The following is a 72,089-nucleotide window of genomic DNA, read 5'->3' on the forward strand; positions in this document are numbered from 1 at the left end:
CAAAGAAGGATGGTTTTCTAAGTACCAGTAAGTTCATGCCTGCTGTTAAACACACCTCTTCACACTGTATACACCCAGAACTGAAATTTTCACCTTCTTTTGCCAAAATCCTTGCACCTAAAAATCTCCCACAGATCCAGGCTGGTGCAGTGGCATCAAAGGAGGAGAACTGCCAAGTGGAATTGCGTTATTTTGAAAGAGTGTGGTTACTAGTCCTGGAGAAATAGTAGTTTTTATCACTATTGGGGCATTCTCAAAATATGGACAAAATTGGGAAGCATCGGTTTTATGTTGTGCGAGAGGATCTGAAAAGGCAATGTTTCCTTCTGCAGGAAATTTTCAGAAGCAAACAGAAATATCCTAGTTCTGCTTCAACTGATACCTTTCCAGAATACTTTAACTACTCTGAGAAAAGAGAGCATGTTCAAAGTGAATGCTTTTGAAAATCTCATACAAGTTTTTTCTTTAATAAGATGTAATTTCTCCATTACTGGAGAAGAAGAAAACAAAATAGGAGATAGTAAAACAACAGAAGTGTTGATTCTTCTTGAAACATACATGTTTTCAAGCCTGAACCAGGAAAAACATGCACTACTATCTACAGTATAATATCAAATGTTATTTTTTATCAAAAACCCATTCACATTAAAAAAATAAAAAAAGCTTATTAGGCTTCTTAGCTGATTTTACAAAGAGATCTTAAATGTTTAGTGAAGGTTATACCTCTAATATGTGGTGATTTGTTCTGTATAACTGCAGATGCTTCACTGAAAACAATACAAATCCCGTGAGTGTGTTTTTTTTTTCAATTTCATTTGTGAAATGCATGATTTTCATCACGATATCTTCTGCAAAAGCTGGAATAAGAAAATTGTCTCTTGGGCTTACTTTTTGTTTTGAGCTATGGAAATATGTTCTCAATAAAACCCACTAACTAAAACAAAACAAAATAAACAAAAAAAAAGAATCAAACTATTGTGCAAGTATGTTTAAACAGGTCCATTCTGAGCAAACACGGGCTTGTTTTAAACTGAACTGAGCTTGGCTGGGAGCTGCAAATGCTATTTGTTGGATGTTTTGCATAATGTGGATATAAAATCAGATGAAACACAGAAGTGGCAATTAAGCCTGAGATTCTTCTCATTTTAATTTATACGCTTGTGGTCTGCAGACTGTCATTGGCATCCATGGCCATAGTCATCAGGACCATAACAGCTTGTTAGGGCTTTCAATTAATATTAGACTGTACAAGGAGTAGTCAGTGAGCATCCTACCAGTTGTCAGTGGTTTGTGGTGCCAAAAGTCTGAGAACTGCTGTTTTAAACCCACATCTTTTGGCTGTTTAGCCATACTGGAGTCAACACATCTTTGTGATGCCGACAGCTAAGCACAGCTTTGGCATCCAGGCTGGGAGGAAAGTAGTGTTGCTAAGTCTGGCTTATGTTGCTAAGTCTGGATTATGAAGACGTGCAGATGGTGAAGACAAATACAATTTGTGACAGTACAGTTTAGAGAAGAGAAGAAAGTTGAGTATGGGAAGTGTTCTGTTTTTGCTCCTTCATTCAAATCATTAGCCTCAGTCGCAGGCCAGAAACTTTCCACTTGCAATTTTACAAATCTGTACTGCAAGATTCACAGTTAAAAATAATAGAAGCATCAGATTTTTTAGGGGCAGTGCACATGGTCTACTCAGAGTTGTAGAGCAAAGAAGGAGCAAAGAAGAGCCATGGGACTTAGACACAGCCTTTTCCAGAGATAGCTGGTGCAGATAAAATTAAGCATTTCAGTCAGTAGCTATGGACCTAACCCAAAGACTGTTAGTGGGATGGCTTACTGCACAATTCCGTCGAAAGGAAAAATTGTATGGGATTATACGCACAAGGCAAAGTATTAGTTTCATTGCTACCAAAGACTTTCTAGTTAAATACAGGAATAAACTACAGTTTCTCAGATATTGGAGATCCTGAAGATCAAGGTAAGAAAACAACTATTTTCTTTGCTATTGTTGATCTTACCTCTGGGCAAGACAAGTAAAGAGATGGTCTGTGATGTTAGAACTGAACTGCTCATTTTGTTCTCTGTATGTTCAATTTTGTTAGGTTTGAATCAGGGTTTCTGAGTAGGAGACCTCTTAGGAAAAAAAATAAACAGCAAGACAGTGAAAGGAAGGAAAAACTTTCCTTCCCCCCCCCCCCCCGTTTTTTTTTTTCCTCTCTCTTTCTGTGAGGAGGAAACAGCAACAAGGTGAATTTAAAAAGGGGGTGGGGGTGGGGAAGGATGGGACAGAGCTTAGGGCTCATAAAAACAAATCCTCTGCCAGAACTGTGCTTTAGAGGTCCTGGACAATCTTTTTTTTTTTTTTTTTTTTTTTCCCCCCAATATAATTACATGACTTTTTAATTTCCAGTTAACTCAGAGTGGGAATGTCTCACTGGAGTCAATTCAGATGAACTGTCACAGAACATTCTTTATCATTCCTATGAAAAATACCTCTCCATTTCTGTCATATGCTGTTTGAATTGGCAGCCAGCTATACCCACATAAACCAATCCACAGGGGTATTCTAACATGTGCATGACACTTTTCATAGTGCATGAGATAAAATCCCTAGTGCTAAAGACTTTGCCAGAAATAGGATGATAAAAGACATCTGGTTTTGTGTTACTTCACTGAGTGCACTTACCAAAGCTTAAAATATCCTTTATTTGATGGAGGTTTATTGAAGCAGAAACAATGAGATATTTTGCATTTTAGTGGGAGATACGTGTAAACTAATACATGTGTTGATGTGCACAGGTGATGGGAGGGTGTAAGGAAGATGGATGCAGATGATGTCCAGTAACAGGATAAGAGGGAATGGACACACCAAAATACAGAAAATCCCAGTTAAACATAAGAAACACTGACCAACCAGTCAGACATCAGACCAGGCTTCCCAGAGAGATGGTGGCATCTCTGTGGAGATATTCAAACACTGACTGGACACAGCCCTGAGCAGTCTGCTTCACCTTAACCTCTGCCCCACATGACCCTCAGAGGTTCCTTCCAGTTTCATCCATGCATTGGTTCTCTGAAATATGCAGGATTACATTTTAAGAAACGGGACGTTCTGCATGTCTCCATAAAAATAACAGAAATTGTGCTGTTGTCAAATGGATTTTAAATCTGATTCTGTGGTCCTGGATGCAAAGTCAACATCTCTAAAGCTGGGTTTCTTTTCTTTGATTTCTTTTCTTTTTAAAAAATAAAGTAAAATAAAGTAAAATAAAGTAAAATAAAATAAAGTAAAATAAAATAAAATAAAATAAAATAAAATAAAATAAAATAAAATAAAATAAAATAAAATAAAATAAAGTAAAGTAAAGTAAAATAAAATAAAATAAATTACTTGCCTGTAGAATTCAGGTTATTCCAGATACTTTCAATGCCAGAATAATGAACTGCCCAGCCAGATATTTTGTGTGCTTTCCTTCTCCTTTCTGAAAATGTCAAAATTTAACCGTGCAGGTACAATAATCATATCTGTGGAATGTATTACAATTATTATTTCAGTAATATACCGTTGAAGAGAAGTATTCTTCTGTGGTCTTCCCCTCTTCTTTGTCTAACTCTTTCTAAAGGAGGCTAATAATACAAATACCACAAGAATACACATAACATTTATTAAGTTAGAATAAAAATGAAATATCAGTACACCACTGTTGTTTGTTTGCTTGCTTTTGGATGGTATTTCATTTCATGCATTAGCAATAAATATCAGTTTTATGGAATTTCATCTGTTTAGAACTAGTGAAATTTTACCAAAAGTGAAGGAATCACAGCAATCAGCATGAGGTTAGTTCTGAGTGCATAAAAATGTGATTCTGTTACTGCATTTCCCCAAACTTCGGCAGAAGTTCTGCTTCTTTTTTTCCCCCTTCTTATCTCTACCAAGTTTTATGATGTTCTAGAGGTACAGATCCAAAGGTACTGGCAGAAAACCCAGGTTTGAACTGTTTGAAACCTGTGAATAAACATATGAAATGATGGATTTTTATCTCAGCTGAACCTACACTCATTTTTGTGGTTAAGGCAACAGCTATCTACTATAAGGAAGTGTTTTGTCATGCAGTGAAGCTTGTTTCACAAACAGTGAAATAATTTCAACATATATAGGTATCTACCAGATTTCACGTGCTAAGAAAGTCATTCTGATTCAGAGCAATAGATTTTCTTTGCAAGATACCTTGATGCCAGATTTCTCAAGTGCTGAGACACAAGCTGACCTCGTGCTTTCAGGCCACCAGCACTCACAAGCTCTTTCACATAAAGTCAGGCTTTCCATGGAGCACAATAACCTGCCAGTTTACAAATGTTTCTGGATAAACTGACCCGCTCAAAGACATACAGCTGCAAAGGCAGGCAAGGATCTCTGAATCGCCCAGCCCACCTCTGCTTGGCATTGGTGGCCATCAGTGGGAGCAATCTTTTATTAACAGATCATTATTCCATTGTTCAAAATAAAAATTAGCTTTTTTATGTCTGCTGGAAATTAAGCCATATTCTATGTTTCTAATATTATTTCCTATAGAGTACAGCATAAGAACAGTGTTAAGAAATCTTTCTTTGCTAGAAAGTTCAAGTCAGCTTTATTGATGAGTGTAAAACAGAAATCATTACAATTTTGGCTGGAGATAAAGATTTTTTAGACAGTAATATTCTGAAATATATAAATCTAGCCTGATTTATTGCTGGATAGTGGTTCACATTTTCTTCACTTTAGAATTTCCATAAAAAACAATGGGGCTAAAGTTTTGATACAGAACCAGGAATATGCAACTCTTAGGCTGTAATACTGAACATAATAGGAATTCAGTGCTTTCAGGCCAGTCACCTAGTAACTTTGTGCAAATTTCCAAGAAATGTGCAGTGCAGGAAGCCCAGGGTTCTGGTCCTTACGAAAGGGAGAGTTAGCTGATGGTCAGCTTCTACCAGCTTTGTGAGGAGCAGAACTTGCTCAAAACTGAAGATTTAGGAATGACTGCTGCTCACTTTTCAGTCTCCTGCTTAGCAATGGGTTTAGAGACATGAGACATTCAGATGCATTGTTAGTGTTATTTGTTCTGCCCTATGTTATGACATACATCACTGTACTGAGGCTAATTATTATTATTCCTTATTTTTGTGAAATTTGGTACCCTTAAGTAACCGATATTATGTTCATCAACCTGTTTCCCATGACTGCAATATCTGTGCCTTCTACCTCACTCACAAACCCCAACTGAATAGTTCATATTGCTTTTGTGTTTTCAGCCTCTTTCTCTGGTTGGGATCCCTTGCGTCCTACAATTGCACAAGAGAAGGACTTAATAAGGGCCACAAAGTTGTATTTTAGCATGTAGCCTTTCTTAAACCAAAAGATAGTATATAAAAGAATATATTTTATCTCTCTCTCTCTTTTTTTTTTTTTCTTTTTTTAAAGAGGGGTGGGAGGCAAGAAGAGGAATTAATTTAATTTAAGCAGATGCAATGTGGATTCCCTGAGCATGTAAAAAACCTGAAATGACAGTCAGAGAGGAGAATGGATTAATTTCAGTTTCTTCTGACAAGATTTGTATCATAATTAAATTTGGGATTTCAGTGTAAGCATTTGCATCTCAGTCCTGTAACAACCAGCTTATGTGCACTTGGCAGAAATGCATGCCCAAGTTCCCTGACAGAGAGAACCTTTAGAGCCTTGCTGGAACCCAAGCCCACAGTCCCATCCTGCTTCTCTCTACCCTGTTTATATTCTGCCTCCTCTTCTCCACACCCCAAACACACACAATTTTCTACACTCCAGCTGTGAATCACATACAAGTTCTGTTTTCCAAGTAGGTTTTGATATACGTTGCATAAGTGTGATTGACAAAGTAATAGGCATGGTAATTGAATTATGAGATGGATGGTAGATGACAGCCTGAGATTACCAAATCTAGTGACATCACCTGTCTGGATTAGGTGGGGCCTTAGACTTCATTTCTTGCTATTAGGAAATATTGTGATTATCTGATTTGTGACAGCAGGTAAATAACTGTAGTGCGAAGATTAATAACTAACAGGACTCGAAGAGAAATCCTGCTAAAACAGTCTCCTGAGATATGGTTTCATTTTAGTTTACAGATTGAACACTGTTTGTTTAAAAATATTTTTTTTCCTTTTTTTTTTCCATCCCCTTTCTCCTTTTAGAAACAACATCAAAATCATAACCCCAGACAAGGAAATTTTATTTCCTTTTTTTGTTTGTTTTTTGGTGGGGTGAGGTGTCATTTTTTCAGGAGCTTCTTGGCCAAAATGAAGTGTTTGTTCAATAAATAACAACGAATTCTGTCCTTGTTCCTGTTGTCATACCCGACTGGCCTCGGTATTTCCCTCATGCCTGCCACTCCCTGGCAGGGCTGGGCTCCCCAGCTGTGCTCCCCTCTCCCAGCTGTGTTTTAGACCCAGCACTGACTGGCACCTTTCTGCCCCTGCCAGCAGATTGCAGCACGGAAGTGCTGGTCCCAGCCCACAGCACAGCACTGTGGGGAGGTGGAAGTAGGAGGAGGCTGGGGACAGCTCTTGGGAGGCATTGCAGCCGCGTTCCAGATGAACATAGTTGTGCGCTGGCCAGAACGGTCATGCTCTGGGCTGCTTCGCTGTGAGTCGGAGAGTTTCTAGGTGAAGAACCATTGGCTCAGATCCAGCCCTGCAGTTACGTTTGGGCTCAGCATTATACAGAACAGTGTGTCTGTAAACTCAAGGGCTTGAATTTAATTAAGTGCAAAACTGTTTGTGTTTTGGGAGGATTTAGATTGTTGCGATGGGGAAAGTTAATCGTAGATAGCAGAAGCCTTAGAAACTTCCAGATCCACCCATCTGATAACGAATCACAGACATTATGAATTTGCAATGTCATTACAGCAATAAGAAAAGACATTGTTCAGATTGTGGTCACTTGATAAATCATGCCAAAGCTCTCAATAATGCTAAGTTCTGTCCGGATATTATCATTATGGTAAACAGAACAAAACTGGACAGCTAGAACGCCTCATTCCTTTCCTATGTCACAGTCACTTCATCCTTGCCAGTGAATGTGTTTTCTTTTTTCATAATCTTATATTGCTTAGCCTCAAATTGGAAATCTCTTCTCCACTTATTTCAGCACATAGAATTTATATCATCAGATATCTACATGAGCTGGCCAAGTTTGATGCATTTCAGGTATTGCAAAGCCTAATGGGCCCTTGGGGAGAGAGACTAGCTTGCCAGGTGGCATAGAGAATGAGAAAAAAAGACAGAGCGGGAGAAAAGCTCCTAAAAGGAAGGGAGCAGCTTTTGCAAGCTTATTAAAGCAGTCTTTGTCACTAAGCTTATCTCTGCACTTCCTGGCTCTGGCCAGGTTAGGAAATGAAAAGTAGAAAGGCAAAACACTTCCTCCTGACTTTGTTTCCCGTGATTTGGGATCAAAGCAATGCTCAGAACAAGGGTATCTCCTGGTTGAGGAAAACTCCTGGTCTACACAGCTCAAAGGACAGAACCTGTGTCTACTTCCAAGCTGAAAGCCCACACAGTTTACTATATGTTTTGAGATCTCCTTTATCTCCAGAGTGAGCTGAGATTTTCGTGACTGAGGCAGCACTTGATGGTGATGAAATTAAAAAAGGCTTAAGGCACTTACACATTTTTCATTGAAGTCCCCAGTTTGGTTAGCTGTCACACACAGTCTTGTTCTATCCTCTTTTTCCTGCTGTTAGAGCAAATGAATGGATATTCTTCACAACCTTAAAAAAATGTTTCTCATCTGTTAGTACCTTTTAAAACATTTTCTTAACTCTGCAAAGGGAAGGAAAATGGATAATCATCCAGTACACTGAGGAAACAGCCATTTGAACCATGCCCACATGCTCAGTTATATGTCATGAGTGACAAATACTAAGTTAGGTATGAGATCCAAAATCTGGGCGTAGGTTGAAAGTATTTGTCCAAACGCTAAAGTGAATCTGTGGTAGTAGTACAGATGAGATGCTGCTTTCTTGACAGGGATTTAACAGAGACTATAGGGGAAAAAAAGGGGGGGAGAGGGGGTGTGCTTTTTGTTAATGGGTTTCAATTAAATGTTTTTACTGCCTGAATGTAACCATCTATAATATAACTTAGTTATGTTGTTGTGACAGGTTTAGTAACTACTGGAACAGAAGATAAAGTTTCAGAAGACTCTCAGTCTATTCAAGGGACTAGTACTCAATTAGTTAAATTGCACAACCACAAAAACTAGATTCAGTCTGAAAAATGAGATATCCATAGAGCTTATAAACAGATACAATCATCTTCTTTCTTGATTGCTAGATAGAAGAAAATATATTTCTCTGAGTATTTTTCACTGCAAAAATCAGCAAAGCACAGAGAACAGTTAGATTAACTGAAATTAGTTTATCTGTGAGCTCAAAGTTGTGTTTTGAACAAAGGTTGAACTTTATTATTTGTTTGTAAGGAATAATCCTACCTAATTTAATTCCAAGGTTCTTTGTGGTATAAAGTCTATTAAGCCTCACACTTGCTGTTATGTGAGCAAAATTTAACACACTTGGAGAAAAAGATTTGAAAAGTTTTGCCAGAATAGAGAAAGAAGGATATATTTATAAAATATGTGTATGAAACATATACTTACATGCGTATATAAATATAGTAAACTTCACACACTGGATTTGGTCCACCATATTATATTCTCCTTTATATTGTACTCATTTGCATTTAAGTCATAGGTTCTTCACTGAGTAGGCCAGAACATAATCCTGTACACTAAAAGGAAAAATGAAGCTACTACTGTTTCTAACACTGAACTGGGGATGTGGTTTTGCTGTATGCATAAAGGTAAAAAAAAAAAAACAAAAAAAAAAACGTTTTCATTATTCATTAGCTGTGTGATCAAATGAGCTTTCATCACTCTTAGTCTATGTTAGGTCATAGACAGATTCCTTAGGGATGATGCCAAAGGGGGAGATTCCCAACATTACTTAGTGTCTCCCTTTTCAAGGCTGAGGTTTTTTGCTTGCACCTGAGGCCTCCCTAAGCCAAAGAAATTAAAATATTCCCAACAGGACTGTGGTGCAGCAGATCTGTTGATGCCCATCTCAGACAGACTCCTGTTGCTATTCAGAATTTCAGATGCTCAAGGCTTGCAAAGCACCACAAGCGGAAGTGAGCAGCAGCAGAATTTGACCTTGTCCTTTGTCTTTGTAAAATCCCAGAGGACATCATAGTTTTCTCAAACCTGTCATCTATTTACGAATTGTTTGTTATAAAGACTCCAAAACCACTTCCAATACTTTTCTTCCTTACAGCAGGATTATTTTACAACATAAAATGCAAGTTTTTCCCCTCCATTGTGATCAACCAGTCATGGCTGGTGGCATTGCCTCTGTCTATAAGATATAAACCAAATCTTAACGGTAAGATTTTCTGTGTCCAGCAATTTGTACAGGTATCCATGAAACCACAATATGGAGAAAATCAAGACTTTTTTTTTTTTTTTTTCCCAGTGTAATTTTCACACAGTCAAAACACACTCAATGTGTTTTGTATTTCCATGTCAGCAATATTTTAGCAAGTAAAGTTAGCAGTTAGCAGAGGTCTTTGCAAAGTGACAATTTCTATTCCAGTTAAGATCTGCTGTTTTGAGAAAAAGTAGTAGGATAACGAACATACTCAAAAATTTGTTTTCTGGAGTTTTAATTTAGGAAGATCCTAGTTTAATATATATACATATATACATGTAACTGAATGTTGACAATAATAGTCCTTTTAGAAATGTAATCACAAAATATTGAAGTACAATCCAGATATGAAATACTTTTTCTAAGACTGAGAATTAAATATTTCTAGAAGCCAATACTATCCATGAAAAAGAAATTAGCTGAGGTGAAAAACAGTATGTCAACAGGATCTTTTTCTAGTATTATCAGCTTCACTCAGGCTTAGGTGTGACCTTACAAAAACTTCCATACATGTTTACAACTGTAAAGTTTATCTGCATGAGTATAAATGGAGAGTCAACATCCAAGGCATATGAGCAACGCAAAACTGAACTTCTTGGGAATTAAAAAAAATAAAAGATAAAAAATAAAACTTGAAAAACTAAATATATTGATCAGGGAAATTAAAAGAAGTTTTGGTAATTTCTCTTAATTTTATGTATTTTCATTGCTGAAAATAAAACGATTGGCATAGAGGAGTGAATCATTGTATCTTGACAGTCATATTTTAGCAGTCAGAGTTACTCTTGCCTTCTGTTTCAAAGTCTTTCAGAAATTCAAGTTGAGAAACTAAGGTTCCTGAAAAACAAAAAGCTTATGTTGAGTTCACACAGGTAAGTTACTCTGTGCTTTAATCACATCATCAGGACCCAGAATTGAATCTGAAGTATCATGATCACAGAAGGATCCTATTTTTCTTTTCCTTTGAACAGAGCTGATCCTCCCTCAGAACAAGCTGTGAAGGGGGAGCAGGTCTGCAGCTCATTACACTGTTGGTGCACATTGTCCCAGCCCAGTCCCACACCACGGCATGGCAGAATGGCTAGGGAAGGGACCAGCAAGGTCTGCAAAAGGCACGGGACACTTCTAATCAGGCAGTTACATCCATTTCACAGCCATTGAGTCATGAAGATAGGAGGACTTCCCTGAAAAGCCTGCCACTGCCAGCACAGCTGTAATGTGAACCAGTCCCGACTGATACAATCAAAGTAAATTGAAAGAAAAATGAACCTGACAACTCAAGCATATGCCTGGCTACCCCAGCGATGCAACATCTAGTCAGAGCTGATTAATATTACACTAGATGGCTTTTTTTTTATTTTATTTTTTTAACATCTGGATGAAAATTGAACAACCCCTTTAAACCTTCAGACTGAAAAAACAGTGGCCTTTTCAAGCAAATTGTTACCACACTACTTTCTCCTCTTTTGAAATCCCATATGCACAGATAAGCTAAGAATAAAACAACCACATCTGACTAAGAGTCCAACATACATATTATTACCACTGTGATCGTCTCATTTCCCCTGGACTAGCATTAGGCCAGGAGCCAGACACTTTGAAAACTCTGTTTTAGTTAAAGGCTGAACCTGGTTGGAGAAAAAACAAACCCCGAAACACTGCCTGTCTGAATAGTAAATATGGGGGTATATATCAGTTTTTACTCCATACAGTCTTGCGCACTGTTAATGTCTAGATTTTGCTGCGGTTTGAGGTCTGGAATAAAATCAAGTCCCCAAACTATTGCTTACAGAACATAAAGGGATTGATAGCATTTTCTTTTCCGAAGAATAAGTGAGGTCAATAAAGAACAAGCAGGAAGGGAACAAACTGACTTGCCCAGAGGACCTGCTGACAACGTCAGAAGAGCAAACCATGTAGCACGTGTCCTGGAACAGAGGGCAGGTCCCTAAGCAGGATGGCAGAAACCTTCTGGATAGCAGACTAAAAGCTGTTTAATTTCTGTGACTTTCTCATTCATATAGGCAAGAAGGAATTCAGAAAGGCCAAGTGCGAATGTTTGCCTGGAGGATTTTTTTTTTTTTTGTAGTTCCTTTAGCTTTGGAGAGGGCACAGACCAAGCAGCTTAGGAAGACTGGGGTTAAGGAGTCCAAGTGAAGGGATGGTAAAGCACTTAGATGGGAAGCTTCAAATACAGAAGGACTCTCAACTTCAGGGGGAATGAATCTCTCAGGATCTCCAGTAATTATTCCTCTCCAGTGCAAACATACCTGCAGAAGTAGCAAGGATGAATGCTAAATATACGAGGAGGAGATAGAAAATTGCAGTACCAAACAGAGATGTTCCAAGAAATTAAGCAAATGTATTTATTTCATCTGAAAGGAACTGCATATCTCTACATCTCACTGCTTCACTGTGAATTTCTTTTCCACTTATTTTCAGTGTTAAATCGATAAAGATACCAAGGCCCAGACAGAATCACAAAATCACTGAATTGCTGAGATTGGAAAGGATGTCTGGAGGTTATCTGGTCCAATGTCCCTGCTCAAGCACAGCCACCTAGAACCATGTGTCCAGGACCATGCCTAGATGGCTTTTGAAGACATCCAAGGAGGGAGATTCCAACACCTCTCTGGGCCACCTGTGCCAGTGCTCAGCCACCTGCACAGTAAAGAAGTGCTTCATGATGTTCAGACCTTCAATTATTCCTTAACACAGGACCACACACAAACATAGGCCCTCGTTAGCTGGTGGGCTACTTTATCTTCTTAAAACAGTTCTGCCTTGTTTTGTGGTAGGTGTCAAGTAACCTCTATCATAATGTCTGAGAGTCCTCAAGAGGTTACCACTTGTGAAATACTACCTAAAGCTAGGATTTATCAAGTAGAAAGGTTCTTGTCACATAAGGATTCTTTCACAGGCTGAAGACCCAGAGACTTCTGTAGTGTGAAGTCTCAAGAAGTAGGGAAGTAGGGGCATTTTTTATCAAATTGTCATCCTTATAAATACATCAGTTTTGTAGAAAGAGGGAGCAGTCTCTCTCTCTCCTTCTCTCTCTCTCTCTCCCCCCAACCTATAGAATATAGTTTAATTAAAATATAATAATAATAAAGGGAAGCAAATAAAGAAAATTAAAAAGAAGTAAAGGAGGAACCACGTTAAGTTCAATTGCTCCAAGAAAAGTTAGTTGCTTGCTGTAGCTGATTATAGCAGCCTACGAATATACTATCTGATGGTTTTGGCAAACAGAGAGGCTACAAAGTGCAACTATTCTCTCATCTGTGGAGAAACTGCAGCAGGATATGTTTCTGATGTCAGATACAAGGCTGCAAAGTGGTGGAGAAGGGAAAAGATCTAAAGAAAGAAGGTGGTGGTTTCTTTCCTGCCCCTGGTGAGTACTTTTTCAGAGAGTGATGGTTGGAGGAACCCTGTTCTTTCATTCACTTTAAAATGGTCATGTATTTCATCCAAACAACTCTTTTCTATTTGGGTTTGTAATTTATTTGTATACGTGTCCCGATACTTAATATCTAGCAAGTACCATATGAGCTGCTGTGAGGGGAATATGATTATGTTATTATTCACATGATATATTTCTATTTCAAAATGAGCTGAAACAGGTTCTCAGAACTCACCTTCTCAGGAGAGTATTCCTGGATGTGGGCTGGAACCTGGTGTTTTGCTGAAACTCCACCTAACTGGCTTTGAATTTGCCATTGGGTCAATGCTCTTGTCAGCAATGTTGCTCAGTGAGACTCACAGAAAGACAAAACAAAAAGGGTGTGAACATACAGAAAAGACAATATTTTGAAAGTGTAAATGAGTATTAGCAAACCTGAGACAGCATTTACAGAGATCTCTGAACCTGTAGGCCAGGAGGGAATTCTACTATCTCATTGCTGTTACCATAACAGCATGTTGCATGTCCTTTGCAAACACACAAACCCAGCAAAATACATGCTACTTCCTCTGTCATTAAAATCTCAGTGGTCAGCATTCAGGAAATTTTTCTCATCTGGCCTAGACTAATTCCAGATTGCTATTCATTAAACATCTATTGCAGCAGACAAGCCTGAAACAGTTACCTAATGCAATATTATTTCAATATTTTTTTTTATAACAAATTAAAGGACATTAATCTTCACTCATAAAATAAATATTTCTGAAGGCTCTTGTTGAGAAACATTCCTTTTCCTGAACAGCCCCATCTGTTGTTCATTTCTGCTGTCCTGCCTGGTAGGGATCTCCCTTGACTCATGTTAGCACAGCAGATGATCACCAGAGCTGGTGAAATCGGTTGCTGCAAGTTGAAACACCACCACCCTGCAGAGCCTGGCCTTGGCAGGCAGGGTCTGTGAGCACACCCCAGAGCGTCCGCGTTTCAGAGACCAGCACCTGCAGGGCCTGCACTGAGACCATGCAAAAATAGCATCAGCAGTGATGGCAGGGGTTGCCCTTTTTGGAGGAGGGTGGTGGGAAGTGTGAGCACGTGCTGCTCAGCCTTGGAATGATTGGCCACAGCTAGCATCGCTCTGGTTGCCTCCACTAATGGGTCTATTTGCTTAAAAAGGTTTTGGAGGCTGCCTGTTCCTGAAGGCTATCGACACTGGAGAATGGACTTTGGCAATGCTAATTAACACTTACTAAAGTGATACCTTCTGGCTTGTGCTGATACCCCAGCTAGCTCTGCAAGCGTGTATGGTAATTCATGAGCTCTGTGTCTTTCTGAACACCACACACAAACTCTATGCAAATCTTCCTGCCAGCTTCTGCACAGTTGTGATTGTTGCTGTACAGGTATTTGCTGTGTAGATTACATCAGTCAAAATGCTCCATCTATATCTAATTATTCTTCTTCCTTATCACCAATCAGGAATGCCAATTAGTATAAGGAGTAGAAAATGAACGGATAAGATCTCTGAGTGAGCAGTTTCCCAGCAATTAATAGCAGGCAAATTGCCATCTGTCAAGTACCTGTTGGTTTCCTGGTAATAAACTAGGCAATATCTGAGATACATGGCAAAGGAACAGAGAGAGAAAGAGGTAAAACGGAGGGAATATGCATGTGGATCATGTCCTAACATGGAATAGAGGTTTAAGAGGCAAAAGGAAATTAACTTTTCAGGGCTGGAACCTGGGAAGTTCCAGAAAGCTCTGTGTAGGTCGGTCCGACTCGTAGGTTATCTTGTTTTTGCACATTGCATGAATTTGAAATGGTTGAGTCAGTGTTAAAGGTCTGGATTACTTGGATTAGGCTCATACTTACCCATGTACAGGCAAGGTTTGTATCACAGATGGGACCTGTCATGTCGCTGCGTCATGGTGTCCAACAAAAATATTTACGAAGCAAAGAGTCATTTATGGGTGTCTTTGGGCATCTCATCAGGGCTTGTTGCTGTCAAACCAAAATGTTTGCCAATGAGCAACAGTAGGACTAAAGGGATTCAGCCTGACTGCTACATACCTGCCCTGCAAAAAGCTCACACCTCAGTGGTCAATTCACAGAAAATGTGTTGCCTTTGAGCCAAAACCTCATCAAAACAAGTACAGAATGGAGTAGCAGAGTTTACCTTTTTTGTCTTGTCTTACCTTATCCTTTAGGGAGCACCTGACCCATGATGGCTTTGGCATAAGACTACCTTATATTTGCCAGCTGTGAACTGAGAGATCATCCCTCAGTGCAAGACAGGTGGGTGAAGGATATGTAGGGTTACATTAACCACCTTTAATATTTTTATTTTATTTTATTTATTTTAAATTTGAATACCTTATCCACCAGTCACTGGAAAAAAAAAAAAAAGAAAAAAAAAAAGTTTGTTCCGTCAGTCATCCACCTAAACCACTGGTTGTGTGTATGAGACTTCTTGACACTGATTATGAGGTGCTTCCTCATTAGGAACTTGTCCAATGCATCTCTAATCCAACTATTGCTCTCTGTTAAGCAAGTATAAATCATCTTCTGACTAGAAGAGTTGGTGCCTGACTTTGGCTGCACTCAGAATTGATCAGGGATCTTGTGTGGGGCATGAAGCAAGAACATTTCACATTCATATACTCAGAGACAGATAGTAAAATGCTTTTGGCTAAAGTCTGATGAGCACTCCGAGCCAAGGTCTCTAGCTACAGAGACTCTTTAATATAACAGTGACTCAACTATTAAGTCTCTAAAAGAATCAAGTGTGAAGTGCTTGTAAAGGAAGGGCAGGGTTCCGTGTCCTTTGACGACTCATCAATCAACTTTAGCAACAGGTAGGCTTAACCAGAACATGTCAAGCAGGTATTGTTTTACACCCCAAGCCTCTTGAAGAAATATTTACTGCAAAAGGTGATTCACTGCATTCTGCTCTAGAAATTGCTGAATAATCATCACAAATAGTTCTAAGTGCACTGCCAGAAATCAGGCAAAAGAACTTGAAAGATGGGCATTATCCAAAACAGGGAGATGGAACTACAGAGCCCTTGCAAACAACAGGCTAACAGCAGCAACAAGGCCCAACCAAATGAGGAAAGTCAATTTGACTGTCTTCAGTCCAGCACTTTTGGAGGCAGCAGGATCCAGACCTGTCTTTATTTGCTGAGGTTCCACAGGTAACAATAGCTGTAGCTTCTGGTTCTGTGGTAGGCCACAGATGAAAAAGAGGGGATGCCTCCATCTATGCCTTACATCTTAATTCTTTGGCACACTTGGACCACGAAACAGCATCAACATTTCACAAGGAACAGCTCATTTCTTTCATTCATTTTCCCTCTACCTTGGGAATCTACTTTACAGCCCTTCCCCTCTGCCACATCTGCTTGCCTACCAGTATGTATTGTCCTGGAGCCAAATCAGAAGGTAAGCAATGAAAAGTTCCCCAAATGGCTCACTCAAAGGCATAGAGGGATGGTTGCTTGGAGGCAGTTTTTATACTTCATTCAGATTTAAGCTAGTGGATAAAACATGTTTAGTCTTCTGCTTTTCCTAGTAACACATCTTTTCAAAGGTAGCAAAAGCTATCCATTGTTGTTTGTTATTTTTCTTATTTTCCCAGAAAAACAAAACAAAACAAAAAACCTTCTGAGAAAATATACCCTTCACAAAATTATTTCCCAATTGTAAGATACACTGACACTGTATCAAGTTGGAAGTATAGTTTTGTATTTCAGCCAAATTTTGTAATCAGTTGTTACTTTCCCTCATACTAATTATGCTATACCTATATGCTTGTTTTCTTTATGATACAGAGCTGTAGTAGTAAGCTACGATGCAATTTATTAAGCCTATGTAGCTGTTGAGAACTACGTGAAACGGTGAAAATTAAATGCATACAATATAAAAATGAGCTAAATGGTGAATGACAATTCACATGAAGATAGAGATAAGCCAAGGAGATGAGAAGGAAATTCATCTCCCCACCTTATGCAAATATACAAGATTTTGAAATATTTATTTCTCACTGTTCCAAACACTAAAATCAAAATCTCAAAAATGTTAGCAAGTTGCAAATCAGAGGAAGTTATTACCTAGACCAAATCAGTTTTCTTTATATGACACACAATTTACTAAAATAACAATCTAAATCAACATATATTTTTATACAAAGATTTTTGCATATCTGTAACAAATTCCCCCCAAGTATCCAAGCACATTTCTCAGCATGCATTTTCATCTAAGAGATAAGGATATGTTATTGTCTTCATTTTAGAGAAAACAAAACTTGTTATGGGAAACTTTTTCAGCCTGTGTAGCTGAAATTAGATATTTTTCATCATATATGACCTTATAAAAGTGAGAAGTCTCTAGATGTTCCCAGTACTTTAGAATCTCTGAAAATTTGATGTTAGGGGCCCATTAGGATCAGCTAGACCCTAAGGTAGTCTCCTTGAAGGAGGTGACAACACAGTTAATAAAACAAATTAATCACCTGGGCTCTAAAGGTTGATGTCAGCTAGCAACCATTCTGCTCTTATAGGCAACAAGAACTTTGGCTGAGAACTCAGAAGTAAATACCTCTTTCCTTGCTATTAATCATCTCAGCCTGGTAGTTTTCCAAGCACTTCATCTAATACTTGGACACATTTGTTCATCACATGAGATGGTTGGGCAGGTTTCTGTCTACCCTAATTTTTAAAAAGCAATGTCTAGATTTTAGCAAAGTGCAATGTACTAACATGTGAGTTTCTGAGTTCAGAGTGCTGTTAGATTTTTGGCTATATAAAACTGTTTTTTTGAGAAAACAGCTTTTTAGTTACAAATATAAATTTTGATGGATTTACAATCAGTTACTTTTTCAGATGGTGAAACACAGGAGATAAGTGACAAAAGTAAAACAGGAGATATGAATGATGGAAATGATACAACAAAAGGATTTTTTAAGGCAGAGAAATTTACTTTGAGTGACAGGGTAGCAAAAATTCAAAATGAACATTGTTCACTCAAGTGAGTGGATTTAGTCATATGTTGCTATAGAGGTTGTCTTTCCTCATCTTTGTTTGTGAAATACCTCAAATATAAAACCAGTGACATTCTAACATTGAAAAATAAATGACTAGCTTCTTAAGCCTTTTATAAAACTAAACTGCAGAGACCTGGTGACATCAAGGGACAGTGAAACAGGCAAAACTGCTAAGTTCGGGATTTTTGCTGCAGGAAATATGGCCAGGGAAACAAAGGGGCATGGCAAAGCTCCATTGGATTTGGGAAACGGACGTTATGTTTGCTTTGAAGTCCTGGGAGATAGGGGGGTGGAAGATCAAGCACTAAAAACTTCCGACACTCAGTTTCACCTGAGACTTGGAATCATCAGCGATAATTTAATCAGAGAGGAATGTTAATTAAGGCTTCAAGCCCTACATATAGACAGTAATTAATTGCATGTGTTGATTAGCATTTTGCTGTATTGAACGTGTAACAGCTTGGGTAAATCCTACCTGGAAATGCCACGTGTAAGATAATTCAGGGCTGTTGTACTCAGGGCTGTGGACAGGCATTATGATGCCTCTGATTTAAATAAGCTGGCTCTACTCCCTCGGAACTGGACCTGGATGAGCGTACTTTTTCCTGGCACATATGCTGCATGCTAAGAAGCAGGGATGCCATACAGAAAGACAAATAGTCCGCCTCAGGTGGAGGGAAAGAAAGGGGTGTTTTCTAACTGTCCGTTAACAAACAATGCAATTTGGCTTGCACATTTTAGCAGGCTGAGTTAAAAGTACACCTGTGGATATTTGTGTGGTTTATCGATGGAGAAAAAGGCACCTGAAGGTTTGATAGTGTTCTAAGGAGTGCTTTTGTGCCCTGCCTGCCCCCACCTGCACTTTTCTCCCTGTCTTGTGGGCAACTGCTGTCAGGACAGTGAACAGCTTCAGGAGGGCCACTGGCAGCAAACAATCTTGTTGTTTCTGTAGGGTGCATAGTCTGCCAGCCTGGTGCTTCAAGACACTTTGCAGCTGGCTCAGACAACCTGGCCATATCAGCCTAATGTGCCAAGTAGGCATAGGCAGCAGGTCTGGCCATTCTGGAGGCAGCCAGATGCTACATTGGCTTAGTTGTGTTGTCCAGTTGCACCCTTAGGTTTATCCTGACTCTTTATTGTGTGCACATATCCCCATGTAACTAACTATTCAGGTGTTGGGTGCAGGGCACTGAGAAGAGAGCTGAAGTCCTGGGTCCCGGCTCTGGCTGTAGCAGCTGCCATGTTGCAGTCACTTTGCATTTAGGAACACTTTTTTAGTAGGGGGTAAAAGGCTTTAGGGACAATGTCTCTGTTTTTAATGATGTCTTGCAGAAGCATATTGTAACCACCAATTGCTTGACAGCTTAGAAAATCATTTGGCTTGTTAAGGTGTCTCAGGAATGAAACTTGCCAAGATTTAGACACATGGGTATTGCTGTTGACTTCCAGGTAATTACTGAGGTGTAGGAATTTGAGCGTGCTCTCAGGAGTTGGCAGCATTTACGACTGAACTAAAGACATCAAAGTTAAATTCTTTAAAAACTTCTACCAAAGCTGTAAAGGAACAAAACAAGAACTTGGCTAAAGCAAGCTAAAGTTGGATCATTAATTTCAGAATAAATAAAAATCACCCAAAGCTCCTTACTTCCAGTTTCAAGCAAAGTATAATCCTCTGACATTAGAGATATCAGGTTATTCTTGTGAGTAATTATGTCAATCCCATGGGTCACTATATAATTTCAGTTTGGGAAATAATTAGAATACCATCAGTATGTCTGTTGAGGGAACATAACATTGGTAAAAACCTCTAGCACTCCCTTTATATATTACAACAATTAATTAAAATATACTACAACCCAATGGTAGTATTTATTCTGCTTGAACAAACAAGTACTATTGATGCCACAAACACGTATGATCTCATGACCTTCCAGATCAGATGTCAAAATCAGGCGAGTTCAGCATTAGAGAAGCAGAGGAACTTTTAGACAGTCAGTGCAAGCCAGTTTGTAAGATCTTGGGATTTCTTTGGTGTTGATTAAAGACACTAGTAGATTCTTTATCCACAAATGGATTATGTGCCTCCGATTCTTGTTTAGTCAATCACAACAATACAGAAATGACAAAAAAAAAAAAAGTGTGGGTAACTAATTCTTAACTCCAGGTTTAAATTTCTCAAGTTTCCCTCTAGCAAGGGTTGGTTTTTTACCACCCACACATTGCTTTGCTTATGTGAAACAAAAATCTGACAAGCTTTCAAAAGCTCCACCTCTGATTCTCTTGCTGTTAATCTTGTCATTGTTAACACAAAATGGCTGCTTGCCGAAGCCAACAACTGTCTTTCACTTTATTCTGAGCCACACCTGTTTAACCACTAGTAAAACAACTAGTTAAATAATAATAATAATAATAATAATAATAATAATAATAATAATAAACTTAAGTGCACATTTCATATGAATTGTTAGATATGGAAGTAGAGGTTCCGTCTTTTTCCCCATTCCTTTTTTTGAAAGGGGAAACTTTCAGTATTTTTTATTTATAGAAGTTGTCGTGTATAAAGTTTCACATCTTTATTTTTTCTCCAGTTCAATTCTGATGTTTTTGCTTGATTTTTTTTTTTTAATTTTGTTTTCCATTGGAATGCTGGGTTGAGATTTTTGGGGAGAAATTAACCAGAAATAAGAAATTAAAGAGAATGGAATTATGTGATGGAGAGCTTTCAGAAAATGTTTACATGCAAATATGAATCAGGATTTTCTGCACATCTGTGGGCCAGCATGCTCAGTACTCAACATCCATTCATATATATTTTCACAATTTCCCCACTATTAAAACTGTTATTCCAGAATCTTGTATCATAACTTTTTTTTTTTTTTTTTAATATATATAAACAAAAAAAGCTACATTGCTTATTAACTTGCAGGTGTATTTCAGTCCTGATGTGAAGCACATATTTCTATTCCCCTGACTCAAAATAAAAGTTTTTTTTTTGTGGATAAAGCAGTATGCTATGAGTAAGATTAAAAAAAAAAAAAAATCCTTGTAAAAAACAAGGCTATAGAGAGTAAATATCATTTCCAGTGAAGTTCAGCCATGTTCTAAGTGAAATATAATGAAGCTTTGAGAAAATGTTCTATATTCATTCTTCCTTCAAGAAAAGCCAGTGTGTGGTGTCTGATGATGATAAATTTAGAGTTCGTGACCTATAAGGAACTTCCATAGGGTAAGAAAATGTCTTCACTCTTTTTACCTGCCAGGCATCAAGATCACCAATACATGTCTGTACGTCCTGGCAATGTCACTCAGTTACTTAAATGAGTGAAAGCCTTTTTTAAAAGGGCTATGTCTCTCTTTTTCTTTACTAGTTTTCTTCCATCTTTCCTTCAACTGCAAAATGTAATTGTTAAATTCTACCTTTGTTTCTCTTGGTGCAATTGGCAAATAAGAGCACTGAAGTGATTTCAAGAACTGCTGAGGAAATAAGTTGTTCACTATGCAGAACATATAGGAGCAGGTAGAGCAAGTGACAGCTTCCAAGTCAGGCTCATATCTCTGTGGGAACTCAGCTGGCAAATTTTCTGTGCTTATTCCTAGGAATGTTATCCAGAGACATGCTATAATCCTGCCAATAGAAAATGAATGATGATGTGGAGATCTAGCATATACTCAGCAAAACTGGTGGAAGTTGGGTAACTCTTTGATATGCTATGGAATTAAATCACAAGCTGGAAATCAGCAACCATGTTAACCATTGTCTCACGGTCATGTTGCTGAACTATACAGGGAGTACACTGGTCCCTGGCCAGTGGTTTTTCCTTCCCTCTCCCTCTGCTGTCCTATAGATACAGCATGGAGTACGGAGGCTCTGCGGTGCCTCAGCCAGACTGGGAGGACTGGAGTGAGAAATGCAGCTGCCAGTTAGACTCCTGGGTCTAAAAGATCTCTGGAGGCCTCCCATAAATTCAGCACCCAATTTGTACACTTCCATGAAAGTTACAAAATAATTTTCTCCTATGGATTTTGTAATGCTCTTAGCACATATATATTGCAAGCTGGAGGTCTGAATGTCTTTCCCACACTCAAAGCAAGTACCAAGAACAGTTTTCATGCCTACAGCAGTACATGCACCTTTGGAAAGGTGGTATGTGATGCTGCAATACATTCAGGACTTCCCTGCACTTGAAGAGAACAGGGAGGGCCTAGATCAGGTGTCTCTCCCACCTTGCTGAAGTTTGGAGGAAAAGCAATCAGATCTGGTCCTCAGATATCTTCCTGTGGTCTTAGTGCAGGCAGCTGGATAGTTGCCCTTTCAGCCAGCAGGCTGAACCAGATAGAAGATTGTATTGGATGGTGGAGGAGTTTCTGGCCCCTGTGAAATAATTACACGGACTGTATCACTAGATGTTGTCATTGCAAGGCTGTCCATAACCTGGAAGGTAAAAATATGAGGGTAAAAATAGAAAAGGTGTGGGTTTAAGGTGCATCTTTAGCGTATAGCCAAGATTCAGTTTTCTGGTAAAGTAACAGACAGACCTGTGGAAAGTGAGGACATCAGTGCTTGCTTGTAACCATTTTTATTATATGACTGTGTATAGGAGGCCTGAATGGCATGAAGTCCTAAATGGTCTTTAACAGTTCACAGTCCATCATCAGGACAGATGAAACAGAGAGGCAAGGAGTGAGGAAGGAAGGGAGAGAACAGTGTGTAGGTATCAAATGTGATGTAAATTATGGAGAGCAGTTTAGAAAGAAAGGAGAATTTGTTGGGAGGAGGGGACTATCAATAAATATTTTTATAAAGTGTAAGTGAGGAGAAACACAGCAGATAAAAGGCAGGATGAGATATGGAACAATGCTGTGAAGTGAATACAGGCCTGGGAATGGAAGTACCAGCTGGAGAAGAAGGAAGGGGAAAAAAGGACACATATGGGCAAAGGACAGAGAAAGCCTTGGTACAGGTTGTTTACCTGAAAGGGCTGGATGGAGAAGCCAGTGACCTGAAAACTTTTATTTTCCTCCACTTGACAAGTCTGTAACACTGCAATTACATTCTCTGTACCTATTTTATTGTCTTCACCAGGTCTTATGAGCCCTGATTACTGGGCAGACCTTTCCCACCACCCTACACCAGAAAAGCTTTCTTCCTGGCCTGTTTCAAGGCAACACTTCTGTGTGCTTTAAAGCTGCATATGTAGCTCTGGGCTCTTGACCTGAAAAGTTAATGACCTGTGGCCATTGTAGAACGCCATTACCAAAATCTGAAAGTGCCTTTGCTTCTTTTATCACTCAGGAGTATTTGGGGATCATAAATGTATAGTGCTTAGCATTTGGTGTTCTTTAAGCAAAAGCTTTGTTTAGTGTATCATTTTGGTAGGTTCAGGAGCTAAAATTAGAAACTTTTGAACTGTTTCAGTTTCATATCAATTTATATTAACCTGGCATGTTTATGGAGCTTATTCCGTGGTGGAATTTACAGTCAGATGCAAAGCCAATAGAGATAAGCTGAGGGCACTGCAGAGTGCTGAGTACCTTGAAGATGTACAGAGCAGCAACTGAGTTTACAAATGCAACTAAGAGGAGACTCATGCCTTTAGAAACCCAAAGGAGACACTAATTGCACTCTCCTGGGGAGGTAGTTAACATGCTAAGCCACTTATCTTTTCTAACTATTCTTGATCCGTTTGCTCATTATAAAAAAAGCATGTCTCTACAAGGTGGTGCTAGTTTGCTTCTGGTTCTGCTCCATCTAGTTCAGAAGCATGCAAATGAATTTGTCCTGTGGGACCTGTAGCCATGGTGTTTGCATCGATGTTTTTGCTGTGATTCTGGGATTTTGTCCATGGCAGCTCAGACTGAATGAAGTCTCAGGGGAGCATCTGTCCCTTTGGTTAGGCACAAGATGTTCACTGTTCACACAAGTCTGTACCCTCTGTACTCTCCAATAGGATTTTTCTTCTGTTCTTTGTTTGCCTCTTGCCTTTCTCTAAAGAAAGTCTCTTCAGACAAGTTGCAATAATGTTTGTTCTTTCTGCATGGAAACACATAAAAACAACTCATTGTACGGATGGACAAAGTGGTCAGGTGGAAAAGGAGGTATTAATAGAACTTTCTTCAAAATTTCTTGGCAGACAGAGGCTAATTATAGACTGCATGTTTCATGAAAACGAAGGGCAAGCTTGTATGGGAGTTGCATTCCAAAGAATATGGTTCAGCTAGGTAACTCTGTTACACTTCTGTGTGCTTCCCCAGACTGAACCAGCTCTGAATCACCTGTATTAGTGATACACGCATGTTCAGCAGGCCTAGATTATTTGTAGTAGTTGAGGAAACAGTTCTTGGGACTCTTCTGAGAGCCTGGTGAATGAATAATTCTGGCCCTGTTTCCTGCTTCCACCTGTTGTAGCAGTAGAGGCTTCCAGCAGAGCTGGTGAAACAGTTTTTCTCCTCCCATACCCCCAAAAAAACTTCTATTTAATGGAAAATACTACCTATATAACAAGAACTCTTGTATGTCATTCCAAGTCAATGACTGTGGTTGACACAAAGATATAACCTGGCCATTTATGGAGTGAAAAGCATTCAACTGCCCTTCCACTAGCGACAGCTATCTCTTGAAAAGGATGTAATTTACTCTATAGGAAGAGTTTGAAAACATTCAGGAAGAAAAAGCTATTGTGCTGTGTGGAGTTTTGAGATGCTTAAATACATTTCATTTATGAAGGAGTGGTATGGTAACCAATATTGCTTCAAGATTATAGACAAAAACTCTTTCATCTGAACATACCAGGTTAATTAAGTATTAGCTTCCATTTCAGACTATACAGTATGAGCTAATCTTTAAAATCTTCCTTTTCTTTTTTTTGACTAAGTTCATCTGAGGGAAACATAATTCAAAAGTTGAATGAGATACATATGGAATAAAACCCAGAACAATAAAACACAGTTTTAGCTTTTTAATATTTGAGGCAAAATTTAGTTAGTACTTTAATGGCTTTTAATACTTATTTACTTTTACTACCTGTTACTTCTACACCTGTTACTATCTGGTTCCAGAATACTATTTGTTGTCATTGGATCTTTATAGCTTTATTGCACCAGAAAAGGATGAAGAACTTGGCTGAAAATTCAAAATCATGCTATGCATTTTTATCCTTGTTTAAAATTTGACTTGGAATCTTGACTTATACAGAATAGAAAACTATATTGGTTTAGTCAAACTGAAAAGCACAGTTTTTCATTGAAATTAATATGCTTTTTAAACATATTGACTGATACAGTGTTGCAGTGAACTGACTCTAGTTTTATGTGTGAATGCATATTATTTTTATGTAAATCTAACCAGCTGCTATTAGCTTCTCATGACTTGATCTAAACCTTCATTGCAAACAGCAGTAAATTATCTGTTTACAGAGGAGAAAGTAAACATAAACAAAAATAATCAGTGCTCTGCTCTTTTCAGGGGAGCCTCGAAAATGAGCCAACATGAAAATTGGTCTCTGCTTTCCACCATCTCTACCAGGAGCCCTCAGGTTATCAAAGTATTAAGCATGAGGCAGCTTGCAGATCAGCAAAACTTGGAAGCTTTCCTTCCCTTGAAAAAATAGCATTGTAGACTACAGCAAATGCACAGAGAGATGAAGAGCAATGATGATGTGCTGTTTCTGGTTGGGAACAGTACTGCCCAGCACAGGGTGCATTTGCTCAGACTGGCCTGCATCGCTCTGCTACAGAGGTGCTGACTCCCAGGAAGAAAGGCAGGGTTTCACTCTGATCAGTGGCTAAATGTGAACTCATCTGATATCATGATCTTTGTGTTACATTTAGCCCTGCTAATGCTGTCATGCTTAATGCTGCCTGCTTTTTAATATCTTTGCTACACTTTCCCAAAAGGCACATACCTCAGTCATGAAACTTCCAGTGAAACGTGGACTACGGCATGGCATGTGTACAGGCAGACAGGTCTTCCCATTTTTTTCTGTGGAAATAAGCAAAAAGAGTTTCAGTAATTCTGGGGATAAAATACTATCACGTTTTTCTGTTTAGAGCATTTTATTTGACATGTCATAAGTGGCAAGAGAAAGTAAAGTATTTTTTCCAATTTCTTTTGTCTGACATATAATTTCTTTGTCCTGACTTTCCGCATACATACATATCTCTGAATTTTCAAGTGGAAGATCCAAAAGAAAATCAGTGTAGAAAAGGAAAAAAAAATAGGAAAAGGAAAAAAAAAAACAAACCTTCCCCCCTCAAAACTGACCCTATTTATGGCCATAATGGGATAGTATTAATAATTTTCTCTGCTGTAGGATGTGAAATTAGCTTTGGCATTAACATAGTCACACTTGCAGGAAACCACAGGATGTAATTCTGTGCAGTTGCTCTGGAGAAGGAAATGTTGGGAACTCTGTATCTGATCTGACAGTGGGGCAGGTCTCCAGCAAAGAGCTCTTCAGGGAGCCAGGTGCCACAAGGGGAGATGATGTTATCATAGATGGCTCCAAGAAGCTGCTGTATATTGAATGAAGGCCACAGGGAGTGTCTAGTCTTTCTCTGGATACACTGCCTTTGGCAGAGAGTACTTGTAGGAAGATGCACATGCATGTTTCCTTCTGAAGGAGCAGTTACATGGTGCACAAAGTGCTTTCACTGCAGACCTCTGGAATTGTTTGGCACTGCACCAATAAGGAATGATCGCGGTCTGTTTCACCAGATTCTAGTGGACTAGTATTTTTTGCATGTACATATGTAAAACAAAACAAAACAACAGCTACAACAACAAAACAAACAAACAAACAAACAAAAAATGGCACCCCCAAAGAAATCACCAGGCAGCTGCTTTACAAAAACAGCTTTCTTTTCATCTGTGTCTCCAAAGGAGAATTGGCAGGAATATTGCTGTAGTTCATTGATTGTAAGACTTTTGGCTAAGTAAAATGCAAAATTTGGCATTTAAATCCTCACTAAACTACCCAAATAAACAGACATTTTTCCCAATAGTGTTAAGTAACCAGTGTTAACTACTAGATGTCAGTAGGAATAGCCAGTGGCTTAGCACATCTGAAAACAGGCCACAGTCTCTTGAAGCTTGAAGTTGATCAGCTATTTATATCTTGTGTGAAAGTCAGGAAGATCTTCTGTGTAATAAGATTAAATACATAAAAGTTGAAATGATAATTAGCCAGTAATTGCAAGCTTTGACCAAATTCTTCCTCTGCTTGGTCAAAGAAGACGCTAGCAAGAACATTTTGAATTCTGCAACCATAATTACACTTCTGCCTTGGAAAAGTTTGCTCATAGGAAGTAAATCCATAATTTGAGATGAGTGTAAACAGTGGGGAAATGTTCACTGACAGTGGAAAAATGTTCATTTTTGATGGTAAAACCTGAGCTGACTCAAGTCTAGCTATACGTAGAAGTCTAAATGTTCTTTGGATCATAATGGGTATTTTATTTGCAATAGGTGAATTAAGCCACAGTATTGAAAACTCCTGCTTCTAAAATCTAAATATAGCAGAGCATAAATATATGCCACTAGTGGAGAGACTGTGCTTCTGACAGATCAATTTTTCAAACCTCTATTGATCAGGAAAAACAGGCATTGAATGCATGGTTTCTCTCTTTCTGATGCATTAATACACGACCAGAAATTTGGAAGGGCAAAGGGCTATATTCATCAGATAGTAGGAAAATCTCCAGTGATGACCTAAGCAGCTGCTAGTTTTCCTCCATTACACACATCAAGGGTTTCTGTTGCGTTTAACAAACTTGATTGATTAGGTAAAACAATGTCCATTTGCAGAATCATTGCTCCGAGATGGTGGCTGTTAGTGTGTACTTCATAAACCCCTTTCTTTCTCTTTTTGTTCTTCATTTTCCCCAAAGATTTGTAACTAAGTTATAGAGTCATTTTGGGGAAGAATTTTGGTTGATTGGCTTTTGGCCCCAGTGAAAAATAACACAAGGTTTACCATTATCAGCTATAGTTTGCACTGTCCAATAGATTAAAATGATATCCATTTGGAATCACGGTAACGTGAGATGAATGGGTTCTTGAAGTAATAGTTCTTCATGTCACTTCCATTGCCAATGCAGGATTATTCCCTGCAGTACATATTTAATAAAGTGAAACTTAAGAAACTATTAGAAAGAGAGGATATGTTAGTGGTCTAATCATCACAGTCAAAATATTTGGATTCCATCACTTGACATTCTTGGCAAGGTTATGTCAAGCTGTAACCTATCTTAGATAAATAAACAGACTGCAATACATATTGAATGTATATTACGTCTTCAGCTGGTGAAAATCCATAGAATTCACAATCTGGCCTTCTACCATTTTTGATATTTTTACATTGGCTCTTTAATATTGTGTGCTAGACTTGTAAGTTAGTTGTGGTCTGCAAATAGTTTTGGTGGTGATGAGGAAAAAAAAAAATCCATGTACCACTGGTATATAGCAGTTTCCTCCGTTTCTTTGGCTGAAAATAGGGTTTGAGGTATGCTGTGAGTATGCTAAGGAAAACTTTGAAAATATATTACTGCTACAGTCAGAGAACCTTTTTTGGAAAGAGAAAACAATGTCTGAGATGTAGCTAAAAACTGTTAATGTACAGTGATCATACTGCTTTTACAGTGGATATTAATGATACTTGGTGGAGAGGAATCCTTACGCCAAGTTATGAATAATTAACCTACAGAAGTTTTGCTTCCCTGAGAAAAACAAATGCAGAGTCGCTTGGACTGAACAAAGTTCACTGCAGTTGGGATGTTTTACCTTTAGGCCTCAAAAATTTGATTTCTTCAGGGAGAGTATTTTCAGTAATGGGAATAATCTGGGAGTGTTTAATTCAAGGCTTGTACGTGGGGATCAAAGCAATATATATCACTGGCTTATATTCACTGACTCTTGGAATTTCATTTTCCTCTGTCACATGCATGGCAAAAGCATATCTAGATATTAAGTGTCACCTGAGTTTGTTCCTTCATTCCCTCTTCTGTTTGTCATTCAGCAGTCTAAATGCAGAATTGAACACGAGCAGAGCAAGCAGTAGTTCAGATTTAAGGACAAAAAAAATAAATGGCTCAAGAAGGAAAGAAAGAAAGGAGTCTGAAGCTACTTAGCTATGTGTCACTAAGAAATAGGTTAGATGATTAGCACCTAGGCCTGAGTGCACATTTCAGTTCACTGATGGTACCACTATAGACCCAAGTAAAAGCCAAACCGTTTCTGTGCTAATTCATGAGAATTTGTAGCCCTTATTCAGCTACGATGAAAAGGCCCGTGTAGCTCTTTAGCATATGTTCCAGCTTACCTCAGAGTGAGAAGTGAGTATGGAGCAATTGCACTTAGAGGGAGTGGCTGAAGCACAGCAGTTGTTTCTGCTATAACGTAAGCGTGAGAAGAGTGCTCTGTTGAAAGCAAACTTTTGGTCCAGGATATAATCCCTTCCTTGTAGAGTGCCTTGCTGGCTGTTGACTGTCTCCCTGAGGAAGTTCCTTGGCAAGCAATTGCTATAACACAAATTATCTGTAGTGGCTTGGGCTTGACTAGGCTAGATAGCATCCCTGAAAACTGCGCAGAGCTTTTTGCAACCTGTAGGTTTTGTGAGAGGAGGGATAAACTGGAGGAGAGCAGTAAGATTAGCCTGGATCTTCTTGCTTCTTCCTTTTACTTATACACAGTAGAAGGTATTGTAGGATTAGGCAAAAACATAGCCAGCTTCTTTCTGATATGAGCTGTAGACCTGAATTTTCATAGGGAATTAACCCCAAATTCCACATAATGCATACCTTAAGAATGTTTTTCAAGGATGCCACAGATCCTGTGTAAAACAAATTAATAAAGAATTGATAAGGGCATGGGTATGCAGCTGGATCCTGGTCTGTACCCATTTATCTCCTTTTTTCACAGCTGCAGCTCAGATTGCTGAGGAGCTTCTGCCCTAGCCCAGCCCTAGTATGGTGATGGTTTTAGCATGGAAATCACCATGGGGCTGCTAATTAGCTCCAGCCATTTCAGGTCACTGTGTGGTACTGTTAGTGCAGCACCTTGGAGTCCTGATCCACTGAGCCCATACTTAAGTAAGCTTAGTGAGTGATATTTTTGCCACTGGGGCTGAGAAGGATGCAAAGATGCTGGTATTGTCTGGTGACAGGACTCAGGGCCTGGGACAGAGGGAGTGGTTCCACTGAGCTTGAAGGAGGAGCTTGTGCCAAGCTGACCAAGAAAGAAAAGTGAAAGAGGGAGTGCAGAAATCCATTTTTAGCAGTGTTCTTACCACATTTTATGAGTGTCCTGGGTTTTCCTCTGAGCCACAGAGTAGTCAAAAGCTGCTTTATGCAGTGCGTGTCCTCAGCAGTCTCCGTGGAGCTTCTGTTGGCTTCAGACATTTAAATCAGACCTCAGCACAGCATGTGTGGTGCATTCTTGTGGTCATCTCTGCACTCACGTATTGCCACAAAATATTTAACAGAGGTGCCAGCTGTCTACTGGAAGGTGCTGCAACTGTGCATATCCACCTGCTGGGATTTAGAGATGGCACCGATGAGCATCAGCCTGTTACAGACACCAGTCACCAGAGCACAGCTCCAGTTTTCCACCTCCTAACTGTTTTCTCTGCAAAGATGGAACAATTTGTTTCAACAGGGTTCTCTTTGGCTTACAGTCAAGAATGGTTTAAAGCTACAGTATGTTTCTTCTTTTAGTATTTTTTTCCTTATGAGGATATAACAGTGGTTTAATATTTAAACAAATTAAAAAAAAAAAAGTGAGACATCTAAATTATTTTTTTTAATAAAAAATGTGCGAGAGTTCTTTTGTTAATGAACGTATTTGTGCTTATTTACATCTATGGATAGGCAAGTTGCTGATCTCTAATTGGCCATGCTGCTAAAATAAGCACACAGAGTTCTCCACAGCAGTGGTAAATGAATAATAATGTTCAAAACTGAAGCTGATCACTCTTTAAATAGGTACAAGTGGCCTGTGTGCTGTGTAGCAGCTGTCTGGGTTGCAGGCTTGTTTTCAGCTTGTAATGGAAGGGGGTAAGTGGTCTGCTGCATTCAGGGAATCGTGACCCTGGAAATAGGACAACATTTTCACATGAAACATGAACGGCCATATGCAGCACTCACTGGAGGGTGTTTCTTCAGCTTTCTCATGTGCGTCACAGCTTGGAAGAGAATTAACTAGTTAAACATGAACAGAACACAACCGCTTTCAAAATTCCCTGTGTTTTCATTCTTCTTCATACTGTGGCCTTCAAAAAAGTGTTTCAATTTTGTGTCTATCTTTGGTGAGGAGGTGCCTAAAAATGTATCCAAGATGGCTAAACCAGGGAAAGGCTTAAGTTTCCTTTCCAGAAGGCCCTCCTCCCCTCAGGTTATGTAGTTCTTAAAATGAGCTGCTGTAGCTTCCTTGCAGGCTTTGGTGTCTCTGATGACAGGGGAGCTTCTATATAGCAGCTTTTGTGTTCCTACAGTCTTGAAACATGTAAACCAATTGCTTTTTTTTCTACATGGAGCTGACTGCAGCTTCAGGGTGGGAGAGGTGAAGGGAAATTTTTCAAGGTCTCTGTGAACCATGCACCCTGTGGCCCCTCTGCCTTGGGATCTGAATCGGACTTTGTTGGTTGCCATCAAAACAGGGGTCAGCAGGTGAAAACTTCTACTGGAGGGAGAAAATCAGGCCTGGTGCTTGAGAGCCGTAGGTGATTGTACTTTCAGCCATTTAGAACAAATGGCTTCTCTGATGACTGATGATATGGTGATAAGGTGCAGTGAACAAACAGGGTTTCTGTTTACAGAAAGAACCAATGCTGCAGTGTAAATGTAAGAAAATAAGGTATGTATTTATATTGGCTTACTACTTAAATATTTGGTGGCATATATATTAAAATCTCTTTTCCTAGAGCTGTGAAGCTTGACATGTGTATTTGTTTGAACTTTTGGGACATTTCTACCATAATCCCTCAAAACAATACAAGCACATTCAGAAGATTACAACTGCCCTGATTGGTGGAGTTATTCAGAGTTTAAACAGGAACAACAACAACAACAAAAATCTGTTTTGCAATCCCATATTGTAAGGATTGTTTCTGCAGGGGTGTGTGTGAGGGGGGGAAAGGATAAAGAAAAGTGCTGAGTCTTAGAACTGTTCAATACATACTTGGAACACAAGAATAATGGACATTCAGGAAACAGCTTTTCTCCAGGGGAGTGGTTTTCTTAAAAGCTGTGTGATTTCTCATCAAATATTCATAGGCCTGAGATCAATGTTGAAGTGTCCTGTGACACAGCAGTGGGGTGTAGGGTGAAGGAACTGCTTTAAAAATAACATCCAGTATCTTTGGAAGCTGTCCAGGACCAGCCCTTCAGCTGGCTGTATATTTTTAAAGCATAACATATTTCTTCAAGTAAGGAATCAGAGCTACTGTATCTGGGTTGGGCTTTTATTTTACAGATATTTTTTTTTGGTGGTGGTGTTTTTGTTTGTTTAATTATTTATTTTGCAGAATCCCACTTCAGTTTTGGGTTTCCACTTGAGATAACTACTCTTACTTTGAAAGCCACAAGGTGTTCTGAAGGAACTGGATGCAGGCAGGGCATGGAAGAACATGATCCATTGAGGGATGTTCATGCTACATCTAAACATTTTTGTAGTTAACTGTAGAGAGCAGTGGGCTCCAATGACCCTTTCCCCTTCCAAATTTTTGCTGAAATCTTACCAAAGAATTTTAGTATGCTTCATAGATTCATTTAATTTCTTCTTTCTGTTCAAAATATTATACTTTAAAGATACTACAATATATATATACACACAATAACTACATTCTTGTAAAATAATAATAATAATAAAAAATATAACAGAAACAAAGGGGGGTACATTGTTGAAGAAAAGCTGTTTGCCTATTCTTTGATAAAAGAAATACAATGAACAGGGTTCTGTTGAAATTATTTTCTCATTTTTTTTTTCTAAAAAAACTGAAATATTTTGATGGAAAGGTTTTTTTCCTCCAAAACATTGCATCCATTGAGAGTAACCTGAAACCATTACTCCATTTTTATGAGGGGAGGGAATCCAAATGTGCTTCTCTATTGCCAGCAGGGATTATTCTGCCTTCAGATTCATGTTTGAATCATGTTTTGAGTTGAATCAGAATAAATATAACCTAACAGTCCACCTGATAGGAAGAGAAAAACAAAAGAATTAATTAATTGAGACAGCAAGAGAAAGCTATGCTATGGGGAAGCACACCAGTGTGCATATATGTGCGTGCGGGGAGAAATGGGCTGACTAGTTTTAATGAGTTTTTCATTGCTCATTGCAACAGTTTGGGAAAGGCTGTTAGACCTGAAGTTACCTATTGCTTCCTACCTGAAAAGGCAACTGAGAGACATAATTGCAAAATACACAGCTGAGGAAGGATGAAGTGCCAGTTTAGCAGGCTGACACAGTGTGACGTGGGTGAATGTCACAGCATTATATCTGCTTCTTCCCACAGCTGGGATCAGGTATATTGCATGGGAAAATGTCAGTGGAGAACTGCTTTCTTTCCTTCTTTAACCCCATTTCATAGATCCCAGGTGAATACAGTGGACCTAGAAATTTCACTGCCCTAGGCAGAAACCTGCCTGCATTCAGAGTGTAATCTGCAGTCTGCTGAAGGAACCTATGGGTTTTACTGGGCTTCGGGTCTGGCTGTTGGAGAGTTTGTAGAATAAAAAAATGGAAACTTCTAAAGTGTTTTTCATACTACAGGCAAATAATTAGCCACAACGTGTTTAAATCATTGATCCATCTACAGCCAAATCTTTGCTCATTAACTTAACTCAAACTCAATTATGAGTTCTAGCTTTAGAGTTAGTTTCTCCACTTCTAACAGGGATCTTGGCTGAAGATGATATTATATCTAGCGACGAGAGGAGGCTCACCATAGAGGAATCTACTCTATCTGAAGGGAAGGGATTTTTAACAGCACAACAAATAGTGCAGAAATGCTGCATCAGGCACAGCTCTTAGGAGTAGTGTTCCTCTCATTTTTTTTGGCCCCATTTTGAGTTTTGCATGAAGAGAACACTTAATCCTGCTGGAAAGGGACTGTAAGGGTTGCAACATACAGCTACAGTTTTCATTGTGTAAAAGAAAACTTTCTCTGAGGCATAAAAAGGAAACTAAATTCAAATGGATTTTGTGGGGCTACCTAGACCTAAACTGCTGTAACAGAAAGTAAAAATTACTACTATGAGCTTTTCATCCTCTCATGTAAAAATAGTCTGCCTTCATCTCTTTATGTGGAGGACAAGATACTTTATAAATGTCTTATGAATCCATTTCCTAAATGTCAGTCAGCCTAAATCCCTATTGCACCAAGTACAGCTCACTTGGCTCTGCATATGTAAGGGGTGCTTTGGAGCTGAAGTAAATGTAGGTGGGCTGCAGTTCCAGACTGGTGTTGAAAGTGAATGTAATAGCAATGTGATAGTGAATGAGGTCAGGTATTCATATAGCTTTGCAATGTATCTACATCTCATTTGCTTCCTGACATTTTCTGAAGTTTGATGGTGCTATTTATATTTCTTATGGCTTTACTATTGTCAAATAAAAGAAACCACATTGTCTTTGTAGGGAGCTTTTATGACAGAGTAAGTTAAAATGAAGGGTAGACTTCTCACATGACAGGGTAGCGAACGGGGAAATGCAGCCCAGTCCTTTTCTTGCTGTTGGAAATGCACAGATATTATCTGCAGGTATGAAGGAGTTCACTGCATTAAATCAAGCAACAGCATACTGGTGTGTTCACTAGTTCATATATCCTTTGCTTTTACCAGTCCTCAACTAACAAAATCAATGAGAAACATCTGCTCAGTTAACCTAAAGCCAATATTGATTCTGGCCTCGCCCTCCCTGCACAGAATAGAGGAATTACATATACCATTAGTTTCTTTTTCACAAACACGGTAGCATACATATTTGCCTTCTTTCCCCTCCCCTGCACTGTCCAACAAGTCTTTGAAGCAACCAGTGAAACATGCTTCTTTCTCTTCCTTTCTCTTTCTGTAGGCTTGTTTGTCCATAGTAGCTGTGATATTAATTGTCAGTGACCCAGGCTAGTGGGCTAAGCACAGAAGAAAAACAAAACAAGACAAAACCAAAACCCCAGATAATTCGCCTTGCTCAGGCATTTGGGGGGTGGGAGGGAGGATTGATTCTGAGCTCCTTTAATTCAAAGAGCATACAGTTAGCATTTTGAAGATAGCACTCCTGAGAGAGCTGGTTTTCACTCAGAAAGAATAGTTGGAAAGGGGAAAAGATCATTTGGGAGAGAGAGCCTGCAGTTCTAGTACTTCCTGGATAATCTTTTATCAAGGACAACGTGTGCCAGTTTAGTACACAACAATGATGTTTTCCAGTTTGACTGTGAGAGAGCAGACAGTATTGAGAGAACTGAACACTAGTGGCAGATTCAATAAAGCCAAGATTTAGTGGAAAAGGTAGCCAAACATATGTATTTTTATAGAGGTGAGGCAGGTGGGAAAAAGGGAAGAGGAAGCATGGTTGAATTTCTAGGGTGATTGAGGCAGGTACAAGCTGTTAGAGCACAGGTCCCCAAACCTTCAGGAAGGAGGCACACAGCACTGTCATGCTGTGAGCCCCATCCCTTGCCCATCCCAGTCTAATTGAGAACAGCTCTTCTGACTCAGTGGCCATTGACTTGAGTCCTTGTTTCATGCAACAGGGATTGAGCTCACAGTCTGGCACATGGGGTGTCTGCTCTTGTTGTGAAACAGTGTTCAACTTAAAATGTCAAATGATGAGGTAATTCTCATTCATGATTTTGCCTTTTTTTTCTTTTTTTTTTCACCTTTGAAGTGAAGAGGGAGAGAAAGCATTTTTAAAAATCCTGTAAAAATTGTCATATATGTAGCAGAAGGTTTCATTGCACCCTTCTTTCCTAATGCCAAAGTTATTTTTTTTTTCAGCATTGTATGATCATTTCTAAAGAAAGGCAATTTTATGTCACTAAAATATTAATGTAACAGGTTGTTTATTATGAACGTTAGGTATCTTCTAGTAGGTACTTCATATTCACATTCATCATAAAACTTCTGCTACATTGTTCAAGATGTCTTAGTTCAAAACAGCCAGATGCTATGGCTTTCCTCTGGGACCAGACAGAAAAAAAAAAAAAAAAAAAAAAAAAAAAAAAAAAAAAAAAAAAAAAGGAGAATAAGGCTTTTATGTAAGCACAGATTGCTTGCAATGAAAAATGGATATCTCATTCTAGATCTAACAGTGCATTAGCTTAACGTTCCCTTTTTTTTCAGCTACCAAAAAGCTTTCAGACTCTCGTCCATGGCCCAGAGATTTTATTTTGTGAAATAACAAATCCAAGATAGCAACCTGACATGACTTTATCAATGCTTTCAAAAGAACAAAAAAAAAAAAAAAAATCAATTTTCATGAAAGTTTTAGAAGCTGTATAAAAGAGCATTGTGTTTGTCACCAAGATAAGAAACCTATCAAATTCCCAGGAATTAAGAAAGGTCAAGAAAATGTGTGCACAGATAAATTAACTTTTAATAAGATTAATTAACATAAATGTGAAATAGCTGTTTTCCCCAGCCTGCATCAGGGACTGAACATAGGACATCACAATTAAGATAAAATGCACTGTTGCTTGTAGCAGAGAAGATTTCTTACCAGGCCAGATGAAGCACTCATTGGTGTACAAGCACATGAGTTAATAGATTATCCACAGGCTTGTAAAAGTGGAGTGGAAAGCTTGAGTCTGGGGAACAAAGAATGTGTTTGGAGAGAAAGACAGCCCTCTTTTGTCATACTTTAAAATATGGATGCTGGCCTGGAAGGGACCCGGTGGTGTTTTTGTTCAAAATATGAACACCACCTGACACGCAAAAAAAATCCCTTTGCCCGAAGGGATCCCTTTGTCCTGATGAGGATAGATGTAAACTAGAAGCAACGGGGAAGGGAGAGAATGACCCATAGCAGAGTAAGCAAGTGGTGGACCATGTTGAAAAGCAGAGGGTGGAGAAGGAGTGGAACAGGAGAGATGTCAGGGATCACAGTGCAAGTGTTACATACTTCTTGTAAAAAACAAGGAAGAACTGTCAGGGTAGGTGATAATAAAAGACAATCTTGGCTATAGTGACCTCAAAGTAGTCATGGTCAAGATCAAAAGTCATGATCTTGCAGAGAGATAGGAAGACAAGAAGCAGAGTACAGACCTAGGACTTCAGGTGAACAGGGCTGGGTTTATTCAGTGGGAGCAGGTACATGGAATGCATTGAAGGCAGCTCCAAAAGGCAAAGTAGCTCAGGTAAGCTGGCAGGCCTTTAAGGACAGCATCCTCCAGGGACAAGAATGGTCACTTTGACGCCCTGGCCAACAAGCAGACCTGTTCGAAGGTATACCTGACTAAGTAGGGAACTCATGGCAGAACTCCAGCCCAAAAACGCAGCATACAGCAATGGGAAGAAGACACAGGCCCAAAGGACCAGTTCAGAAACATTGCCTGGTCACCAAGTGATGATGTCAGCAAAGTCAGAGCTTAGCTGTACTTGAGGCTTGTAAGAGATATTAACGGCAACTAGAGCTTCTGCTGTTGTATTAATTTAAATGGTGAGCAAGGAAAATGTGGGCCCATTGCTGAAAGAGATGGGTGATTTAGTGGCATAGGACACAGGTAGAAGTGATGGCCTCTCAGATTTCTTAGCCTCAGTCCTCACCAGCAAGTTCTCCCTGAGCTTTGTGCTTAGCAAAAGGTTTCAAGAAAGAGGAAAAGGACCAGTAGTGGATGAAAGCCGAATTGGGCATGGCTTGTAAGAACACAACCAAAATATCCATGGGACCCAACTGGCTGTACTCAGCATACTGAGAGCTGGCTGATGTCCTTGCAATGCCACTGTATTCTTTTAAAAGTTGAGAAGTCTGATGGAGGTCTCTAATGACTACAGGAAAGCAAATTTTACACCAACTTCAAAAATGGAGAAAAGGATGACAGGAAACTTCAGGCCAATCAGCCTCACTTTTGTGCCTGGGAAAATCATGGAGCAAATCCTTTGGATCACATCTCTTCACACACAAAAGGTAAGAAAGTTGCTCGGAAGAGTCTGAATGGGTTAACCAAAGGTAAATTGTGCCTGGTCCAGATGACTGCCATCTACAATAAGCCTCATTTTAAACCCAGAGTGAAAGCAAGGTCCCTGGTACATGAATCCAGAACATACCAGAAATGCAACTGACAAGTAAAGATGGTAAAGATTAACAGGAATATCTGCATTATTTTTTTTTTCTCAACATAATAACAACAACAACAAAAACAATAATAGTAATAATAATAATAATTTATACATGTGCATACTTAATTCAGAGGTCTGGGTATTCAAAAAAACGCAGTATTAGAGATGTCATACCTTGCTCTTTGGAAAAAATGTGATTGTTTAATGAAGAAATTGAGCTGATTTAAAAAAGTATACTTCCTCTGGAACCCAGAAGAGCATTATTGTTTAGCAGTCTCAAGAACTGGTTTTTAAAAAAGGAGGATTTTCATTATCTTCACTGTTACTTCACACAACAGTTCAGGTAATTTCTGGAAGTAACTCAAACTGAATCACAGACAGTTCTTATATTGTGTGTATTACTGAAGCTGTAATGAGTTTCAGTAGGCCTACAGGGCCACTAAAAGCTGAGTAAGCTTTTCTGGGCAAAGCTGTCTCTTAAATTTGGCAGCGGCAGGCAAACGAAGCAAACCAGCTGTAGTCTTAACTTCAAATCAACTTATGTGGGGTTCTTCTGCAGAAATTTTGAGTTTGTAATTTGGGCATTCATCATTCCTAATTAATTCCAGCTATATATAACAACTGACTATGCTGAGGGGCTATGGCTAAAGAACCAGAGCTAATAGCTCTAATAGAGTGCATAAGTAAGCAGAGATGTGTTTCAATTTAAACTGCTATTGAATCCCTCCAAATCTCTCATTTTGCATTTCTATGAAACATCCTCTTTCCCATCTTCCTTCCAGCACCTCTGATACAATAAAAAGAGAAATAATAATTAAATGAAGTTCTTCCCTTGCCCACGAGAATCAGACTTAAGTTCTCTGATAGAGGTTTGTCTTTCTTCTGCCTTCCCTTTCCTACGGGGTCGTCATACCATCATCATAGCATCAATGCAGACATCAAAACATCCTTTGCTTTCAGTGCAACAGTGAACCATCTTTTTAAGTTTTTTTATTTAGAAGAAAATCAGGTGGATTCATAACACAACTTTGGAACTGATGATGAAACATATTACAGGATAATTTTGAACGACCCATGTGGATATGTTTTCCAAATACGCATTTAGCTACCACATTGACACTGACCACTTTTAACCATATTTCTATACTTGATGCTCATTTGAAAACTTGAGGGTCCATTTTTAACGAGGTCGATCTTCACTTTAACACAGAGAATGTTTTTATTTTCATGAGCAGCTGTGATCTGTCCCATGCTTTCTTATAATAATAATTAAAAAAAAAAAAAAAGTCAAAAACCAGGCATTTTTGTCAACCTTGTTGTTATAACTCCATAATTGTTACATGATGTATACATATGATATGGGCCAAATTCCTTTAAAATCCAAAAGTCAGGCTGTTAATCAGTGTGGGGGACGTGAATTACTTTATTTCTTCTTATACATTTGCAGAGACCTGTCTGTTCCTCCTCGCAGATCCAGCTGGAAGGAGGATATCTTCAGGGATATCTTTATCTCCCTACAATAATTCAAATTATTATTGGAACAATCACTGATACAAACAAGATGACTTCCAAGTACAGTCATTAGCATAAGTCAGGACAGTTGCCATAACTGCAATCTCTCTAAAATCTATAGAACAAATATAGGAGCACACAACCATAATGTGCTCTGGAATAGCAGTAACAAACGTGATATGTGAAAATGTATGGCTTTCATCCACTGTAATAAAACTTCTGTGTGCACTGTGCAATGATATTTTCAAATTCACATAATTTGCTCTTTTTTCTTAGATTTTGCAGCTCTAATCCCATTTCATGACTGAAGCCAAAGTTTTTGGAGCAAATCACAGGGGCAAATCTGATACAACATTAGGATATAGTGAAAGCAGGACTCTAAATTACAATTTCTAAAAAAAAAAAAAAAAAAAAAAAAAAAAAAAAAAAAAACACTGCCTTGTAAAGTTTGTTTGCTTTTCCCTTTTCCTTATTGTTTTGATTAATCTCTCTTCTCTCTCCTCCTTTATGGTTGTTAATAGAATTGATTTTCAGACACTAGTTAGCTGTTAAGAATAATTAAAGAGAATAATTGAAACTCTTGAAATAAAACTTCATAAAATAAAACTTTTTGTATTTAAAAAATCCTTTAGTAGTGGGGTAGATGTAAACACAGACATGTCCAGAATACCACAAATCAGCACCACAGAAAATTATGCACAACAGGCAGAAAACAACATAGGGTTTTTTTGACTTACCAGGAATAACTATGACAGGAAACAAAATTGCATATGTGCATACCTACTGCATATATTTGAAAAAACTTATATGAAAACTAGAAGAATATTGTCTGCATTATTTAAAATGAAATTGTTTTCTCGATGGAAGCTTTAGTGGACTTGTTTGCAGTGCTGAACTAGTATAAGATTACTGATTTTCATTAAATACAATGTTAAATTTAAGGTCTTTGTGGAAGTTCAGAACAGTTAATGTAGGGGCTGTGGTTATGCTGGTGCCCCTGCTTTTTAATTCAGAAAACATGTACATTAAAAGATACGATAATACAGAACCACCGACTAGACAACATGTGGCTCTTCCAAAGCAGAATACCATGGCCATCTTGCTTTATATGATCTTCCCAATACACTTTTTAATCACATTTCACTACATGTTTGCAAAACCAATGGACCAAGAATGCTAACAGCAAAGACGTTTTATGCTCATTTCTAAATGTTAAAGAGTGAAAAAAGGAAAGAACTATTATATTGTTATACTGGGCAAGCCAGTATCTGGGAAATCAGGATACGTCCTAACAACTCCTTATATTTCCCTTTGGTGTTTTTTGTTTATTTGTTTGTTTCATTTTGTGCGTGTGTGTGTATTTTAAACAGCATGTGGCAACAAACGTCTTTTGGGAAGGGGAGTGTAAGGTTTGGTTCATAAAATGACACAAGCATGCTGGGAAAATCTATTCATTACTTTTGAAAAGTGTCTCACAAAGACTATCTCACAGAACAAGGTGAGAAACTGGCAGCTGCAGTGTAATTATCTGCATTAGGAGATCTGTGAAATTTCTACTGAAAAACTGTGATGTATATAGAGAAATGTTCAGTACCTTAGTGATCTTTTTTTTTTTGTGGGATCTGTGACAGCTCATGTATTGAGCTAATAAGTTTAATAGTAGGGGCAATGATATTGTAAAACATTTCTGACTCTGTTTGTGTAGCCAGACAAACAGGACGAAAATGTGTCCAACCATGAGCTAGGTGGTGCATTTTATCAGCAAGTCAAAGAACAGAAAGGACCACAGAGACATAAATGCAATTACTGGTCACAGGAAAAAAAAAAAATAAATTAAAAAAATAAAATCTAAATGTTTTTCCAAGTGCTATTCCTTTTCTTAATGGTGTAAAAACAAGTACAAAAGTTGGGGCAGCTTTAGTTCTATCTTTAAACACTTCCCAAATGTTTTCAGATTTTTTTCTATTACTTTCCAATTTTGAAAATATGAAAGAGCAAAGTCTGGGTGTGCTTGAATTGCAAAGTTAAGTGAGATCAAACCTCCTTTCAGCAATAGTTCACTGTGAGTGGACTATAATATATTTATTTCTTGCACTTGTCCGTGAATGATAGCATGGATATATGAGGTACTCAAAATTATCTTAACTTTAAACTATCGCCCTCCCAGTCATAGAATCATATAGAATCACAGAATGGTTTTGATTCGAAAGGACCTTAAAGATCATCTAATTCCAATCCCCCTGACATGGATAGGGACACCTCCCACCAGAAACAGGTTGCTAAAAGCCCCATCCAGTCTGGCCTTGAACACCTCCAGGGATGGGGCATCCACACCTTCTCTGGGCAACCTTTCCAGTGTCTCACCGTCCTCTGAGTATAGAATTTTTTCCTAAAGTCTAATCTAAACCTACACTCATTCAGTTGTCTTCTGATTTCTTCAGTTTACCTCTGTAGGTCTCCTGAAAATCTTCCATCATCCTAACTGTATGCTCTGCTCACTGAAATTGGTTGGATTTCACCTAAATGTATGTTTTTAATTACCTAGATCTCCTGAAAGGGTTCTTTATTTGATACTTAACAATTCTCATATTTGTAAAATATTTTTGAAGGTATAGACGTGCCTTCCAGTGAACAGAGGATAAAAAAAGCACTGCCTGCTCCTGATAGTGTGAAATTTATTGTACGTTCACTCTAATTTAGGCAAGAAAAAGAAAAGGAAACTAACTATGAAGTATGTAACAGGTAGCAATTTGGTCCAGATCATACTGGCTCAAAAGGCAAGGCTCTTCAAGTTATTAATGTTAGAGACAAAGACAAAAGACAACATGCAAAGTAGGCTGCTAAAGGACATCAGAATATCAGCTTTCTAAAACATGAAACTTTCAGCACTTTGCAGCATTTTGAGAACTGGATAGAGGTTTCCATTCTCTAAATGGAGAAATGGAAGCCTTTTTCAAGACAGGCATGCAAGTGTATGTATGCATTTCCTCACACTCATAACATTTTTCTTATTAGTTTTAAAGAACTTGCTGTCTATTCGAAAATAACATGCCAACCATAACTCCCTCCCCCCCAACAAAATAAAACAAAACAAAACCATCCAACAACATCTGGTGAAAGCAGATGAATAAAATCTGAAGAACTGATAACACAAGCTTTGATCACTCTTGTTACAAGGACTTAAAGAAGCAAATCTGTCTCAAGACATAATAGGAAGTTAAGATAAATGCAAACTTTCCATGCTAGTTATCAAGAGAGTGAAAGATTTGACCAGCAGACTGTTTATTAAAAAAGCTGAATTCCAGTTACTGCATTTTTCCACTGGTTTGTTGGGAGAGGGAATGTTGGTTGTTTTGTTTGGCTTTATTTTGTTTCCCATTAATAAGTTACAGGTATTTCCAAAGCATATTCCATGTACAGCAAAGAACGATCTGTCGATTTTATCAGAACATTATTCCTTACCATTTATTTCTATTTTAAGGGATAGAAGCCCAAGGAAGCAGGCCCTATTCAGCTGCAGTTCTGTGTCTCTTTTCACATGTGAGTGTACTTATTTTTGTCAACAAAATCCTCAGTAAATTTCCTCCCCTGCACTCTAAACCATGAAGTCCTTGATTTTGGTATGCAGATAATTGTGTGGCAACAAACCCATTCATCTAAAAGGGACAGCAGTGGGAAGGCAACAAGATTTTAATATGGAGATAAAAGAACATAAAAGGAGAATAAATACTTGTAATAATCGCAATGTCTGTAGATAAAATAACTTCCGTGAAAAAAATACCAATGAATATGTGTATAAAAGAGGGTATACATGTGCTAACTGCCCTCATTCTAATCCTAACATGTCTTTGGCCTTTATTTGGAAGATTTCAATGTGTCAGGTTTTTTGTTGTTGCTGTTGTTTGTTTGATTTTTTTTGTTTGTTTGTTTGTTTTTGTTTTTGGTGTTGTTGGTTTGTTGGTTGGTTGGTTAAGATGATGGTAACTGATGGTAATTTAGCTCGTTATTTGTTATATTCCATTGGTTAGTTACTCTTCTGAATGTTACATTTAAAAGAAGTTATGTAGTATTTTTTCTGCTACTTGACGAGATAGATTCCTCTTTCATAAATCACATTTCCTAACAAACTTGATAAAAGTTTTGGTGTTTCTCCCTTTCCTGGAGATGTGAAATATACTTCAAAAAATATAGACTCTTCCTCAAGAAATCACTATGACCAAGTGCTCATTTTAAAATCAGTTAAATGACTTGTGCTTAAAGTTGTGCACGTGGCCAAATGCTTCACAAAGAGGCCAACATGGACTTTTCTGTGACATTGACAAAACAAAAATACCAAAGAAAGCAAGCAAACCAATGTGAAGTTCTTTCAATGACTTTGAGGGTGCAAAGCTATGCTGTACCCCATGTCTCCATGATATTCTCAATTGGGTTAAGCCATACTTAGTATTTCTGAACACCTTGGCATTATTTGATATTTAATTCTATTTATGTAATGTGATGTCTACACAGCAGAAAAAGATGGCAAGGTCCTCCAGAGACTTCCCTGGCCCAAAATAAACTTTCCACTGAAAGCATTTTGTTCTTGCTTAATTCAGTCAAGGATGTGCTTTATGAAAAGTTATCCTCTGATTCAAACTCACATTTCTGGGATAGATTCCAGAGGCCTGAAGTGGGCCAGGAAACAGTGCCTTCTGCTATAAGCTATAGCACCCCTTCCCTCTCCATCCCGCACCCCCCTCCCCCCCCCCAAAAAAAAAAAAAAGACAAAACAACAAAAAAAAATCTCTGAAATTGATAACATATGAAAGATAAGATAACAAACCTGAGCCAAACCCTCAATCTAGTCCTTCCTTTATTAATTATAAAGAAACAGAAAAGCTGGCACAAATATCTTGGCTAAACATGCAAGCTGTAACTCCAATGATAGATGGTGTTCTTATACTAGCCAATACATTCAGGTGGCTGTACCACTGTATACATTCTATAGTTGTTTCCTTCCTGCTAGATCTGCCTTTCTGCAGTAAGCATGTCCTTTATCCAAACTGTATTGTTAACATAAAACATACTTTTATGATATCCACATGACCAAGAATAATTAACACTGTATCCCAAGGGGATAAATGCTAAAACTTAATTTATTTCTGTTTATTATATCACTCCTTTTTTACAGATGTTTTGTCATTACCAAGTATAATTTGTTTCAAAATATTTAGGGATGTTCTGGAAGACTGTGGCAACCAATGCAAGGTGACATCATGGAAGCAAATTATTTGCCTGCTTTGAAGAAGGATAGATTTAGCTTTTCCAGACTTGGGTCCTTCTGGGTTTTGATTTTTCTTTTTTTTTTCTTTTTTTTTTCTTTTTTCCGTAGATATCTTTGACCAGTACAAGAACACATAAAAAGCACAGCATTTCTGAGAAATCCCTTCTGGATCATTGCTGTACTGGCATTTGGAGAAGTGGTCTTTTATGTTTTATGGTTGGAATCAGCCACAGGCATGGTCTGGGGGTATGACAGTTTATAAGTATTTCTGAAATAGTGGGATGCTATAAAAATAAATAAAATAAAATAAAATAAAATAAAATAAAATAAAAAATATTAAATTAAATTAAATTAAATTAAATTAATAAAGTAAAATAAAATAAAATAAAATAAAATAAAATAAGATAAAATAAAATAAATAAAAAAGGCGTAGAAGTTGAATTTTAACATTGTAGGAAATAACACTAGAAGCTCTGTTTTGTGTTTTGTGCAAGAGTGTTTTTTTCAGAGCACCCTAAGCTGAGCTCTAGTTGATGAGATATAGGCAGCCTGCTTTGAATACCAGATGAGACAACAAACCATGTTTGCCTAGCTCCTTGTCTGCACTGGAAAATATATATATATATGATTTAGAATATCAGTCAATCATTGACCTGTTTGGAAGTGAGGGAAGTAGAAATTAGCTGAGGCTTTTAAATACCTTTGCAAAATTTGTTTAAGCCTTCTTTTTGATGGAGATTATGTTTCAGTGTGGAGGTTTGACAGCTTGCTATTCAGGGTAACTCAGGTTTTCCACTACTTATCCCATACCTCTCTATTTTGTACACTATTACAAAAACAAAATAAAGAAAAAAAAAATTAAAATAACCCTAATCTCTCTCTTCCATTAACCAAGCTGTCTTTTTTTTTTTTTTGAGCAGAGCTGACTTTTTACTGTCCCCTACATTGCTATGTGACACATTACAATTGCAAGCGACTAATGTAGTTGCACAAATATTCATTGTTATACCCTGAATCTTGTGAACAAATTAAGGTTTGTTTTGCTGTTATGTTGGTGTTTGCCCTTAAGGATGTGGCTGTTCTCACTGGGATCTCCTGTGAGCTTAAAGTAGTGGATCTAGCCAGCAGAGGAGCTACTCCTCAGTAAACTCATCTGTTCATCCCCGTGATTTGAGAAGGAATGTCAACAGTAGAGAAATGGGGAGTGTAGCTCCATGTTTTCCCTTCCCTTCCCTTCCCTTCCCTTCCCTTCCCTTCCCTTCCCTTCCCTTCCCTTCCCTTCCCTTCCCTTCCCTCCCCTCCCCTCCCCTCCCCTCCCCTCCCCTCCCCCTTCCCCTCCCCCTCCCCTTCGCCATGCCCCCTTCCCCTACCCCTTCCCCTTCCCTTGTTTCCCAGAGGAGCTCCTGCTCTGAAACTCAGATGGCTGCTATAAGGCACAGTGTGTGCTGCCTCAGGCAGGATATCTGCTTCCTTGTACTTTATGCATAGGAGTAAAGAAAGTGGATGGTCCTTTGAACAGCAGAAAATACTCTTAACTCTGTTACTTTCCCCAGGAGCAGTGATTCAACCTGTGTAGTGTTTTGAAGATGAGGCTGCCATGTCCTCCTCATTATCTTTTCAGTGAAGATTGGTTTTGGTTTGTTTTGGTTTGGTTTTCTGAAGTTTAATAGTCTTTGCTTTACTACAAGTTATATGGCAATTATTTTTTTGTTAGGACCCCTTCAAAAATATTTTGAATAAAATTTATATGTGTCCAGGTTGCACATATGAGGTTATGTGTGACAAGTTCCAGCGTAACCCTACAATCCATGTATTTCAGTCCACATTTCTGTCACAAATAATTCATATTCTCTTTCAGAAAAGCTGAAAACTACCTGTGGGTGGGCTAGGCTCTATGCATTTAACCCATCTGCAAAAATAAAAGTTCAGGTTTCCACTAAGATAACTAGATGCTTAACTTCTCTTCTTCACAAAGCTCTGGATTTGGCCGGAATTCATATATGCATATATATCAGACAGTGAAAGAATACTCTCAGTTCTCAGTTTGAGAATGGGCTCACACCTGTGCTGCATAAAAAGAATGTGACATACCTTGGAAATTTTTATTACTTAATGGGTAACTGGTTTAGATTCATAAGGGACACATTTCATGTTAAAAACAGATTGTGGAAAAAAGAACAGAAAAAAGCTCTCTGTGTTAGCAAACAGCTGATGAGTATATTCTGGCTTCATTTTGCAATGCAAACACAAAGGAATGGATACATACTTGGAAGATGACAGAGACCCCTCTGGTGTGGAAGAAAAAGCCATATGGAAAATATTTTTTTTTCATTGCTTTGAATGAAACAACTTTATTTTTTGAAGCAATGGTAAGTGCTTAGCAGGTTCTGAGGACATTTAGAGTGATGCTCACATTCATGCAATGTGTTTTGGACTATATTAAATTGGCTGCAGAAACATACATGAAAACACAGCCCTTCTGAGTGCCACCAAGGCTGCCTACATGCATAGACAACAAGTGTTTGAATAGGATAGGAAGACAGAAGGAATACCCAAAATGTGGAGGTAATCATCTTTCTGACTTTTAATAGTGGACCAGATTCAGACTGAAAACTACAGCCACATCCACTCTTAAATTTTTTCCTTTCTTTTGAAAGGATTACACCAATAATGCCATCAAAAACATTTACAGGGCTAGGAAGCAGAGTATTACTTGGCAAAGGACACCTTTGTGGAATTCATAAGGTTTAGCTTGTTATTCTGTCAGTCCTTCTAATCTCAGATGTAATTTTGTTGATTGAAACAACTAGAGTTGAGAAAGGAAGAAGTGTTGCATGCAGATAAGACAAAAACTATTTATGCCTGTTGTTGGGTGTGGTACAAAGGGGTTAGCATTTGAAAGAAGAACAAAGAGTTAAAGGGCTTCAGAGGGAAAAAGGACATGAAGCAGTTACACGCTTAAATGAAAATTATTTAAGTTAGTTTTATTGAGTCTTCTATTTGATTGCTGATTAGATTTTAAGGAAAAGCAGTGGACAACTTCAGTTAGGAGAAAGTGGAGTTTGAAAGTAACTCAAGATCAGTAATATGAAGCTTCATCAGGAGTTTTACAGACATGGAGACTCCAGGGAGATTGGGACATGGACTGACCAGAATTAAAGGCTAATTGACAGCAGACAGGCTGCCAGGATTGTTTGAATGACAATGGAGAATGGTGCCAGACGAAGCTGAATGTCTGATGTTGTGGCAAAAGAGAGAGATTACAGTCTCTTTTTGACCCTTTTATGGGCATAGATTTAATTAGGTTGATCACCCAGACTTACTGAGCTCTTCCTCAGAGTCTGTACACACTATCCACGTCAATTCATTTCTTCATTGAAGCCCTATTATATGCTGCAATAAAGTGAGTAGAAACTTATAATGCTCCCACAGAGCTTCATTTATCACTGGGGTGACGATTAGTCTTAATAGAATACAAGCGCAGTATGCTACCCACCCAGAATTGTTGCATTTATACAATTCTACAAGTGACTATGAAATCCAGGAGGGAAGATATCCATTCAAGTTCCTCTTTGGATGCTCTGAAGGACGTCTGCTGTTTCAAGACAGATTCCATTAATAAAAAATCATGGGGAGCTCTGCATAGAAAGAATCTACATTACAGAGATACTACAGCTCTCCATGCTAGAGGTTGCATTAATCAGGTGCTGATACACAAAACTGTGAGGAAGTAGACCTGATGTTTTCTTCCTTTTGCTCTCCTTTTGCTGTTTTCTTCCCTTTTAAAAACAAAACAAAACACCACCCCCACTGCCACCACCCTTCAAGAAAATAATAAAAATACATAAAAACCCACAGAATATCTGCCATGGAAATTTCATCACATCTGTTCTTGCATCATTGTGATGGTAAGCATGCTTACTTCAATTTTTAGGCTTCTCCTTGTGTGTGCTATCTCTTTAAATGAAGAGTTCAATCCACAGCGCAGTTCTATCATCTCTTGCAAAGCTGGGCTTACAAATGTATCAGTTAAAGAGTTAAATTAATTCTAACAACAGCAGAAGTCTGATAATGAAATTGCTTGCAAAGAAGTGGCACGTACTTGTAACAGCATGAAGATCTGACTGGCTGACATGCTGTATGGTGTCTTGTTAGGAAACCTCTGGAGTCTTAAGAAAAGGGCTCTGTTAGGTTAAGTCAGTGCTATTCATTTGAAATATTGTCTTTTAACAGAACACTAGAACAGTGCTCTGTAAACACTTCCACAAGCATCCAGCAGTTCAGGAAAGCCTGATGAAATAGTTCCAAGTAAACATATTGCAGTCTCTTATTGGTATTAGAGTAGATGCCAAGGATCCCATTGAGTGCCTGGTCCTTTCTGTCAAATCTACTACTTGCACACAGAATTATTTTCCTAACAGTGTTGAGGTCTTCAGAAACAAAATCTGGATGAAATAACACATCTAGAACCCTTTCAGTGCTTACAAATGGTATCCTTGATATCTCTTAAAGATGGAAGGTAAAAGACTTATGAGCCTGAAAATTTTTCTTCCAGTGATGGAAGCTGTTTGGTCAAAGATAATACCTCCCCTGTGGACTTCTTTCTTTTGTTATTGTTGTTGTTTTCCTGTTTTAGAATGTCACAACTACAAAGAGCAGCACAACTGCAATATTCATAAGCATATTTTAGCATGCATGAAAATGCAAGGAATAATAGGAGAAAGAGAATTCATATCACGTAACCAAGCAATCCACTATGGCCCACGGGCATATCAAACATGTCATATTGTTCTTTTTAGTAATAGTATGTTATCTTACCACTCCGATAATGGGACTTCGTGAAGTACTACAAAGAGTTCCAAATGTTGTTTCTGAAACAAATTACAGTCTTACTGTACTGTTCTTGATAGAACCTAAAGGACCCAGGTGCTGAAGCTTCACGAAAACTTAAATAAATACATGTAGAAATGTGTTTGAACGTATTACCTTTCAGCAACAAAATACAGACTTGAGCCACAACAGATTAGAAGTCAGCTAACAACAGATCTAGCCCTTTTTTCTTTTTTCTTTTTTTTTTTTTAAAAAAAAAAGTCTTACCAGATTCTAATTACTGAAATGGCTAGAAGTTTTCATACAAGTCAGATGTTCCATAGACATGCATAACCAGTCACAGACAGAGACAACATGGTCTACTTGGGAACATCTATTCTAAGAGCAGATAGAAAAGAAGTCTAATGACCGTGATGCCATATTTTTCATCCTAGACAAGCTATTTTGTCTTTCTGTCTCCTCTGAGTGCTTCCCTCAGATATTTCCTGTTCAAACAGCTAGCTATAACAGACAGAAAAGGTGGTTTGTTATTCCAGGAGTTTCAGGTAACAACAGACCATTGCAGTGACCTGATCTCTACTCTTGCAAAATGTCTCACATAGATGCCTATGATTTCTCCAGCAATCCCATACCCACTTTTTGGGTTGGAGCCCCCCATCCTTTAGGCATATGTACAACATGCCTTCCAAATTTCTTGATTACTCTAACTGGAGAAAGGATTTTACCCTGAATAAATTAGGATTTATCTAGCAGAGGCACAGATATGTTGTTCCAATGGTTAACCACCCTTTCTTAATAATGTAATTAATACTTCTTGTCTGAATCTGTCTAGCTTCACCTGTTGTATCTTGTTAGGCTTTTATCAACTAGATTAAAGAACTATCTTATATTAGAAGTCATCTCTTTCACATAACTGTAGCTTAAAAAATCTCTCAGTCTTTTTATTGAACAGTTTCTTCAGCTTTTCATGTAGGCTGATGCATATGCCACAACTGGAGTTCAGAGATTATATTGGTCTGTCAGTAAGATCTTTTCAAACTGTACACTGTCCAGACAGTTCGGTCTCTAATTTTGCTTGTGATCTTTAGACACTCTGTCCTAATAATAATGAACAAGCTAAGTGAATAGAGATACAACAATATTATTACTCAGACCCAGGGCTAACGCCCCCAGGATGTGTAGGGTAGATATGGCTGAGTGAAATATTTGGCATAGGGATAAAATATATTGGGATGACATAGCCCACCGTTATTCAGTCAGAGAAAGTACAGATTGACTTTTTAAAGCCTGTGTGGTCCACGTTATTCATCTTTTTGAATAGTGTCAAGCTATCCATTTGAGGAGTAATATATCAGATAAGTACAGACTATTTGTTATTGGCATGCACTCAGCTCCCTTTCAAAACACAGCATACAAATTGTTTCCTTGTTGGAAGCCCTGGATCACCTGGCAGTATTATTTGTCTTCAAGAAGTACAAGTGGTAAGTGGCCAAGCACTTCCTCTGGGCACTTTGATCTTTTAGCTTTAAATGAAGACTTTCAAAAAATTTGTATAAGACAGAGGAACTTGGGATTCTGAAGAAAGTCAGTAAATCACCTCATGAAGCAAATATGGACAGAAGTATCTTGAATGTCTGTATGTCTGTTGCATCATTCTACTTCCTAGTATATTGTTTCTTTTTTTTTTCTTTTTCTTTTTTTTCTTTCCATAGCTTGCCAGTAGAAAAAGGATTAGAAGAGGATTCCAGACAGTAGCAGATTTCATATTTCTTGCACTACCTGCTGGTTCTGTGCAGCTTTAATGTATGAAAGCCTGTAATCCAGAGGTTAGACTAACACCAAAGGAATAATGATAGTTTGTTTAGATGCAGGAAATAACTTCATTTCTTTGAAGTAAAGCTAACCACAAAACCCACTTTTAAGTAGTGATTTATTTATTTATTTATTTATTGGTTCCTAAAATAAATTCTAAGGAATTGCAGTATCTTGTATAGTTTCTCTTCCTAAGTCCTGGAATTTCAGTAGCTATTGGAAGAGTAGCTAAGGCAGATTCTGTGATTTACATTTAAAAGTGATTTACATCAATCTCAGAGCCTAAAAACTTCCTCTGTCCAGCCAAATAGAATTTTTGTAGATATTTAAATATGTCTGTAGTCAGAGCTTAAAAAGAGAAAAAAAAAAGAGAGCAGTTGTGGCTTAACACAAAGATGTAAGCATAGTTGTTCTCTCCATGAGGAAAGGAACAGTCTGAGATACCCTGCCTTCCTTCCTTCTTTTTCCTTTCAAATGGTAAGAAGTATTTGGCATGACTAGCATTGTACCAACTAGTTTATTATGTCTTATTTTGTTGTGTTTGGGCTGTATTTTCACCAACACCTGGCTGTAAAAAACAAGGAAATGTATACAGCTGTCCAGTATACAACTCCAAGCCATTGTCACTGGAGCAGTGCACTTCTTTGTTCTGTGGGGTTTAAGTTAATCTCTAAGTAAGCAAAACCAGTCATTTTTGTTTGCTTGTTTGTATGTTTGTTGTTGTTGTAGCCTTGTCTGTAACTGCTGTCTCACATCAGCATTTCATCCTGAAACCAAAGGAAAAATTACCATGTGCTGTGTTTGTCTCACTGAACATCAGTCTGCACTTTTCTCTTATGACTTTCAGGACCCATTGGTCAATTTCAAGCCAACTTCACAAAGAGAGCAGGACGACTTGCAGAGTGCTTAAAAAATTATGAAGTTGAGCAGATGAGTAATCAAGTATGATAAATGCTTCATTCAAAGCTTCAGTATGAAGATGCACTTCAGTATGAAGCTGTTACAAAAGAAGATCATAGAACACAGCTTCCATACTTAACCCAAATGTAGGAAAGCCTTAGCTGGAGCATGTTTATTATTAGCCATCAGAAAATCAGCTGGGATTGCTGGAACACCACCTCAGACTGAGATGAGGTATGTATCTTGTCTACAAAGGAGTCAAGCTAGTCCACAGTTTTGGTGAGGATTTGGAAAATTCCATTTGCTTCTCTAAACTGGGAGTAGGGATGAAAGCACATCAGTTTCTTTGCTGAGCAAGTGGTCCTTAAATGAGTTTGTTTTATGAATTTTAGTGTTTAGTATGTAAGAAGTGAGTACATTGCTGTTTGTCATTGTCACATGCTCTTAAATTTTCTTCCAGAATAGGCATAAATCAATGCAACCCTACAAAGGTCTGTAGCCACTTGATGGAGGCACTTACAAGGCACCTATTGCACCCTTGTTCCCCTTTTCATTCCAGATTGATGGTGCAGTGACATAATATTGCTGGTAAGTATACAAGTGAATTTTGTATTATGAAAGTAGTAGAGAAAGCTTGAGGCAGACAGTCACAAGACAGGTAAATCTTCAGAACAGTATGATTTTTGAGTATCACGTGAGCCTGCTCTTTATGGCCTTTTACTTTCCTCCCACATGGAGGGGGGCCATGAGGATCATCAAGTCGACTCCTGGACTAAATCAGACCAAGTGTCTGAGAGCGTTGCCAAAACGCTTCTTGAACTCTGGCAGGTTCGGTGCCACGACCACTTCCCTGGGGAGCCTGTCCCAGTGCCCGACCACCCTCTGGGTGCAGAACCTTTCCATAACACCCAGCCTGACCTTCCCCTGTACCAGCTCCATGCCGTTCCCTCGGGTCCTGTCACTGTCCCCGGAGAGCAGAGCTCAGCACCTGCCCCTCCGCTCCCCTCGTGAGGGAGCTGCAGGCCACCATGAGGCCTCCCCTCAGCCTGCTCTGCTCTGGGCTGAACAAACCAAGGGACCTCAGCTGCTCCTCATATGTCTTCCCCTCTTGACCCTTCATCATCTCTGTAGCTCTCCTTTGGAGACTCTCTAATAGTTTTATGTCTAATAGTTTGATGAGGTAACAGTTCCGAGACTGCTGAAGTTCAAGAAGCATTTGGACAAAGCTCTTAGACATAAGAGCTGATTTTTGGGTGGTTCTTTGTGGAGCAAAGAGTTGGAATCAAAGACCCTTGTGGGCCTCTTCCAGCTCAGAAAGTTCTATGGTTCTGTGATCATGATCACTTTGATTCTAAGCATGAAGTCTAAAACACTTTACACAATCTCTTCTCTTTGTCTAACTCACAACACTTTTGCACTAACTACTAACTAGCAACAGGCTACTGCTTCTCTGATAAACTTTCTTTTTCTCTAACCTGCCAGAATCAGAGATGCCTCATGGATTTCCACAGTCAGCTGCAGTGTCATGCTTAACCAGAGTCATAACTGGCAAGCTGCTGAGGAGATATGCTGTTGGTCCAAGGATTTGGGTTTCTTTCAGTCCGCTATGGAAGGGGGGAGACCTAGGTCTGAGCACTGTGAACAGTGTTATAGTATGATTTCCCTGTACCTGTAGCAGTGCTGCACCTCATCTTTCTAGAAAAATTCCTCTTCCTTGTTTCCTGTTAAAGCTTGAGTAAGAGTGACAGAGCTGAGAAAGCTGTGAAGATGAAACAGTTCCTTGCTTTATAGCATTCCATTAACAATGAAAAGCAAAGTACAGGCTAAAATTGCATCTAGATACATGAGAAAAGGATCAAAAATATAGCTATAAGAAAAAAAAAAAAAAAAAGCTGCTGAAACTCAGGTTAGTATTTTGCAGAAAACACGTACTCTATTATTTTGCAGCAAGTATTCTTATGTGTTACAGTTCTGAAGAAAAACCCCGGGAGTGGGAATAGAATGCTCTAAAAACTGTACTTAAAATAACAGCCTTTGCTTATGCTGCTTTTAAGGTGAAGGACTTTAAAGAGATGTTTTCCAAGTAAAATCATTAAAGTCAAAGAAGCTAAAAGCTTCTTTGTGTAATTTACAGTTAATTCCAAAGAGCCCCTTGAATGAAAAATAAGCAGAGTCCACCTGTTACTCTATTAGCCAGAAAGTATAAGCTGCTCACTGTAATCTAAACCAGCTGAGTGATAATTCCTCAGTCACTCCATTAGCTGATACTCCTGCTGAGGAAGTAAAGATTTTTGACTGTTTTTACTTAATATTGCATTTAAATGGGGAACATTAGGTTTGAAAGATGGGTTTGGGCACTTTGCTTGTTGAATTCCAGGCTCTTCACTCACCCCTTGCTTTGTGCAGCACAGTCCTTTGTGTTTCTCTGGCAGCACACTTCCCAGATGACTGTGTCAAAGAGCTCAGAGGCTGAAACATGCTGCTAGCAGATCTGACTGTCAAGCCATATTCCTGGCTAGGTAGCTCTACAATAATTAGCTTTGACAGATGCAATGGATGCATCTGACTCCTTTTGTATTGTTTGTCATACATATGAAGTCTAGCAGAAGCAAATATATTAATTAAAAAAAAAAAAAAAAAAACTGTAAAGGATACACTTGCTTAGACTCCCAAAGTATTGGTTAAGTTTACTCAGGATAAGTACGAGTACTTTTGTGCCACTGCAGGTTGACAAAGCAACTGGTGAAAAAAAAATGTGGAAAGTTGGAGAATGGATACCATCTAGTGGTACCACCAATAAAATAATGGATTTGGAGTCTGCCTTATTCGCCCACGGCTGTCTTCCTTGTGGGGCCCTGTTTCTTTGGTAGACCTCTTGTTCTCATTTGTATTTGTTACTATCTTTCTACAAAAGTGGCCTTTCTGTTGGCGACTGCTAGGGGCATACAAGGCAGTGCTAGACTAAACCATCTAGTTCCCAAATTGCTGTTAGATTATCATTTCTCAGCATTTCTTTGGATAAGGTACACCTTGATAGGGGACTGAAAAAATGTTGTGAGTAGTAGAGCCCCAGACTTTGGCACAGACTTTGTTTTCAGCCAGCAACGAAGTCTTTAGTGCCAAAGGCATATTTCAGCTATCATGTCTCCATCTTTGCTCCATCCCACATGCCTGTACATAGGGCTTTTCCCTCTGACAGGGGGCACAGTCTTGATCCACAGCTTGTTGAAGTCAGAGAGGGCTTTTGCTTTGGCTAAAAGGGATTCATCTTCAGACTGACACCTGTAGGCTCTTCAAGTGAACCACCTGCTCACTGTCAGGAGCCATGACTTCCAAAGAAGAGTGCAGTGCCTTTGATAACAATGTTTTCACCTGTCTGATGGGAGATTATTCAACCTGGCCCTACATTGGCAGGTTTATGTAGTACTTTTCCAGCTGCCAGACATGGGATTGCAGAGCATGCAGATGTATTCAAATTAGCTCTTATCTTATTGGTTAGACACTAGGAGGTCATAAAATGACCTCATGCCTCATCCTCTTGGTGCCTGGATGTGTGGGATAGGGAGGGCTTTTGTCCCCTCTGCCACCATGGCCATCTTGCAGCACTGCTTCTCACGTCTCACTGCACTGTTCACTGTTACTGCGTGTGCTCTAATTGTTGGACCCAAACTACAAGGCAGAATGGTCTGCCTAGCCAGACCTCCATCCCTCCCTCCCTCCCTCCCTCCCTCCCTCCCTTCCTTCCTTCCATCCTTCCTTCCTTCCTTCCTTCCTTCCTTCCTTCCTTCCTTCCTTCCTTCCTTCCTTTCCTTCTTTCTTTCCTTCTTTCTTTCCTTTCTTTCCGTTTCTTCTTTCTCTTTCTTCTCTTTTCTTCTTTTTCTTTTCTTCTTTTTCTTCTTTCTTCTTTCTTCTTTTTCTTTTCTTCTTTTTCTTCTTTCTTCTTTCTTCTTTCTTTTTTCTTCTTTCTTCTTTCTTCTTTCTTTCTTTCCTTTTCCTTCTCTTCTCTCCTTCTCTCCTTCCTTCTTTCCTTCTTTCCTTTCTTTCCTTTCTTTCCTTTCTTTCCTTTCTTTCCTTTTTTCCTTTCTCTCTCTCTCTTTCTCTCTTTCTATCCTAATTTTGATTCTAGTATTACGTGCTAATTCCTTACAATGTGTGAGGTCTCTGAGTTACTACAAGTGCTCATCAAATTGTTTTCCATAGACATTTTTAATTTTTGTTAGAGATTTTGGCTTTCTTTTATCATCAAAAGTAAACAAACAAACAGGCAAGCAAACTTTTTTAGTAATTTTATATTGGTTTGAAAACATTGCCCATCCCCACCCCACACAAACACTTTCAAAGATGTTATTCCAGTTTGATTGAAAATGTTAGGTTTGAGCTTTTAAAAATTATAGCTTTTACTGGAAAACAGTAATGCTGATGATTTCAATAAAATAGATTTGTTTTACTTCAATTAAATAGGCTAAAATCAATTATCATGATACTCAGTAGTAAATCTTTGCATACTCTGTTTTTCTAATTACACTTCTAGGAACTACCTTTTTTTTTGCTCTTAAGAGCTGTCTGCCACTCTAGCAGTCAGTGTGTTAATCTGGCATCTCTGAAGTCTGTGCAGACATACATTCAATATATATCTTCCTTGTTCTTTATTCCACCATCAGTAAAATCAGTTGGAAAATTCTGTCCCAGAACAGGAATTGTATGTTTTTATGTTAGAAGAGTTGAGAAAAGGACACTTTCTTCTAGAAGTCAAAACTGTTTATAATGCTAAATGAGGATTTTGTTTCCAGTTTAGCCTGCAGCTGAGCTTGAACGTGTCTTCTTATTCATTCAAGGCTGACCCGCACTTCTTAGCCAAACCCTCAAAAGTTTTATTCCTTCGAAAGGCCTTTAAGCTTTAATAACCATTTGTCCTTCTAAAGCTGTTTTAAGTAAGAAACCTACTGTTACAGTTTAATTAGAAAATCTCTTTGGTAAAAATAATGTTCAAAGACACCAAAATGAGAGATTTTGCATCCGTGTAAACTTGTACCTGTGGATAATATTCATCATGACTTCAAGGCTTTTTGCACAGAATTAAAATCTCATTTTTACCTACACAGTGGTTACTCCACAGTATGCCCCTGCAGTTTGTTAAAGATGAGGACATTTTGCTGCTTCTCTCCTTGTCTCACCTTTAGCCACATCAGGTGCCTGACATTTGCATCGAGTATAATTATGTTTTTATTCGGCAGTTTGTCAGTCTTAGATGTTTACACCAACCCCACTGATAATCAGAATAGGAAAATTATGATTATGATTATAATTATTTTGCCTTCAAGAACTGTGTCATTTGATGCTCCAGTACAGTACTGCAGAATCTATTGATGGAGTGTCTCTCTCACCTCTCTTCTAGGGCCTCCTAAATACTGATCCTATGTAGAGACGACCTACTCCTCTGTCCCACTCTGAAATTTTTCCTTCTACTGACAGGATTCAGCCCAATTCTGCAAAAAGGTGAAGTCTGCACCAGTGTTTGCTCCTATAATCTATTTTGATGGGCCAGGTAGTCAGAGGTGAGATACTGTTTGGACACTCTCCAGCAGCTGACCTGAAACAGAGCTTAAGAATAAAATCTTTACAAAATTCATATATGTCATGGTAGCACTGGACAGATGCAAAACCTGGATGCAAAAAGACTGGAACCTGGTGCAAAAACTCGCCAATGGAAGACAAGCAAATTATTAAAGACAAAGAAGGGATTCCTCGAACTGTCAGAGTGCATCATATATTCAGCAGAGCACAGGGGAGAAAGAAATCACAGGATTTGGAGAACAGCTAGGAAATATGTTCATAATAATTTTCTGAAAATAAATTGAATATTTTAATTGAAAATAAGGGATAGGAAATAGTATTTCAAGAAAGAGACAACTTTTTCATTGGAACAGGGAAAGAAAGAAATTACAAGAAAAGAAAAGAGAATAAAATTCATATGGAAATATTTTACTAGCTATAACAAAAACTAGATAAACAGCTACACAGCACTATACTAACCCAACACAAGATCCACTGTGTCCTGTGTAAATAATGGAAACAGATCACAGTGTTGTTCTCTGAAGATACCACTCCATGAGATAAAAAACAGAAGTGACCATATTTTTTCAAACTTCTGCTAAATTTGTTGATACTGAAGATAGATAATAAGTAAAATTATCAACTGAGATCTACTCAGCTGCTGCAGATCCAGAATCTCACTGAACCTGTCTTCACTAGCAACCATTTAGACTAAAGAAGAAGAAAGAGAATTCTAGAAATAGACCTAAAGTCTGAAAGTTTTTGAAAAGGATGTGGCATTTAGACGTTTTGACAGCTATTGTTCTAAGTTCGCCCTGTACAATGCATTTTTTCTAGACACTACATTAAAGAGCAAACAAGTGATTAAGACTGTTTATATTCAATTAAGCTTTTCATTTTTCTCAGATGAAAAATCTAAGATACATGATTATCAAGTTACTGAGAATGCTATGTTACTGAGACCATCTAAGGAACTTGAATGTGTACAAATCCATAGGACCTCATGATATGCATCTGAGAGTCCTGAGAGCACAGGCAGATGAAGTTGCTAAGCCACTACCCATACCTGAGAAGTTGTGGCAGTCTGGTAAAGTTCTCAGTGACTGGAAAAGGGAAAATAAAACTCCAGTTTTTAAAAAGGAGAAAAAGGAAGACCTAAGGAACTACAGGCCAGTCAGCCTCACCTCTGTGCCCAGCAAAATTATGGAACAGCTCCTCCTAAGTAGACAGTCAACATGGCCTCCCTAAGGCCAAATTGTGCCTGTCAATTGTGGTGGCCTTCTATGACAAGTTTACAGCAACAGTGCATCAGGGAAGAGCAACTGATGTCATCTACCTCTCTTGTGCCAAGCATTTGTCCCACACATCATTCTTGTCTCTAAATTGGAGTGTCATGGATTTGACAGATGGACTACTTGGTAGATAAGGAATTGGCTGGATGGTAGCATTAAAAGAGTTGTGCTCAACAACTTGATATCCAAGTGGAGATCAGTAAAGATTTGTGTTCCTCAGGGGTCAGTACTGGGACTGGTAATATTTAACGGTCTGTCAGATGGACAGTGTGACTGAGTGCATCCTCAGGTTGCCCGGAGAAGCTGTGGATCGCCCATCCTTGAAAGTGCTCAAGGCCAGGCTGGATGGGGCTTTGGGAAACCTGGTCTAGTGGAAGGTGTCGCTGTCCATGGCAGGTGGGTTGGAACTACATGATCTTCAAGGTCCCTTCCAACCCAACCCATTCTATGATTCTTTATATTCTGTGAATATAAAGAGCTACTCTGAGAAACAAAGGTGAAAGCATCAGTCATAACAGCTGCTTATCTACATTTTCAAATGCCTCTGTCCCTTTTTACATTACTATCACTGTGACATTACATGTTACAAGATCAATGGCTTTCTATAAAGCTTACTGAAGTTAATGTGAGCCTTTTCTTTGAACTCAATGGAAATTCAGTCCAGCAAAAGATCTCAATTTCCAGAATATTTTTGTTGGCATCTTTTAGAAGGTCATAATTCACATTAAGGTTTCATAAGGAAATAATTGTTTATTTGTTTATCTTTCTTTTAACTTTAGCTTTAACTCTTTGGGTTTGGGGGTTCTGTGGTTTCAATTTGGGTCTCCAAATATATGCTTTTTGTTTGTTTGTTTTTGTTTGTATTACATATTTCTGGCACGGCATGCAGTTAAATTACTTTTGCAGAAGAAAGGGAATCCTTATTTCAAAGTTATGCTCTGAAGCAGAGATGTAGTAAAAATACACTGAAAATGTATTTTTTCTATTCAAAAACAAGTTCCAAAGATTATTCTGGAATGTAGTGTCTCTAACTATCAAATATGTGTACCTTTTAAAATTTTACATATACCAACAAGACTTGACATAGCTAGAACATCAGTATGTACAAATTTAGGTTAAATACAAGGATTTCAATTTTTAGCTTGGATAAAGTGTAGAAAAGGTGTTTTATTTCGTTCTCATGAAGATCAATTTTTCAAGCATCTTGGAAGAATAAAAACAAATATTTAGGGAACACTGTAATCCAAATAAAAAGGAATTATTTTTCATTTATGTGGAGAGGTGACTGTGAGACCTTCTAGAGCATATACAGTTCTATCTATAGGGCTGCAGAATGTATATGAAAGTAGATGATAGAATATATTAGAATAACGGTCAACTAGACCTACCTAATGGGCAGGCGATTTATGCCTAATTCTGTATTTGATTACCTATGAACAGTGGAAAAGTAGCAATAGTAAAGTTTCTCCTCCTTACTTATATTGAATAGATGTTCCTGGAATATAGACTCCATATGAGAAAAAATATTGAGAATAGAGAATAAATTTTTGTTTTGCCAAATTTAGAAGGGTCAAGTGAAAACTGAATTTTCCTTAAAAGTCGAATATTTCCCCATTAAAACACATTTAAACAATAAACTATATTAACATTATATTTTGACCTACTCTAATTTTGAGTAGAAAACCACTTTTTGAGTTGTCTCAGTGGAAAACTGGAGAAATTATTAGAAAATTACTAGAAAATGAAGACTAAAGAAAGCTTAACAAAATAATGTACATTTATATTGCAATAATATGTAAAACCATTTTCAAATCAAACTGTGAAAACATTTCAGTTTTGCTAAAATTTCACTGTAGTATACATGTGGTGAGTTTACCTGTTTTGAGTTTCAAAGGTTATATATATTTTTTTTAATTTTGAAATTACTTTTTAAAATCATATATGTCATTCTGTACTGTGGATTATGAACACTTTTGATGGAAAAGATTCTTGACAACAGAATAAATTATATTGACAGAAAAAAATATTCTTTTTCACTCCAAAATACTCCAAAATATTTCTGTTTCCCACTTCCAAGCCCTTGAATTATTTTTTTTTTCTTGTTTCTTCTCTGATTTTTAAATGCAACACTGATATTCTGCTAACATATAACAAACATAAGAAAAGGGGGATGAGGTACATGTGAAGCCTATAAACTGACAGTGGCACTTTCTAGAAGCTGTCATTTTCCAGGAGAATACTTGTAGTTTAGCAATTCTTATTTTATAAGTATGATGTGTTTATTTTTCCAAAGCAAAAATTTAGTGACAACTGTCCAATTGTTTGTATTCAAAGTTGCGTAACAAGGTTTGTTAAGTGACAAAAATCAGTTAATTATAGACAGGGGAATTTCTTTAGAAATATAGCAGCTACAGAACAACAGGCAAGGGTCTGAACACAGATGAGGTTTAAATATTGAATATCTGGAAGAAAGCAGAGCATTCCTTCATAGAAAATGCTGCTTTTAATGTAAAATTGCAAAACAATCATTCTTCCTCCCCTACCCTTCTCCAGTGTCTGCCATAGCCAATTTTCATTCCGTGGGGGAGCTTATAGACTTGTGCAGAGTCTGCAAAGCAACTTACCATCCCTTGTTACTGATGTACTTAAGGACGGTGCCGCATTTTCTTCTCTTGAATTTTCATCCCACCATTTCCTAAATGATTTTATCTTCCCAGTGGAAGAACTGTCCATCCTCCAAGGAGAATACGAAGTTTTATTCTTACTGGGGAAGAACAGTGAAATGACAGATACGTAGTCTTTAGTACTAGAACACAAATGTTGCTCATAAAGTTATCATCCAGCCTTTGGAAATGGGACAAGTTAAGCTTTAGAAAGCCTATGTTGTCAATGAAAACTGCTCACAAGACAGAGGTGTACTCACATAAATGACATGCAGACTTTCTGAAATCTGAATTAATAAAGAATTAATAAATAGTTGTAATATGAAGTAGAGAAATATAATTCTTTACTTCATTTTTCATAGGACAAAGATTTATTCCTCTTACTTTGCTTTGTCCATTTACATTGACTGTTTTATTTTAATTAAAACCTTTTTTTGGCAATCATTTAAGCCAAATATAGTACATCACTAACTATAGTAAGTCACTTCAGAATATCTCCCAAATGGCCATGGCTTACAAATGGAACACTGTCTCACAAAGTCATTAATAAATAAATAAATAAATAAATAAATCTTAGCTGATGTTCACCTAGTCAGTTAAATAATTCCCTTTTCTATCATCTGCTTGATGATATTTTAGGTTAATGTCAAAAAAAAAAAAAAAAAAAAAAGTCTTTTAATGGTTTTAAAAATGTTTAAAAAAAAAAAAAACATTAAAAAATTGACAAAAAATAAACAAATTCTCACATAGTAAATTACAGGAAGCTTTGCCAGACCTCTTTTCAGCTGAGTGAGTTGGACATCTCCTTTTAAGCAAAGATGTTAGTTACCATTGTCAGAAAAGCCTAGCAAACTTTTAAGTTACTTCTGTTGCTCCAAGAAAATGATCAAATTACAATATGTCCACTTGACATATTGGAGGCATGGGGAGTGAAGAGTTGGCTTTCTTTTCTATTTACTGATCTTTCAGAGTAGACAAATAAAAAGAAGTCAGGAATAAGCGAAACCTGGTGGGATGAGTCCTGCGGCTGGTGTGTTGCAATAGGTGGTTACAGGCTCTTCAACAGGGACAGGCAGGGTAGGCAAGGTGGTGGGGTGGCGATGTATGTGAAGCATGGGCTGGACTGTGTGGAACTTCAAGCTGGCGATGGCAAAGTTGAGAGCCTCTGGGTAAGGATTAAGGGATGAACAAATAAAGGGGATGTCGTTGTGGGAGTCTACTACAGACCACCTGGCCAGGACGACAATGCCAATGAATTATTCTTTGCAGAACTAAGAGATGCGAGATCAACTCCCCTTGTCCTTATGGGGGATTTCAACTTGCCAGACGTCAACTGGGATCAACACACAGCTGACACGAGCAAGTCCAGGAGGTTCATAAAGCACCTAGATGATAACTTCTTGGTGCAGGTGCTAAGAGAGCCAACTAGGAAAGGTGCCCTCCTAGATCTGTTGCTGGAGAACAGAGAGGGTCTTGTGGGAGAAGTGGCAATTGGCGGCCATCTCGGTCATAGTGGCCATGAAGTGGTTGAGTTTAGAATTTATGGTGACAGAAGGAAAACTGTCACCAAAATTTCAGCCCTGGATATAGGGAAAGCAGACTTGAGGCTGCTCAGGGAACTAGTCAGCCAGGTCCCCTGGGAAACTGCTTTTGAAAGCATTGGTGTCCATCAGTGCTGGTCAATCTTTAAGCACTGCCTCCTAAAAGCACAGGATCAGGTGATTCCAAAATATCAGAAGTCAAGCAAGCAGGACAGAAGGCCGGCCTGGCTGACCAGGGGTCTTCTACTGGAGCTAAGGCGAAAAAAGAAAGTGTATGGCTGCTGGAAGGAGGGTCAGACGATGAGGAAGGAATACAGGGATGCTGTTTGTGTTTGTAGGGAGAAAATTTGTGTGGCCAAAGCCCAACTAGAGTTGAAGCTGGCCATGTCTGTGGGAGACAATAAAAAAGTTTTTTTTTAGATATGTGAACAGAAAAAGGAGAACCAAAGAAAACATAGGTCCGCTACTAGATGGGGAGGGTCTCCTCACAGACAATGACATAGGCAAAGCAGAGACGTTTAACGCCGCCTTTGCCTCTGTCTTCAACACTGATGATGGGCTTCGGGACCCAGGGTACCCTGAGCTGGAGGACCATGACGGTGGGAATGACAAACTCCCAGCCGACCCTGAACGTGTGTGGGATTTGCTGCTTCACCTGGATCCATACAAGTCCATGGGTCCGGATGGGATTCATCCCAGGGTGCTTAAAGAGCTGGCTGACGTCATTGCGGGACCTCTCTCAATTATCTTTCAATGATCTTGGGAATCTGGAGAGGTCCCATTGGACTGGAAATTGGCAAATGTGCCAATTTTCAAGAAGGGTGAGAAAGAAGACCCTAGCAATTACAGGCCTGTCAGTCTCATGTCAGTGCCTGGTAAAGTTATGGAGAGGATGATCCTTGAAGTTATTGAAGCGCACCTGGGGGGCAATGCAGCCATTGGTCTCAGCCAGCATGGGTAAATGAGGGGTGGGGCCTGCCTAACAAATTTAATTTCTTTTTATGGTAAGATCACCCATCTAGTCGACGAAGGGAAACCAGCTGATGTGATTTTTTGGACTTCAGCAAAGCTTTTGACACGGTTTCACATAGGATCCTACTGGACAAAATGTCCAGCATACAGCTAAACAAAAACATCATATGATGGGTGAGCAATTGGCTGACGGGCAGGACTCAAAGGGTTGTGGTAAATGGGACCACATCTGGCTGGCAGATGGTCACTAGTGGGGTCCCTCAAGGCCCCATTTTAGGGCCTCTCCTCTTCAATGTTTTTATAAATGATCTGGATGCAGGACTAGAAGGTGTTTTGAGCAAATTTGCTGACAACACCAAACTTGGAGGAGTTGTGGACTCGGCTGAGGGTGGAAAGGCCTTGCAGAGAGATCTGGACAGATTGGAGAGCTGGGCGATCACCAACCACATGAAGTTTAACAAAAGCAAGTGCCGGGTCCCGCACCTGGGACGAGGCAACCCTGGCTATACGTACAGACTGGGCAATGAGACGCTGGAGAGCAGCCCCACAGAGAGAGATCTGGCGGTTGTGGTTGACAGCAAGTTGAATATGAGCCAGCAGTGTGCCCTGGCAGCCAGGAGGGCCAACTGTACCCTGGGGTGCATCAAGCACGGCATTGCTAGTCGGTCGAGGGAAGCGATTGTCCCGCTCTACTCTGTGCTGGTGTGGCCTCACCTCGAGTGCTGTGTGCAGTTCTGGGCACCACAGTACAAAAAGGATGTAAAACTGTTGGAGATTGTCCAGAGGAAGGCGACAAAGATGGTGAAGGGCCTAGAAGGGAAGAAGTATGAGGAGTGGCTGAGGTCACTTGGCCTGTTCAGTCTGGAGAAGAGGAGGCTGAGGGGGGACCTCATCGCAGTCTACAACTTCCTCACGAGGGGGAGTGGAGAGGCAGGTGACCTGTTCTCCGTTATCACCAGTGACAGGACCCGCAGGAATGGTATTAAGCTGAGGCAGGGGAAGTTTAGGCTAGACATCAGGAAGAGGTTCTTCACTGAAAGGGTGGTTGCACACTGGAACAGGCTCCCCAGTGAAGTAGTCACTGCACCAAGCCTGTCTGAATTTAAGAAGCATTTGGACTGTACCCTTAGTCACATGGTCTAAACTTTTGGGTAGACCTGTGCAGTGCCAGGAGTTGGACTAGATGATCCTGATGGGTCCCTTCCAACTCGGGATATTCTATGATTCTATGTAATTAGGGACATGTTTAGTAGGTAATATTGGTGGTAGAGGGATGGTTGGACCAGATGACCTTGGAGGTCTTTTCCAACCTTAATGATTCTATGATTCTATGAATTTCTAAGCCTTAATGGTCATATTAGGTCCTCTAGTTTAACTAACAGTGTAATTAAACTGCAGATCTCCACAGAGGATGTTGACCATTTCCAAGACATGAAATACAGTTTCACCTAATTTACACTGTGGATTTGGGAGGCAAGATAAATAGGGTACCCAAGTTTTGCTGCATTTGCAATTCCTTTCTTATTTGTTCTTCATAGTTTCAACCCCACACCAGTAGCATCAAATATAAGTGCCCAAGCATATGTTTTGCAATAAAAAAGGCCTATCATGTTGCTAAAACAAACAAACAGAAGAAGGTCTTACAGCCAGCTGCTTTCTCTTTATATTACATAAGTAGATCATAGTTTTGCAAAAACAACCTAAAGCATACCACCTCAGGATTGCCTCTCTACAAAACAAAATTAAGTTGCCTGCGACAGCTGGACAGACCAGGACTGCTCAGTATTAGGAAGAGACAGGTGGAAAGCGGGAAATATTAGATATGGAAATAAATGCCTCTAGGGCTACAGGGAAGGATGCCTAAGGCTGGTTGTACAGCTCAGAGAAGTCCTCAGGGCAAGACTGATATATTTCTGCTTTTCTGTTACAGCCATAACGCTAGTGTTGTACTTCACTCCAAATATGGAACCAGTTATTTCCAAGTTGCAGAGTTTCATATTAGGACTGGAAATAGAGCTTAGCTAAAAGGCTTCTTTTGCTTTAACAGCAATGATCATGCATATCTATTGCTGATCTGTCTGTTTGTTTTTAATTATCATGCACTCAGTTCTATTATTTATGCTTGGGATAAGACTAACCCAAATAGAAGTTCTGCACATGTAGAGCTGACCTAAATATTTCTGACTTCTCACTCAGTGCAAACAAGATGCTGTACAAGTGTAATGATATATAGAAGCTATTGTTTTTATCTCCATGTTACATTTGTGTGGGCTTCCTGAAGGGCTCTGCCTCCTGTCATGCAACATGTTGCTTTCCATAAGGAAATCTTGTGCTTTCACCTTGAGCTGCAAGCTGACTTGAAGGAGGCATGATGCTCAGGGTTTTACAGAAGATGCACATTTGCCTGCTAGCTTACTGCTCATGTAAAAGGAGAAGGAGGGGCATCAGGCATCCAAATGGTGTGGAGGTAGGGAGACCCAAATGGGAAGAATACAATGTAATGTTAAAATGATTCAAGTGTTTTGTAAACTTGTGCAAACGGCCGTTTTCAATGTTGTGAAGACAAATGTGGATCAGATGGATTTTTTCAAAAAACCTTATGAAGTCTCCAAATTTTGCAATATTTTAAATTCTTTTCTGCAGTACCTAATACACAAAAATAACACTTCATCCCCCATTAATTTGGGACTAAAAGGTATATTAAAATCTTAGATATTCTAGGGGAATCTGTTCAATTTGTACAAGAAATTTTACACTGAAAACGCCTGATGGAAAGACTGAATTTTACTTAGTGCTACTGCACATATTTCTGTACACACATATGAAGAATGGTATCTCTAGAAGGTAGTGTGCTTATTGTTTTAGAAACACTACAAAAAAATTATATATTTATGTAAGACAATCACCCCTCTCACAAAATATGTCAAGTTAGGCTTCTGGTCATTATTCCTAAAGAGGAGAGGTCAGTGGCCTTCAATCTGTGCACCGTCTTTTGTCCTGTTCCTGTGTCCTTGAGGTAAGAGATGGTACACAAGCCCAATCTTCTCATCAGACACCTAGAATGGAACAGTAGCGCTCACTTTCATAGGAAATCTCCAGAAATCTTTTTATGGGAAAATAAATTAGTAAGACCTTCTATGATCTTCTCGCACAATGTAACATTTTCTCCCATCACAATAAAAACTTCCGTGTTGAAGTTGGCCATCAGTGCTATGCTCTCCCTAATCCATTTCCTTTAAAATGAAACAATATTGGTGTGTGAATCTCTCACCAATTTTAAATGAAGAAATATATTAACAAAGCTCAGATTTTTAAAGGAAAGTTGATTAAGAATTCTCAGCAGTATAATAGAGACTCGCATTAAATCTCCTAATATTTGATATTATAGATGAACCACAATATAAACTTCACATAGTAGGGGCTGATATTCAGACTGAGCTTTTTGGAAATCTCTATGGGATTGTCTTTATACATTATGTGATAATTTTGTTAATTAAAAATAAAATAGTATTTTTGTATGTTATATTTTAATACTTATGTGCTGCTGTTAAACAAGACAGAAGAGTTGGCGATCTTTTTTTCTCCATTGTGACATGAAGGTTGGAGATGACTGGAAGATTCTGCTTCTACTTTTGTGATAGCTTTCAAGCTCTAAAATTGCTTTGCTTTGTTCTGGGTCATGGAGAAAACTTTCAGGGCCTCTTTGCATGTTCATTTTAGAAAGTTTACTATTTATGGATTAGTTACAGGTCTATAATATAGAAATGATCCTGTTGATGGATAAACTAGTTTAATGTATATAAAATAACTATTTTGGCTTCCATGAAAAATACATTTTAATAGAACATTTTCACTCTAACACTGATACATTTTGCACTATTTTGGAGAAGAATGTAGCACAGGTTCACCTTGGTAATGTTTGTTTTGTCCAAACCTGGCCGCTAATATGTGCTTTGGGCTTTAAGATTCAGTGGAGCAGATGCAGTTTGTTAAATTATAATTAGAACTGGCCAAAATTTAACATTCAGGGATGATTTACTCTTTTAATTATTCCAGTCCTAGATGGACAAAAGTCCCAGTAGTCATTGTTGCTTCAGGATAAAGAACTACTCATATTTTGAAGGAGAAGGATGAGAATATGCAGTTCAGAGAGGCAAGTGTGTGGTGAGGGGCCTGTCAGTCCAGGAGACCCTAACCAAGATTCTCTAGACTTACAGATTTTTTTTGGATAAGAGCTTTGGTCTTAAAATTTCTCACTAATGGGGGTCCACAGAACCACCCGGTTCTCAGAGGAGGAAGCCTAACATCTCTGTTATAGTTGTATTTATTTTCCAGATTTGCAACAAAGCCCTGACATGCTCCAGCACTGTAGACAAAAAAGCTCTGAGGAATGATGAATTCGGATAAGTCTGCTGTTGAATATATTCATTCATCATTTAGTTTGCTGTTGCTGAGGGCTTTTTCTCCAAGATCTGCATTAAGACAAACAGATTTGGAAGGAAGTTAACTTTCTACCTACAGCTCAACAATATCACATGTTAAATAATAATAATAATAATAATAATAATAATAATAATAATAATAATAATAATAATAATAAATGTCTTCTGAACTGAGAAGAGACTTCTTGTCTTTGACTTTGAAATCAACCATATGGCTGGGAAGTACTTATTCAAATCCTAATCTCATCAGGTAAGGAGCTCCTGTGTTTCCACCCCAGGCTTCCAGGTTTTCTATTTGATTTATTAAATCATGGGTTTACACAGTTACACTGAAGACAGTGCAGTTGTAGTGGAAATGTGATTTGGCATTGTGGATTTCAGTGTCACAGACACAACAGCAAGCAGCAAATATTCTTGTTATGTCCCCATGGTCAAATGAGCTGTAATACATGAAGCTGACAGCAAGAATCTGTGTTCTTTGGCAGCTGTGACTTTTTCAGTCCAGATGGATGCATGTCAGGCATGTCAAATATTTCTGAGACTAAATCAGTAAGTATTTGAAGGACAAAAATGGAACTATGCAGTTTTCTCTGACTAAACTTTCAATGCCTAGATCAGGTTCTTCTTTTTATAGAATACTTCCACAAGTGCAGTACAAAGAAACATGTGGGCAGATGGTAAAGGGCAGAGAAAAACCCAAATATTTTTCAGCTGAACTCTGGCATTTCTATAGCAATATGCTGGATCTTATCAAAGCCTTTTTTGAACAATTGAGACTGATGGCATGGATATTGAAACAAATTTTATACATATTTTAGAATGTATTTATTGAAGAAAAAAATCAATCTAAGCTAGTGTGTGTAGCATTATAGATGAGAAAATGACTTGTCCAAGCTGGCTGGAAATCTAAGATTGTGCAATGTTTTTTTTTTTTTTTTTCCTTAAGTAATGGCATAAAATGTCATTTGCTGATACTTCAGTTAAAATAGTTTTTAGCTATATCCATCCTTTGTGATTGGCTTGGCAGTGTTCAACCTAACTAGAATAATTTCAAAATCTCACTGCAGATATTATTCCTCAAGCATAATAATTCACCTTGACAAGCTTTTGGCAGGGAGACAGCCAAGCCATTTACAGCAATTAGGCAGCAAGTATTATTACACATGATCCTAGTGATGCTGACAGATTTTCTTCACAAAGAATGAAGATTTTCCAACCTGGTACTATTGATGTGATTTTTAAAATTTCATAAAGATGAAAATGGGTTATATGGTTTAGTCCTAATATCTTTGGTCTTGGAGCAATCATTAGCAGGTGCCAAGGGAAGAATACAAAGCACAAAGAGCATGGAATAATGCTTCCCAGAACAGCTGGACTCCTTGAAATTGAAATTCAGGGCCCTCCCTGAGCCAGAGGGAGATTATCTGAATTCAATAGTTCTTAAAAGATTTTTCTCCCATTAATTTCATGATCCTCCTTTTAAATTTGTTCAATCTATTGTCATTACTAATATTCTGTAACAAGAAATTTCATGGCTTACCTGAGTGTTTCAGTTTAAGCATGTTTTCCCTGTTTCTAAGACTAATGTATGTGGGCTACATTTGGTGTCCTCCAGTTTTACGTAAAAAGAAGCTGTAGTGACTGCGGCTCAGAATGGATTTTGTAGGCCTCTCTTATCCTATCCAGTGCCTATCGTCTTTTTTTTTTTTTTTTCCTATTCTGATGAATTCTACAGTACAAGGCTGCTGCTTTTATGACAAGAAAAGTTGCCTCCTACATCTAAAGTTTTTCAGACCTCTTTGCACCTCCACTCTCCTACCCTTTTCTTCACTTCATTGACACATAAGAACTTCAGCAATATGGAGGTAGCTCACAGAAGATATTTTATGAGAAAGTGAATCTCACCTAACATCTCAGATTTCATTTCCTGCCAAAAAAAAAAAGAATAGATATGCCTTACAGGCAGTGTTTTAAGCAGCTTAGTGCTAATCAAGAACTAGCAGATGTCCTAGTTAACTCTTGGAAAGCATATAAATAGGAAGTGGACCAGATCTGGGGAGTTCTGCAGTACAAAGCTGCATTCCCCCATGTTATGTTTCCAACTGAGACAAGTCAGAAAAGGAAAAGCAATGTTTCCTTCAGTGTGGAATGAGACAGCTACCTCAAGTGAGCAACTCGAGTCATGTCTGCAGTGAGGAACAGCCACTGGCATGCATCTGAATTTCCAGAGATGCTGTAAGGGATCTTGGCATAAGTGAGTGTTACATACCTATAAATTAAAGTAGGAGGTGCTTAGTTTGAAATATGTCTTGGAATACGGTACAGCCTAACTGAAGAGCTTTGTGCTCACTGCCATTAGTGACTACCTCTGATAATATATGTACCATAATACTCAGATAATGGGAATAAACCTGTTTTCTCTGTCCAAGAGTCATTTTCAGTGAAAGTTGCCTATGTATGAAGTTATCACTTGAAGAAAGAATTAGTGGGTGTTAACATGCAGGCCGTGTTACCCAGAAAGCTGCAATAAGTGACAATAATGGTCTTTTCACACCTTAAAGCTCATGAAATCAGACAACTCCTTCTTCTTACTTGGATTTATTCTGTTCAAGGTGATAAATGCACCTGTTTAACAACAATGTGGCTTTTTGAAAAGCAATGGTGTTACTCATAAATAGGTGTCTCAAAACATTTCCAATGAATCATCTACTTTTTAGGCCAGGAAATAGGTGATATGCATGGAAGTGAGCCTGTATGGAGCCCAGGAGCATAATGATGGCCTTTGTTATGATGGATTTATTGACATCCATTTGAGAAGATTATATTTTAGGTGCATGAAGTAATTATCTCATTAAGTATTGTTTACCACATCACAGCATTACACATATTGCATTAAAATTGTTCATACTGATCAAGAGATATTTGCATGTGTTCTCCTGTCCTGTCCTGTCCTGTCCTGTCCTGTCCTGTCCTGTCCTCTCCTCTCCTCTCCTCTCCTCTCCTCTCCTCTCCTCTCCTCGAGTCTCCTCTCCTCTCCTCGAGTCTCCTCTCCTCCTTTCTTCTTTCATTTTTTGTTGGTGACGGTGGTGACTTTTACTGGTTTTGGATTGCAAAA

The 72,089-nt window shown here is 38.5% G+C and overlaps 1 long non-coding RNA gene across 1 annotated transcript; it reads left to right on the plus strand.

Annotated features, from left to right (window-relative positions):
• The first annotated feature begins 1,497 nt into the window (after window positions 1-1,497).
• Window positions 1,498-57,991, plus strand: LOC121061891. Its single transcript, XR_005815318.1, has 5 exons — window positions 1,498-1,975; window positions 43,188-43,246; window positions 52,459-52,745; window positions 52,972-53,099; window positions 57,907-57,991. It is a non-coding gene; the product is annotated as an uncharacterized LOC121061891 (long non-coding RNA).
• The last annotated feature ends 14,098 nt before the right edge of the window (window positions 57,992-72,089 follow it).

The sequence above is a fragment of the Cygnus olor genome, chromosome Z (assembly GCF_009769625.2).
Source record: "Cygnus olor isolate bCygOlo1 chromosome Z, bCygOlo1.pri.v2, whole genome shotgun sequence".
Lineage (NCBI taxonomy): Eukaryota > Metazoa > Chordata > Aves > Anseriformes > Anatidae > Cygnus > Cygnus olor.